The 72089-nt window shown below is 39.8% G+C and overlaps 2 pseudogenes; both read left to right on the top strand.

The window, feature by feature from the left end:
- The window catches only part of LOC118835249, a 20886-nt pseudogene extending 1446 nt beyond the window's left edge, over positions 1-19440 (top strand).
- Positions 19441-36959: 17519 nt separating this feature from the next.
- Positions 36960-60089, top strand: LOC118838254 (annotated as a pseudogene).
- Positions 60090-72089: the final 12000 nt, after the last annotated feature.

Below are 72089 nucleotides of genomic sequence, written 5' to 3'. Positions count from 1 at the left end.
AAACCCATTCAGTGAATAGGCCTCCTTATGAAGTCAGTCGAGGGAAGTCCCCTTTAATTAGGAAAAAAGAAAAAGAAGTCATGTCATCATTTCCCTGATGCCATCGTCCTCTTTGAAAACGAAGCACAAACACACCCTGTGAGTAGACCAGCCTGCCTGAAAGGTGACCCAGCTAGTTGGGGAACTCAGCTTGTCCTCTCCCTCTCCTCTCCAAAGGAAGGTAAATTTTGATGGCCAGAAGCTGCCCACTTAGCATGGGGTTTACTGCCTAAATTTCTTTCTTTCTTTCTTCTTTCCTTCCTTCCATCCTTCTTTCTTTCTTTCCTTCCCTCCTTCTTTCTTTCCTTCCCTCCTTCTTTCTTTCTTTCCTTCCCTCCTTCCCTGTGTCTTCCTTCCTCCCTTTCTCAATACCTTAAACCCAGTTCATTCTGAAGTTCATAGATTGGACCACAACAGGTCCCTTCCCAAGTTCCACTTAATGCCTCTATTTTGGGTCCCTCTGGCTTAGAGCAAATGACCACGGTAATGGTTTCTCTTTGGAACAGCAACCCCGAGGGTCTTCTCCCACCTTGATTTTAGGAAATGGTTGAAGATCATGAAGATCTGAGTTCCAATCCAGCCTCAGACACTCACTAGCTCTGTGACCCTGGGAGGTGACTGAACCTGTTTGCCTCAGTTTCTTGAACTGTGAAATAGAGATAATAAGAAAACCTCCCACATTTTTGGTAGTTTGATTGGTATGTCACTGAATAAGTAAATTAATTTAGTTAGAAATGTCATTTTTATTATATTAACTCAACTTAACCATGAGCAACTGATGTTTTTTCCATTCAGATCTGACTTTATTTGTGTGAAAAGTGTTTTGTAATTGTGTTCATATCGGTTCTGGGTTTGTCTTGGCAGATAGACTTCCAAATATTTTATATTGTCTACTGTAGCTTTAAATGGACTTTCTCTTTCTATCTCTTGCTGTGGTGTGGCTTTGTTAGTAATATATAGGAATGCTGAGTATTTATGTGGGTTTATTTTATATCCTGCAACTTTGCTAAAGTTTTTTATTATTTCAAGTAGTTTTTTACTTGATTCTCTAAGTAAATGATCATATCATCTGCAAAGAGTAATAATTTAGTTTCTTCTTTGTTCTAATTCTGTCAATTCCTTTTCTTCTCTTATTGCTAAAGCTAACATTTCTAGTCCCAAATTGAATAATGGGGTGATAACGAACATCCCTGTTTCACCCCCAATCTTGTTGGCAATGCATCTAGCTTATCCCCATTACATATAATGCTTCCTGATGGTTTTAGGCAGATGCTACTTATAATTTTAAGGAAGACTCCATTTATTCCTATGTTTTCTAGTGTTTTTAATAGGAATTAAAGTTGTATTTTGTTTTCAAAAGCTTTTTCTGTATGTATTGAGGTAATCATATGGTTGCTGCTAGATTTGTTGTTGATATGATCAGTTATGCTGACAGTTTTTCTAATATTGAACGAGCCTTGCATTTCTGGAATAAATCCTACCTGGTCCTAGTGTATTATTCTTTTACTGATAGTTTATTTAAAATTTTTGCGTCTATATTCACTAGGGAAATTGGTCTATGATTTCTCCCTTTTTACTCTTCCTGGTTTAGGTATTAGTACAGTATTTTTGTCATAAAAAGAATTTGGTAGGAGTCCTTCACCTGTTTTCCCATATAGTGTATAAAGCATTAGAATTAATTGTTCTTTAAAAGTTTGATAGAATTCACATGTAAATCCATCTGTCCCTGGCGATTTTTTCTTTTTCTGAGATGGGGTTATTTATGATCCTCTTCTGTTAACCTGGGCAATTCATATTTTTGTAAATATTTATCCATTTCCCAAAGTTTTTCAAATTTCTGGCCATACAATTGGGCAAAATAATTCCTAATTATTGTTTTAATTTCTTCTTCATTGGAGGTGAATTCACCCTTTTCATTTTTGATACTGGTGATTTGGTTTTCTTTTTTTTCAAAACAAATTGAAAATTGGTAATCAATTTTATTGGTTTATTAGTAAAACCAGCTCTTAATTCTGTTTGTTAGTTCAATAATTTTCTTGATTTCAGTTTTATTAATCTCTCCTTTGGTTGTCAGTATTTCTAATTTGGTATTTAATTTGGAATTTTCAGTTTGTTTTTTTCGTGTGTTTTCAGTTGCATGCCCAATTCATTGATCTATTTTTTCTCTATTATATTCATGTAAGCATTTAGAGATATAAAACTTCCCATAAGAACTTCTGTTTCCTGCATCACATAAGTTTTGATATGTTGTCCCATTATTGTCATTCTCTTGAATGACAATATTTGTTCTTTGACCCGCTCATCCTTTAGAATCAGACTATTTAATTTCCAATTGATTTTTAGTTTCTCTTTCCATAGTCCTTTATTACAAATAAGTTTAATTCCATCATGATCTGAAAAGAATGCCTTGACTCCTTCTGCCTTTCTGCACTGGATTGCGAGGTTTTTATGCCCTAGTACATGGTCAGTTTTTGAATATGTGCCATGTACCACTGAGAAAATTGTATATTCTTTTTTATCCCAATTCAGTTTTCTCCAGAAGTCTATCATATCTACCTTTTCTAAATCTCTATTCACTTCCTTAACTTCTTTCTTATTTGAGGTTAGATTTATCAAGTTTAGAGAGGGAAAGGTTGAAGTCCCTCACTAGTATAGTTTTGCTATCTATTTCTTCCTGTGATTCCTTTACTTCTGTTGTAAGAATTTGCATGCTGTATCACTTAGTGCATATATGTTAAGTAATGATGTTTCTTCATTGTCAGTGGTGCCTTTTAGCAGGATGTAGTGTCTTTCCTTATCTCTTTTAATTAGATCTGTTTTCCTTTGAGACTATGGTTGCTACCCCTGCTTCTTCTACTTTAGCTGAAGCATACATTCTAAACTTCTCTAAGAATTTTTATCCAATACCACTTGGTGCATATATGTTAAGTAATGACATTTCTTCATTGTCTATGGTACCTTTTAGCAGGATATAGTCTTTCCTTATCTCTTTTAATTAGATCTATCTTTGTTTTTGCTTTGTCTGAGATGAGGATTGCTACCCCTGCTTTATCTACTTTAGCTGAAATATTATATATTCTACTACAACCTCTACCTTTACCCTGTGTGTATCCCCCTGTTTCAAATGTGTTTCTTGTGAACAATATATTGTAGGAATATGGTTTTTAATACATTTTGCTATCTGCCTCTCTTTTATGAGAGTTCATCACATTCACATTCATAGTTATGATTTTTATCTGTGTCTTTTTCTCCATTCTATTTCCCCCTCCTTTTATAAGCTTCTATTTCTCCCTTCCACTCCTCAAAAGAATTTTGCTTTTAACCACCCCCTTCCTCAGTGTTCCCTCTCTATTGACTCCCTTCCCTTCTCTTACCCTTTTCCCCTTGCTACTTCTTCCCTTCTTTCTAACCACCACCCTCTTTTCTTTCCCCTTTCCCTTCCTACTTTCTGGAGGAGAAGTTTGATTTCTATTGTTTTCAGAGTATGTTATTCCCTCCTTGAGCTAAATCTGATAAGAATAAAGCTCAAACACTGCTCTTCTTCCCCCCTTCTTTCCCTATAATATGTTTTTGTGCCTCTTCTTGTGATGTAATTTGAACTTTTTCTACCTCCTCCTTACCTCTTCTCCCAGAACAATCCATCTATACTCATTATTTATTTTTTATTATCATATCATTTACTTTATACTGATACCCTCAGTGTATGTATATCCCTTTTCATTGTTGTAATAACTGTGCCATTCTCAGGTTGACACATATATAGCATATATAAAACTATATAATCCTATATAAGGATATAAACAGTTTGCCTTTATTGAATAACAAAGTTTTTTTTCCCCCTGTTTAGCTGTTTATTTCTCTCTTCAGTTTTGTATTTGAAGATCAAATTTTCCATTGAGCTCTGACCTTTACATCAGGAAAGTCTGTAATTCCCTTATTTCATTGAATGTCCATCTCCTTGCTTGAAATTTATGCGCATTTTTGCTGGGTAGTTGATCCTTGGTTATATGCCATGCTCCTTTGCCTTTTGGAATATCATAGTCTAATTCCTCTTGTCTTTTGATGTAGAAGCTGCAAGATCCTGTGTGGTCCTCACTGTAGTTCTGTGATATTGAAATTGTTTCTTTCTAGCTGCTTGCAGTATTTTCTCCTTGACCTGATAATTCTGGAATTTGGCTACAGTATTCCTTGGACTGTTTAATTTGGGGTCTCTTTCAGGGTGTGGTGTGTGGATTCTTTTGATGACTATTTGACCCTCTGGTTCTGGGATCTCAGGCAGTTATCCTTCATGATTTCTTGGAAGATATTATCCAGGCTCTTTTTTTCATCAAGCCTTTCCAGTAGACCCATAATTCTTAGATTATCTCTTCTGCATGTACTTTCCAGGGCAGTTGTTTTTCCAATCAGATATTTTAGGTTTCTTCTATGTTTTCATTCTTTAGGTTTTGTTTGACTGATTCTTGATGCTTCATAGAGTCATTAGCTTCTACTTGTGCAATTCTAATTTTTAAGAAATGGTTTCCTTCATTTAGCTTCTGAAGCTCCTCTTCCATTTGGCTGCTGTCTGCCATAGCTCTGACAGATTCCCATCCTGGGCTGAGAGGCCTAGGGATTACCACCAGTTTCATATGCTCAGTGCTCTCTTAGCCCAGTTTGCTGGCTTGGTTCCACTGTTGCTCCTGTTCTTGTGTGGTTTGGTGCAGTTCTGTTGGCTGGGCACTCTCCCAGCCCACAGATCCATCCTGTTGACCCTGCAGACTCTCCTGGCTTGGAAATTTGCCACACTCAGTCTGCTAGTGGCTTTTAACTCTCCCAGATCTGCTCAAATTCACTTTTTCAAATGTATCTGACAGAATTTGTAAGGTAGTTCTTGTAAGTCCCTGCTTTTACATCACTGTCTTGGCTCCACCCCTCTGATTTTCTTTCTAAAAATATTTCACACTCTTTTTTGTCATTGAACACCCACTTTTTGTCCCATACTGCTATGCACATATTTGTAGGATAGATCACCCTGGGCTGCACACTGAATGCATTCTTCCCTTTCCTCCTCATTTCTAGTCCTTTTGGAATAGTTTTCCATATTTCAGTGTCCTCTCCATTGTATTTGAAAGGCTCTCTTTGGATGCCTTTTAGAATTCACTGAGCCTGGAGGACCTGGAAGTCTAACAGAGGAAGACAGCACAGAAAGGAATGATGAAAGCCGGTTGGAATGAGGAGAACGTACCCCAGTAAGGTGGCACAATGAAGCCGTCAGTTAGAAAAGTCCCAAAGATGCTGAGCCTGGTGAGAAGTGAGATGTCTGAAATGAGCCTTCTACTTAAGTGGAGGTTTGGAGTTCATAACCTCTTCCCAAGGTGGGGAGAGATGCCTGTGGAAGGCTTGAAAAGGAAAGAAGTTTGGAATAGCTATTGTTGGGTGTGAGTTAGGGAATCAGCGATCGGTTATCAAGAAAAGGACTACCTTCCTACATTGAAAGTACTGTGCACTGGAGGATAGTGACTCATGAGATGCCAGTGGAAAAAAAGAATTATAAATTCTTGGGAATTTCAAAGCATGCAAAAGATAAATATCTTAATTATTTGCAAGTAAAAAAAATAGAATAAAGCCTTATATCTAATATAGATTAGAAATAGACCATGAGTCAGGTGTTTTGAAGAAGAAATCAGAATGATAAAAAAGCAATGGAGAGTTTTGTCCATATGATGTAAAATTGTTCCTTAATATCAGAATGTCTGGTAAAGAGAGTCATATGTTAATGATGAAAATGGAAGACCATCAAATTCCAAGCACTTTGGCTGAACTCTCATTGTGCATGTATCAGATAGGAAATACAGATGACTGCTCCCAAGTGTCAAGGTATTTTCAGGTTGGGACATCCTCTCGTGTACATGGTCCATCAAGAGGCCTCTTAACTCTTTCTCTTGACTTTTGTTCTCCCAGGTTTCCAGAGTTCTACAGGCATGATTAGATCCTTTATTTCTCTTGAGGAAACTGTCAATACTTTTCTCATGCTTTAGCTGAAACGCAACCTACATTAATGAAATTTTGCTTTTTTAATGTATGAAGGAACTCTGCACAATTATTCTTGTTTCTGTGTAAGTAAGTAGCAGAGTATGGATCAGTTCTCTACTGCTTGTGCCAATTTTGGTCTGACAGTAAGACCAAGTAAATAGAGGTTCTTGAAAAGGTCATGGATATCAAGGGAAGTGATTTAAAAATATTCAAGGAAGGTGATCTAGCTGTAAGAGATCTTAAACTGTATTATAGACCTGTAATCATTAAATCAATCTTGTCTGGCTAAGAAGGAGAGTGGTGGATTGGTGGAATTGGTTAGGTACAAATTAAATTATAGTAAATGACCATAGTAATCTGCTGTATGATCCCAAAGAGCCAAGGTTTGGAAGAAAAACTTTTTTTTTTTTTGAGAAAAACTGCTGGTAAAATGCAAACAACTGTATAGCAGAAACTAGGCACAGACCAACATCTTGCACTGTATACCAAAATAAGGCCAAATTGGATACAGGATTCACACATAAAAGGTGATATCATAAGCAAATTAGGAGAGTATGTCTGTTAGATCAAAGGTGAAGTGAAGAATTTATGACCAAACAAGAGAGAGAACATTAGAAAATATAAAATAGTTAATTTTGATTTTATTTAATTAAAAAAATTTTGCTTTGTTTTTTTGTTTTTTTCCAGAAACAAAGCTAGTGTAACCAAAATTAAAGGGAAAGTAGAGAAATGGGAAAAAATTTTTCCAACAAGTACCTTTGATAAAAGTTTCATTTCTCAAATATGTAGAAAAGTGAGTCAAATTTATAAGATAGAATTTGGAATTCAGTACTTCAAAAAAAGCCCAAATGTTAAAAATGTTTTAGCATGTAATTGGGGGGCAGGGGAAGAAAATATACATTTTTAAAATGTAAAAAACAATTAATAAAATCGAGGTTCTCCATCATCCAGCATGGCCCCATCCACATGTGGCACCATTGGTTACAGCCAATTGGTCACAGGAATTTTCAGTCCTGTGAATCATTTCATTTCCCTTGGCAGTATGTTTTCCAGCATGTCCATATAGATAATGATGTTTAAAAAGAGAGAACTTTTGAATGAGCTACTATATAATTATATTTGATTGTGGGACTGAGTGGCCTTCTTTGGGAAAAGCTTGCCCTAACTGCTAAGTCAGACTAACCTAGATATTCTCTTAAGTCCGAGTCACCTGTAGATATAGGGAATAGTTAAACTGATAAGACTCAGTCACTTAGTAGCAGGTTTTAGTGTAAGACACATGTCTTTTTACGGCTAAAATAGTCATGGGATTATAAGATTCTTTTCAAAGGCTAAATTCCTCTTTCAGTCTACTAGAGGAAGGTGGTTGATGAAAGGCTAAAGTCTTCTTTCCAGTCTTAGTAGATAAGCTCCTTTTTACTTTTTCTGCATCTAGAGGTTAAATCTAAATTGAGTAGTGTAATCTAATAAGGTTGAGTTGTCCTCTCTGGCAGGTGGAGGATGGGGAGTGGCTGCTAACTAGAAACCATGAGCTCCCCTTTTCCAGTCTTTCTTGGAACTATAGGCCCCTTTAAAGTAATTCTTTAGTTCTAAAACTCATCAGCTGCAAAACCAGGAATTCTGGGGTAATCTCAATTTAATAGACAGGTTGAAAGAAACATGATGAATCTGGGACAAGAAAACATATGTGGAGTACGTATTGATCTGACCCACCTTGTCCAATTGAATTATATTCAAAACATGTTTCCTGAGATTATTGTAATTTTTCTGTTCCTCTTCTGTTACAAAAATAAGCTCTGGAAATCACAGCTCTGTCACAAATTACTGAGGAATTAGTTGACCTTAAAGGTAACCTGTCATCTGGTACAATTAAATCATTATTTACTAGCAAATATTATACCTCACATTATTTTCTATTTAAGATAACTAATTTTGAGTTGATGCCTGCTTTGCTCAAGATAGTTTAGGGTTTGGGAGTGGCCAAGGAAAGTGTAGGAGAAAAGAGGAGTTAGACTGGGTACCAAAGTGAAGGTCTACGGAGGTACTGTGCTGACCTTTTTCTTAGTATGCCTATGAAAACTGGACATTATACCAGGGCCATGCCAGCAAACTGAATCTCTCCATTTGAAGTGACTTAGAAGGAATCAGAAGATCTCCTGGCAAGATAAAGTACTGGACACTGAAGTACTTTCTCAAGTTAGACTGCCAAGCATCCCCACTCTCCTTCAGAGAGTGCAGCTCTGATGGGCTGGCCATGTTGTTCAAATGCCCAAAGTATGTTTGCCTAAAACACTATTTTTCTGAGAACTCATGTAAAGAAGGCACTCACATTGTGGTCAGAGGAAGTGATACAAAGGCCTTTCCAAGGTCTCCCTGAAAAGCTGTATAATCAATGGTGATATATGGGAGACACTGGGAAAGGACCACCCAGAATGGGGTGCCTGCATCAAAGAATGTACTGTGTCATGTGAGCAAAGCAGAATTTTACAGTCCTTGAAAAGAATGGTGAGATATGCAAATTGAGAGCCATCTCCACCCCAGATATTCACAGGGACTATTTGTGCCCAACTTGTGCTAGAGCCTTCTAGGCTTGTATTGGTCTGATTAACCTTGGTCAGACACACTGTACCTTGACCTTGACATAGTGATGTCATTTGGTCCTCTTTGAGTACAAAGATCAACAAAAAAGACACAACTATGCAACTAAATATTATAGTAAAGAAATAAATGCTGTTGACAAATGAAAGCAATCATAAAGTGAAGGCGTAAGACATTTTGGCCATGACACATCATAGCTGGGGTATACTCAAGCATCAGTGTAACTGCAGATAACTGTTCTTCACTTGGCTGTAAAGTCTCATAGCCCTCAGTTCAGTCTAGATTATAATTAGTATCTGTTATGAACCCTTTTCATGTTTTATCTAGAGAAGACTTTGTTTCAGCTTCTCAGGAAATGAACTGGATCTTTTCTTTTTCTTTCCTATAAGCACACATAAATGCCCCCCTTTCTCCACAAATAAAGTGCATTTGCCAGCTTCTCACAAATTCCTCACACAATTTTTAGTATAACATGTCACTTCTATCATTTTTGATAAGGCAGAAATTTCACATCGTCTCTCTCTTCCACAGATCTTGCTACCTCACAGATAAAACACATAATTTGTCTGAGATTCCACAGGGAGACATATTCCACAGTAAGACCTTTCTCATCTTTATTCCAAGTGACCACATCAACTGATTTCCTCAATATTCCATTCGGCTCTTAATGACTCTGGTTTCAAGTGTTGACTGACATTCATCAATGGTACAACCTTTGGGTAAATCCCCTTTCTGTCCTTCATTTCCTTCCTCTCGCTTGATGAAGGTTAGACTATTAGGAATTCTGGAGTCTCTTTCTGCTCTAAATCATGGGACTTTTGATGGTTTAGGAGTTGGTGACATTCAAGGATGTGGCTGTGGACTTCACCCCAGAAGAGTGGGGCCTCTTGGACCATCCTCAGAAGGAGTTGTACAAGGAGATTATGCTGGTGAATGCCCAGAACCTGCTCTCCGTGGGTAAGGACACTTCCCCTGGCTGCTCTGAGTTGGCAATCAAAGGGAATATCTTCCTTCCTGAGTGTGCTGGCTTTGGAGCATTTGTCAATTACTGGAAAGGGAAAAGTTCTGTTGTCCTGTGTCCAAGAGGCAGCGTCCTCCTGCTTCTTGGTCTTCCTATAAAAGGTCAATACATTGTGTGAGGAGAACCTGGAGGTTTCCTGGTTGCCCTTGAAATTGTCTCTTGCCAATTCTAGGTACCTTGAGGTCAAAGTTCAGATCAGTTTTGAAGCATCTCAGGTGTGGAAGTAATCCCATATTATGTAGTCCAGCCTCTCCCTGGACATGAATTTTATCTAACAAATCTCTGAAATCTGCTCAGGCAGCTTTTCCCTATACCCTCTTCCTCTTTGGGAGGGGCCAAGTATTTAGGACATTGTTCTTTGTGAGAAGTATCAGTTTGTAGCTCCCAGCTCCTAGTTGTGCCTGGTAGGGCACATTCATCTTCCTTTACATTGGCCCAAATTCCAGCCCAGGAGGTGGGAAAGGAAGGAAGGGAACAAGCATTTCTGTTCACCTGCTGTTCACCAGCTGTTGTGCTAAGTGCTTTCTTTACAATATGATGTCATTAGGTGATGTTATTATCCCCAGTGGACATTTGAGAAATCTGAAGCCAACAGAGGTTAAGTGACTTGTGCAGGAGCACACAGCTAGTAACTGTCTGAGGCTGGATTTAACATCTGGTATTCCTTACTGCAGGCAAGGGCTCTCTCCACTGCACTACCAGCTGCCTCTAATTTCTGGATAATCATAGCTATGTAATGAGTCCCTCCTCCTATGAAGAAGGTGTACCAAGACCAAATGTTCTGACTCCAGATTGGCTCCATGATCTTCTCCCCATCTCTCCTTAAAGCTCCCCAAAATTAATACTATGGATGCCTTGCTCCAGGAGTTCAGGGAACTCTCCTGTGCTCCTTGTTTGCAGACCCCTGTCAATGCAGGAATAACAGACTGACCAAGAATCAGAATTTGGTCAAACCAAGGTTCATTGAGTTCCCTAGCAAGAGAATCACAGCAGAAGAGGCAAAGACTCCTGAATGAAGAGTCCCAAGGATTTTATAGGTTTTAGGGAGTGGGGAGCTGGGAGAAGGCAGGGCCACAGCTGATTCATCAGGATCTAATTTTCAGGAGCTCAAGGCTGATCTGGAACATCCTAGTTTGGGTTCCTTGCATTACAGGCCTTAATAGGAGAATAAGCCAGATCTGTGTGAATGTGATGGAGTGCTTCTCTAGGTTTGTATGTGCACTCTTTTCCCTAAAGAGACCTAAATTACAAGTTTTCCTCCATCCTCATCCCTGATTCCCCATGCCCAGGTCTGCCAGTTCCCAGAGAAGATCTGATTTGTTATTTGGAGGAAAGGGAAGCACCATGGCTGCTGGAGCAAGAAGGCCTGAGAAACTGCTGTCCAGGTGAGTGAGGGGAAAGCAGGTCTATGAGAGCTGGGATATCAAGAGGCTTCTGGGTGTGGGGGTGAAGCAAGTGCTCGACCTGGGGCAGGAACACCTGACTTGGAATTCTTTTTGAGACCCTTTTTAACAATGGGATCCTGCACAAATCACTGAACCACTGAGTCTCAGTTTCCCCCCTTTTAAAATGAGGGAGTTGGACACCATGACCTTAAAGCTCTCTTCCAGTGATAAATCTCCAATCCAATAAAGAGTCCTTGATTGGAATTTGGAGGCATGGATCTCCCCTGAAAGTGCAAAAAGGGCTAGGCTTTCTAACATGGGCTTTTTGTTAGACTTCAAGGCAGTGAGCATTTATTAAGTGCCTGGTATGTGCCAGACCCTCTGCTAAGCTCCAGGAATATATAGAGATATAAGGAACGTCCAATGCTCTCCTGGAGGTCCCAGACTGGAGGTTGGGGCACATAACCTGCCAACAACAATATATAAACCTGTCCTGGACAGGACAAATTGGAGCTCATTGAGAGAGGGAAGGCCCTAAAGTGAAGGAGGCCTGGAAAGGCTCATTGTGGAAGATGGACTCTAGCTGGGGCTTCAGGGAAGCCAGGGTGAACATTCTTGGCTGGCGGATGGTGAGGAAAGCCTATGGAATCTGGAGGTGGAGTGTCCTGTTGACAGAACAGAAGGGAGGCCTGTACCACTGTACGATTCCATACTTGGTAGGGATATAAGGTGAATGAGTAGGCGAAGGGCAGATGATGATTGGCACAGGTGATTAACAGCCCTAGAGAAGATTTTCTTTTTAATTCTTTTGCTAGGGAGCCACAGAAGTTTGTTGAGTACGTGCTGACATGGTCAGTCCAGAACTTCATGAAGATGAACTTTGATAAGTGGGTGGATGGAGGAATGAGTGGAGTGAGGGTAGAGTTGAGACAGCACCTCAGGTAGGACGTGATTGGGGCTTGAACAGAGACAGGGGCAATGCTGAGAGAGAAGGGTATATGTGGGAGAAATGTTACCTTGGTGGAATCCTAGGACTTTGCAGCAGATTGAATATCAGGATCAGAAGTATGAATGTGTGAGAGTCAGTGAGGAGCACATGACACCTCATTTGTGAGCCTGCACTATTGGAATGGTGTCTTGGAGAGCCTTAGGAGAGTAGGAAGAGAGGGGAGGGTTGGGGGAAAGAGAAGGAGCTTAGGTTGGAAAAGAGCCTCACTAAGAGAGAGGCAGGAGAAGGCTGATTGACTGTCTAAAGGCTGCAGAGAAGTCAAGGATGAGGATGAAGAAATGGCCAGTGGATTTAGCAAGCTGGAGATTTTTGGTTATTTTGGAGAGAGGAGTTTCCATTGAACCATGAGATTGGCAGCTAGACTGCAGGGAGTTTCATGGAAAGCAAAGTAAAGGAGTTGGAGACACCAGTTGTAAATGGGTTTCTCCAGGTGCTTAGCCAAGAAATAGAAGATAATGAGAAAATATCTCTTGGGTTGAAGGGATCAAGTGACTGTGTTTTGAGGATTAGAGAGAAAGGGTTTGATTTGTGGCAATAGGGAAGGAGTCATTAGTGCAGGAGAGAATGAAAAGTAGTGAAATAATGGGGATGCTGGAGAGGCAGCATGCTGAGGACAATGGCGAGCTGAAATGGGGTGATTTACACTTGGAAAGGAGTTTGCTGTAGCAAGCAAAGGGAGACCATTTCATCTGATAGTGGTGTCATAAAGGAAAAAAAGGCCCTTGATTTATGGGGCATGCGGAGGATGAGATCGGTCTTGATAAGGATCCATTTTTTCAGTGACACAGACAGCAAATTTCTCTGCTGAGGAGGTCGGGGTTGGGGGGGGTGGGGTGGAGAGTGGACACAAGCCATAAGGGAGTATTGGGGAAGAATGAAAGGAATTGGAAAAGCTGCTGTGCTGAATGGGGCAGTGAGTCAGTTTTGGGGTTGCTCAGGCATTTCAGTTGTTTCTGACTCTTCATGACCCAGTTTGGAGTTTTTCTGTCAAAGATAATGGAGTGGTTTGCCATTTCCTTCTCTGATTTTACAGATGAGGAAACTGAGGCCAGCAGGTCTAAGTGTCTTGCCCAGGGTCACACTGCTAGTATGTGTCTGAGGCTAGATTTGAACTTGTCTTCCTGACCAGTACTCTATCCCCTGCACCATGTAGCTGCCCCCCGGGAGTCAGTAGGGAGATGTCAAAGAGCAGCCTTGCCCCTGTGAGGGCCACACTGAGAAGATTATTTAGCCAAGATGCATAGTGGACCCAGGCAGCCTGGTTGTATGATTTTCTTTCTCCATTCAGTGGCGTCTAAGTCATTGCAAAGGTGGCTGCCTTACTTAGAGTTAATCTAAGGCTATGCTTTATGCAAATCATCAACCTGTGCCCCTTGCTTCATCTCTGAGGCCAATCTCTGGCCCATTCTTGGAGCATCATTGGCCACATTCTTTGAGGTGACAGCTACTCTTAGTTTGGGGAAATAGGAGGTAGAAACTCCCAGGTGTCCCATAGTATGAGATGCTTCAGGAGCCTCAGAAGAAGTCTGTCTGATTTTCCCTTTGGTCAGGCCCCTTCAGGGTTAGAACCAGATAGATGTCACTCAACATAAGGGATAAGGTGAAAGAAAAAACCAGAAAGAGGCCTGAGGCTAGAACCTGCATTTGCCAAATAAGACAGAGAGCAGAGTACAGGGAGCAAGGTGGAACCTGGGGCCTGATGTCAACCCTGGGCCTAGTCAGTCAGTCAATAAGCATGGATTAAGCACTTCCAGGTTTTGGAAGGGGAAAACCAGTCCCTGTTGTCAAGGAGCCTGCAATCTGGCATATGAATATGGAGATGGTTGAGAAGAAGTAACAGCTTGGGAATGTCACTCTTAGTCTATCCAGTGAAAGGAGAGCTTAGGAATAGGAAAAACGTCTAATTCAGTGGGATATATGAGAACTCAAGGAGTGAGGCTAGTGACACTTTGAGAAGCAGGGTAGGATTAGGGAAGAAAGAGTCAAAATCAAAAGAAGAATGACTACAATACAGGCACATCTCAGAGATATTGTGGGTGGGTTGTGTTCCAGAGCTCCATAGTAAAGCAAATACTGCAATAAAATGAGTCACGTAAATTTTTTGGTTACTCTGCATGTAAAAGTTATGTTTGCAATAGACTGTTGTCTATTACATGCACGATACTCTTATGTCTAAATGAGTGGATATACCTTAAGTTTAAAATGTTTTATTGCTAATAAAAGCTGTCTACCATTGGATCTTTCAGTGATCCTTAATTTTGTTGCTGATGGTGGGTCTGGCCTGGTACTGATGGCTGCTGAGTGATGGGGGGTGGGGGTACGGTGGCTGTGGCAGTTTCTTAAAATAAGGCAACAGTGAAGTTTGCCACATTGATTGACTGTTTTTCAGTTGAACACTTAAAGTCCCATTGTGGAAGTGTTAATTGGCCTAATGTCAATATTATTGTTTCTTGTGCAATAGGAAGACATGAAGAGAAGGAGAAAACAAGTCAATATGTAACAATAAAATAATGTTTCTTAAAAAGAAAACTCAGGGGAGAAAAGCTGTCTAGTAAGATGGAGAGATCATGCCCAGTTGTAGGGTTGGAGTTCTAGTCTCTGTCCCTCAGCCATTCTGTGCTCACGGCCAGAGCTGTGAATGTACGGAGAATGGTCTGCTGGAGTCCTAGGTATTTGTGAGAATCCGATGTGATTGTGTGTCAAGCTCTTTGTAAATCAAGTTATCTTGCAGATGTGAGCTAATGGCATTTTCAGTGATTGATTCTGTCCGTTGAACTTTGAAGACTTTTTTCTTATTCTGAGGAAATAGGATGTAGATGAGTTAGTTAACTTTCTCCCAATGGAAGTAATGGATTACAATTATGTATGTATGTACATGCATGTCTGTATATATGTTTTATTGTTTGTTTCTTGCAGAAGGAGAGGTTAGATCTGAAATGAAAGAAACTACTGTGAAGCTAATTTTTTCTGGGGAAGAAACTCATGAGCCAAGATTCAGGAGTGATGCTCCTTGTGACGTCACAGGGAGACAAATCTGTGCTGGACTTCAGAGAATCCACATGGGAGACAAACGTTATGATTGTCATCAATGTGGGACAGACTTGAGTCAACAGTCTCCCTTTATTTACCATCAAAAAATTCATAATGAAGAGAAACCTCATGAGTGTGAAGAATGTGAGAAAGCTGTTAGTGAACACTCATTTTTTATTAAACATCATAATATTCACACTGGCAGGACACTATATAAATGTAATCAATGTGGAAAGGCTTTCCGTTGCACTAACGATCTTGCTGCACATCAGAGAATCCACAGTGGAGAGAAACCGTATGAATGTAATCAATGCAGAAAGGCTTTTAGAAGTACCTCTGAACTTACTGTACATCTAAGAATCCACACTGGAGAAAAACCTTATGAATGCAAGCAGTGTAGAAAGGCTTTCACACAGAGTTCCCATCTTGCTGCACATCAGAGAATCCACAGTGGAGAGAAACCTTATGAATGTAATCAATGTGGAAAGGCTTTCAGTTGCAGCAACAATCTTGATAAACATCGGAAAATCCACACTGGGGAAAAGCCTTATGAATGTAATCAATGTGGAAAGGCTTTCCGTTGCACTAACGATCTTGCTGCACATCAGAGAATCCACAGTGGAGAGAAACCGTATGAATGTAATCAATGTGGAAAGGCTTTTAGAAGTACCTCTGCACTTACTGTACATCTAAGAATCCACACTGGAGAAAAACCTTATGAATGCAAGCAGTGTAGAAAGGCTTTCACACAGAGTTCCCATCTTGCTGCACATCAGAGAATCCACAGTGGAGAGAAACCTTATGAATGTAATCAATGTGGAAAGGCTTTCAGTTGCAGCAACAATCTTGATAAACATCGGAAAATCCACACTGGGGAAAAGCCTTATGAATGTAATCAATGTGGAAAGGCTTTCCGTTGCAAGAACGATCTTGTTGTACATCAGAGAATCCACAGTGGAGAGAAACCGTATGAATGTAATCAATGCAGAAAGGCTTTTAGAAGTACCTCTGAACTTACTGCACATCTAAGAATCCACACTGGAGAAAAACCTTATGAATGCAAGCAGTGTGGAAAGGCTTTCACACAGAGTTCCCATCTTGCTGTACATCAGCGAATCCACAGTGGAGAGAAACCTTATGAATGTAATCAATGCAGAAAGGCTTTTCGAAGTATCTCTGACCTTGATGTACATCTGAGAATCCACATTGGAGAAAAACCTTATGAATGTAATCAGTGTGGAAAGGCTTTCAGTTGCAGGAACAATCTTGCTGCACATCAGAGAATCCACACTGGAGAGAAACCTTATGAATGTAATCAATGTGGAAAGGCTTTCATTCGCAGCAACAATCTTGCTGCACATCAGAAAATCCACACTGGAGAGAAACCTTATGAATGTAATCAATGTGGAAAGGCTTTCCGTTGCACAAACAATCTTGCTGCACATCAGAGAATCCACACTGGAGAGAAACCTTACGAATGTAATCAATGTGGAAAGGCTTTCCGTTGCGCGAACTATCTTGATGTACATCAGAGAATCCACACTGGAGAGAAACTGTATGAATGCAAGCAGTGTAGAAAGGCTTTCACACAGAGTTCCCATCTTGCTAAACATCAGAAAATCCACACTGAAGAAAAATCTTAGGAATGCAAACAGTGTAGAAAGGCCTTCACACAGAGCTCTGTTCTTGCTGTACATCAGAAAATCCACAGTGGAGAGAAACCTTATGGATGTAATCAATGCAGAAAGGCTTTTAGAAATACCTCTTACCTAGATGTACATCTGAGAATCCACATTAGAGAAAAACTGTACGAATGTAATCAATGTGGAAAGGCTTTCAGTTGCAGTGCCAGTCTTGCTAAACATCAGAAAATCCACACTGGAGAAAAATCTTATGAGTGCAAACAGTGTAGAAAGGCTTTTACACAGAGCTCTGTTCTTGCTGTACATCAGAGAATCCACACTGGGGAAAAGCCTTATGAGTGCAAACAGTGTAGAAAGGCTTTCACACAGAGTTCCCATCTTGCTGCACATCAGAAAACACACTGGAGAGAAACCTCATGAACGTAAAAAGTGTGGAAAGGCTTTCACACACAGGAGCAATCTTACTGCACATCAGAGAATCCATACTGGAGAGAAACCTTATGAATGTAGTCAATGTGGAAAGGCTTTTAGAAGTGCCTCTGACCTTACGGAACATCAGAAAAATCCACACTGGTAAGAAACCTTATAAATGTAAACAGTGTAGAAAGACTTTCACACAGAGGAGCAATCTTACTGCACATCAGAGAATCCACAAGAAACCTTATGAATGTAATCCATGTGGAAAGGCTTTTAGAAGTGCGTCTGACATTACAGAACATCAGAAAGTACACACTGGTGAGAAACCTTATAAATGCAAACAGTGTAGAAAGGCCTTTACACAGAGCTCCAGTCTTGTTGCACGTCAGAAAATCCACACTGCAGAGAAACCTTATGAATGTAAACAGTGTAGAAAAGCTTTCACACAGAGGGGCAGTCTTACTGCACATCAGAGAATGCACACTGCAGACAAACCTGATGAATGTAATCAATGCAGAAAGGCTTTTAGAAGTACCTCTGACGTTGCTGTACATTAGAGAATCCATACTGGAGAGAAACCTTATGAATGTGAACAGTGTTTGAACGCTTTCACAAAGAAGCCCTATCTTACTACACATCAGAGAATCCACACTGGAGAGAAACCTTCTGAATGTAAACAGTGTGGAAAGGCCTTCACACAGAGCTCTGATCTTGCTGCACATCAGAGAATCCACACTGGAAAGAAAATTTATGAATGCCATCAGTGTGGAAATGCTTTCAGTTGTAGCTTGAAGCTTACTCAACATCAGAAAATCCATTCAAGAGAAACCTTATGAATGTAGTCAGTGTGGAAAGATTTCCAGATGTAATTCTGGTCTTGTTAAACATCAGAAAATCCACACTGGAGATGACTGTGTTCAAAGTGAAAAGGCATTCAAACATTACATGAGACAATCCACACTGGAGAGAAATCTTAGGAGAGTCTAGAATGTGGTAAACCTTTTATTGCATGCTCTTCCCTGACTAAACATCAGAGCATATTTACTAGAGAATAAATCTCATTAATATGATCAACATGGAAAATCATTCAGGCTAAAGGCATCTCTTATTTCTCACCAGAATTGACAGGAGATACAAATCCTGTCCCTGTCATGAATGTGGAAAGGCATCCAAATGGAGTACAGAGCTCATTAGACATCACAGAATTCTTCTTGGGAACAAGCCCTATAGGGACTAAGGCAGAGACCATCTCTTCTTTTACATCATACTTCATCCTGTAGAGAACACTTAAGAAGGTGCTCAATGAGCTCCTGCTTTTCCCTGGAAGATTGAGATCACTAGACAACACAATTTTAGCTATTGACAGAAGCTTTATGAAAGCAATGATTGTGGGAAGGCTTTCACCTGGACCTCATCCATGCATCTCCATTTGAGAAATCTTGCTGCAGATAAAATTTATGGATGTAATTACTGAGAGAAGGCCTCTTCCTGCAGCACAGACCTCATTAGATATCACATATTTTATACTGTGTATGAAGCCCTGAAAATGGATTGAATTTTTTTTCTGGAATCCTAAGTTTTCTTATGACTCCCCTAAAATATTCCATGGCATTCTTACTGCATTCCCCAGATGATTGGTACTCACTTTGTCTCGTGATGTTGGCTGGCACAGAAAGTCCCTCTGTAAATATTTTGGTATTTGTTGGACATTTATTTTTGTAATGATGTTTTAGTCTGCTGGGTTGCATAATGGATAGATGGCTGTCTGTGAGTTCACAAGACCTCAGTTCAAATTCAGCCTCTGATGCTTACTGGCTATGTGTTCCTGGACAAGTTATGTCTTAACCTATTCCTGGATAAGATTCCCCATCTGTAAAATGGGAATAGTGTCCACCTGCCAGGGTCAATGAGAGGATCAAATGAGCCAGTATTCTATGTAAAGTGAACTACTTGTGAGCTCACTATTGTTATTTTCCCCTGGGATCATGAGTCTCATTGCAATGCTAAAAGATATGGATTGTTTAGTGACTTTTCTTTTATTCAAATTAACATTCAGAAGAGTGTAGGTTAATGCAATATGTTGAAATGTATAGGGAGAAGGGTTTAGAGTTGGGAAGTTTTGGCTACAAATCTTGTGTCAGATGCTCTCTCAGTGTAATTCTAGGTGAGGAATAACCTTTCTGTGCCTCCATTTACTCATCTCTAAAAAGGGGATGTTGTGTCAGATTGGACAATATGACAGAAAAGGGAAATGAAGGTGTGGGGGAATTGGGACATTAATGCATTGTGCTTGGAGATGTAAACTGATCCAACCATTCTGGAGAACAGTTTGGAACTATGGCACATTAAACAGTGCATACCCATTGAACCAAGAATTTCACCACTAGGTCTGTATCCCAAAGAGATCATAAAAAAGAGGAGAAGACCTACATACAGAAAAAATGTTTATAGCAGCTCTTTTTGTGGTGGTAAAAGCCTGGAAATGAAGGGAATGCCCATCAGTTGGGTAATGGCTGAACAAGTTGTGGCACATGAGTGTAATGGAATACTATTGTGCTATAAGAAAAGGTGAACAGGTGGATTTCAGAAAAACCTGGAGACTTACAGGAACAGATACAAAGTGATGTGAGCAGAACCAAGAGAATATTGTATGCAGTAACAGTGATGCTGTGTGATGACCAACCATGATAGACTTAGCTCTTCTCAGCAATACAATGATCCAAGACAATTCTAAAAGACTCATGATGGAAAATGTTATGGAGATCCAGAGAAAGAAGTATAAATTTTGAATGTAGGTGGAATCATACTCTTCACTTTTTTTTTTAAATGACTTTTCCCTTTTGTTCCATTTCTTCCGTCACAACATGAGCAATGTGGAAATATGTTTACGTGATTACACATGTATAGCCTATATCAAATTGGTTGTCATCTTGGGGAGAGGTGATGGGAGGGAGGGAGAAAAAAATTTGAAGCTCCAAATCTTAAAGTGAATGTGGACAAATAAAAATAAATAGGGAGGGAGGAAGGGAAGCAGATAGTTCAGAACTTAAAATGTAACAACCAAAATAAGTACAAAATGGGGAATTTGGACTCAGTGCTTTCTATGGTCCTTTCCAACCCAAAATTGGAGTTCTCATCAAAAGTACATTCATATGTCCCTCTCCAAAACTCCTCTGGTTTTTGAGGACGGACGCCTAGGAGGACCAGGTTGGACCACTGAAACTGTCCTGTGCTACTTAAAAAAATAGAGACCTTGTACTAGTTTGATGTGTAATATAGTAAAGAAAATGAATATACTAAGTCTGTGTTGAACAGATCCCAAGAACTCTCCTGCTAGAACTGGATTTACTAATCACTACAAAATGCTGGGAAAATTGGCAAGCAGTCTGGCCAAAAGTAGGTATTGACCAACATTCCATAGGGTAGGCTAGGATTAGCTCCAAATGGATACATTCCTTGAGCTATGAATGGTTACCTGAAACAAATCAGAGGAACCATAATGAAGATTCAGTTTGTAATTTTTGGAGGGGGGAAAAGTGCATCCCCTGAGAATGGTGGAGAAGAGTACACAGAATAAGATGGAATTTTTTTTATCACATGAAGAAACCAATGTATGTAAAATGTTAAAGGAAGGCAATTAAATGGGGAAATGATTTGCAGCAAGTTTCTGTAATAAAGGTCTCATTTCCAAGTATTTAAAGACTGGACCCAGATGTATAAGAATGAGCCATTCCACAATTGATCCCTGCTCAAAAGGTATGGATAGTTTTCCAAGGAAGAAACCCAAGTTTTCAATGACCATATTTAATAAAATCACCCAGGTTTGAATGCAAATCAAAGCATACTATTTTTTTCTTTCTCATGGTTTCCCTCTTTCATTCTGATTCTTTCACAACATGACTAATGTGGAAATATACTTAATGTGATTGTACATGTATAGCCTTTTATCAGATTGCTTGCTATCTTTGGGAGGGGTGAGAGGAGGGAGGGCAGGAGAAAGAAATCAGAACTCAAGATCTTACAAAAGTGAATGTGGAAAACTATGTTTACGTATCGTAGGAAAACGTAAAATACTACAAAGTGGGTGAAAAAGTGATGCACATCAGTAATAATTAGAAAGATTTTCAGGTCAGTAAAGGTGATAAGAAAATGACAATCCCTCATATTAGAGGGAATCACAAACGTTTATTGAGGAACAATGTTCCTCTGTTGTCAATGTGAAAGGAAAAATGTGTCTCATCCTACATTGTGAGTCCTTCATTGCTAGCAGGACATGGGTGAGATAGTCCTTTTGCCCTCTTCAGACATGGTTGGTCATTGCATTGATCCAAGTTCTTAGGTCTTTCAGATTTATTTTTCATTGCTTTATTGTTTGCACTTGTAAAGTGTTCTGGTTCTGCTCACTTCTCTTTATAGTAGTTGATACAAGCTTTCCCAGGTTCTTTTCCGACCCTCACCGTCATCATTTCTTACAGCGTACCTTCTTTCATCTCATTCATGGAAATGACAAATTTTGGGAGGAATTTATTTTCTTAGAGTACATTTTAGCTTCAAAAGTCTGGGCAAGGGGGCAGCTGGGTGGTGCAGTGAGTAGAGCACTGGCCCAGGAGTCAGGAGAACCTGAGTTCAAATCTGGCCTCAGACACTTGACACACTTACTAGCTGTGTGACCTTGGGCAAGTCACTTAACCCCAATTGCACAAAGTCTGGGGCAGGATCTAGATGGCGCCATGAAAGCAGGGAACTACTGGAGCTCTCTCACAAATTCTGTCACATATGTCTAAAATAGTGAACCTGAGCAGATTTGAGAGTTAGAAGCTAGTAGTAGACTGAGTGCAGCCAGGCACTCGCGATGGGCACCAAATCACACCTACAGGAAACAGCAGAGGATCCCAGCCAGCATGACAGTATGGGAGTGGTCTGGGCTCATGAAATGCCAGAGCAGGAACAGACCCCAGGGCAGAAATACGAGCTAAGGCAACGATCGACCCCCAGGGCCCTCAGCCCTGTTGGAGCTACATGAGACACCAGCTCAGAGCCTGTGGCTGTGGGAGCAGCTACCCCTGAGGCTTCCAGTCAAGTCTAAAGGTTTGAAACTTGCCTTCTTGAACTGCCTGGAGCCATGTTGACCAGGTAAAATGGCTCTCATACCTCCCTTCTTCACTTAGAAAATAGACCCGTGAGAGAAACCCTACAATTGAGGATTCAGAAGTGGGTCTTCAGTAGCCTTCTAGTGAAAGAGAGAAATAAAAAAGTAAACAGGGAAAAATTTAATAAGGGAAAATTGTTTACCTCCTTATATAGGATTACATTGATTTATATGTTTTTTATATATATGTCAATCTTGAGAATAGTACAGCTATTGTGACAATTGAAATGGGTAAACATAGAGTGAGGGTGTCAGTATAAAGTAACTGATGTTACATAACTAAGGGGTGTAAAGGAATTGTTCTGAGAGAAGAGGTGAGGAGGAGGTAGAAAAGGGTAAGTTATGCCACATGAAGAGGCACAAAAACATAGAGGGAAAGAAGGGATGGACAAAAGCAGTGTTTGAGCTTTACTGTCATTGGATTTGGTTCAAGGTGGAAATAACATCCTGTGATAAGTATAGAAATCAAATTTGTCCTATAGACAGTAGAAAGGGAAAAGGAAAAGAAAAGGTGGGGTGGTGGAGAGAAGGGAGGGAATAAGTAGCAAGGTTAAGATTAGGGAGGGAAAATTGAAAAAGATGGTGGTCAAAAGCAAAACTTGAGGAGTGGAAGGGAGAAAGGAGAAATAAAGAGAAGGGGAACTAGAATGGAGAAAAAGACAGTAATCATAACTGTGAATGTGAATGGAATGAACTCTCATAAAACAGGCAGGTAGCAGAATGGACTAAACCATAATCTCACAATATGTTGCTTACAAGAAACATTTGACATAGGGGGATAAATACAGGGTAAAGGTCAAAAGCAGGAGTAGAACGTACGATTCAGCTAAAGAAAAGAAGCAGGGGTAGCAATCGTAGTCTCAAAGGAAAACAGATCTAATTAAAACAGGTAAGGAAGGACACTATCCTGCTAAAAGGCACCACTGACAATGAAGAAACATCATAACTTACATGCACTAAGTGATATAGCATGCAAATTCTTAGAGTAGAAGTTAAGGGGATCACGCGAAGAAATAGATAGCAAAACTGTACTAGTAGGGGACTTCAACCTTCCCCTCTCTAAACTTGATAAATCTAACCTCAAATAAGAAAGAAGTTAAGGAAGTGAATAGAAATTTAGAAAAGGTATATATGATAGACCTCTGGAGAAAACTGAATTGGGATAAAAAGGAATATACGATTTTCTCAGTGGTACATGGCACATACTCAAAAACTGACCATGTACTAGGGCATAAAAACCTCACAATCCAGTGCAGAAAGGCAGAAATAGTCAAGGCATTCTTTTGAGATCATGATGGAATTAAACTTATTTGTAATAAAGGACTGTGGAAAGAGAAACTAAAAATTAATTGGAAATTAAAATCTGATTCTAAAGGATGAGCGGGTCAAAGAACAAATAGAAACAATAACTTCATTCAAGAGAATGACAATAATGGGACAATATATCAAAACTTATGTGATGCAGGAAAAAGAAGTTCTTACGGGAAGTTTTATATCTCTAAATGCTTACATGAATATAATAGAGAAAAAGAACATCAATGAATTGGGCATGCAACTGAAACAGTTAGAAAAAGAACAAATTGAAAATCCCCAATTAAATACCTAATTAGAAATAATGCAAACCAAAGGAGAGAGTAATAAAATTGAAATCAAGTAAATTATTGAACTGGTAAACAAAATTGAGAGCTGTTTTTATGAAAAAAAAATCTAATAAAATCGATAAACCTTTGGATAATTTGATTAAAAAAAAAACAAAACCAAATTACCAGTATCAAAAGTGAAACGGGTGAATTCACCTCCCATGAAGAGGAAATTTAAACAACAATTAGAAATTATTTTGCCCAATTGTATGCCCATAAACGTGACAACCTTATGGAAATCGATGAACGTTTACAAAAATATAAGTTGCCCGGGTTAACAAAAGAGGAAGTATAATACCTAAGTAACCCGCTTCTCAGAAAAACATCACCATCTCATCGGGTAGGCTAGGCTTAGCTCTAGACGGATACATTCCTTGAGCTATGAACGGTGGCCTGAAACAAATCAGAAGAACCATAATGAAGATTCAGTTTGTAATTTTTGGAGGGGGGAAAAGTGCATCCCCTGAGAATGGTGAAGCATGCACATTATTCATGTTGGAAAGAAGAATTAGAAGCAATGGGAGAAACCACAAAAAAGAAGAAAGAAAACTACCAAAAAAAAAAAAAAGATAGCATATAATATGCTTTGATCTGCATTCAGACTCCATACTTCTCTGGATACAGATAGCATTTTCCATCATGAGTTTTTGGAGTTGTCTTAGATCCCTGCATTACTGAGAAGAGCTAAGTGGATCAAAGTTAGTCATCATACAATATTGCTGTTACTGTGTACAATGTTCTCCTGGTTCTGCTCACTTCACTCAGCATTAGTCCATGTAAGTCCAGGTTTTTTCTGAAATCTGCCTGCTCATCATTTCTCATAGCACAATTGTATTCCATTACATCCATATACCACAACTTGTTCAGCCATTCCCCCATTGATGTGCATCTCCTCAATTTCAAATTCTTGGCTACAATGCAAAGAGCTGCTATACATATTTTTGTACATGTGGGTTCTTTTCCCAGTTTTATGATCTCTTTGGGATACAGCCCTAGAAGTGGTATTGCTGGGTCAAAGGGTATGCACAGTTTTATTATAACTCTACCAACGATGCATTACTGTTCCAATTTTCTCACATCTTTTACAACATTTATCATTTTCCTGTTTTGTCATGGAAGTCAATCTGATAGGTGTGATGCAGTCTGAAAACACTCTTAATCTGGCTCAATCTTTCCATAATTTCTAGGTCACTTTATATGAATGCTATACTTTTCTATGAGGTTTTGCTTGGTGAAGTTTTGGAATCAATCCCTTCTTCTGAGCATGTATCTTGAACACCCTGTCACCATAGTGATTTCAGTGGTGGGATTCTTCATTGTTTGCTCATTTTTCTAGCCCCCTTCCTGACTTTGGAATTGATGTTAGGGCCAGGCTCCCTATTTTTCTGCATGTAATACCTGACATAGTCCTGTTGCTGCTTTCTTTGGGTATTGAATGCTGTTCCCTTCCAGGATCTCAGGGAGAGTTCAGATTGGGGAGCTGCAAACTTTCAGTGTTCCCAAAGTGAGCTGATTCCCTATTCACATCCCTGTCTGATCCTCTGCAATTCCTCATGGATTTTTGGGTCTGAGCAATATGTCTGTGATCTTGCCCCATGTGGAGTTTCATGAGATTCCTGTTGGACTCAGTCATTGCAAGGTATCTGGAAAACTATTTTCTTTGAAAGTGACTGAGCATGAGGGTGGCAACATTGTCATCTGACTTATTGACAGCCTAAAGATAGATGCCTTCTTGGGCCATATAATCTGCCCCTCTGGGACATGTTTATGACTTTCAGGACCAAGGACTAGTAAGTCTTTTCCTTGGCCCAGCCCCTGAACTCTCTATTTTGTTTTCTTCCCCCGTGAGGGAACTTGACCATGCACAGTCTGTCTGTAGTTGTAACAATAGGAATTCCATAAAAGCTTTTTCATTAATGTGTAATGTCTGCTTTATGGCCATACTGACCCTCCCCATAAGTGCCATGTTTACTTCATGAAACAAAAGCCTCTTTTTTAAGAAAAATCACAAGAATTTGGCAAAGGTAGGGGAAAAAAATCACCAACAGGGAAGTACTTTGGAAAGAGGCTGAAAATGCGGGAGTCCAGGGAGGGGGGGGGCAGGGTACAGTGATAATCTGATCAATGATAAGGTTGAATGTAGCTCATTGAAAATTGCTCTTCCTTTTGTGTAAAACGTGCTTTCCTTTTACAATTGGGGCTGCATATTGGTTGCTCCTAAAAGTTTATAGAAGTTTCTTCTAGATCATGGATGTCAAGTTCTGAGTTGATATAGTTTCCATTTCTTTTTAAGCCAAAAGGTTAATGTGGTTTGTTAGTCAAAATCAAATCATTATATTGTTCTTGTGAACAAGAAAGAGAAAGAAGAACTTCAAGGTCCTCTTCCATCTGAGGTACCTTCCCTAGTTATTCCTTCCCAGGCTTCAGTTTGTGATGGAAGCTGGACCTGAGACCCCACTCTCCTCCTGGCATTAAAATCATACAGCTGCTGCTTTCTTCTGAATTTGCTCTATGCTTAATGCTCAACCTAGGGCCTAGCATCTGGACCTTACTTTGCAGTTGCTCCCTCTAGGGGCATGATACCTCCATCCACCATGAATGTCTAGCCCTAAATTGGGCAGTGAATCATAGGCATTGCCAAGTGGTTATGAAGCCCCTATACACTGCATCTGGGACCTCTTCTTGGCCAGGTGAACAGATTGACCCTGAGTTGGAATGCTCAGCGATTACCTTCCTGGCTGGACTCCTTCCTCAGTGTCCACAAATTTCTCTGTGTGTGTGTCTGCACACTGATCCAGCCTGGAACAATGCCTCCCTGTGGTTTCTTGGAATTTCCACTCAGTATTTGGACTTGGCCAGGTTCTCCATCTGTTTGCAAGACTTGTGGGAGTACTGACCTTATGGTACTCTTTCCTCCTTCATCCTCCTTAAGGGTTTTAATTGGCATTATTTAAAAAGTTCAAGGGACGTGGTTACTGGGAAATTTTATCATTTTATTAATAAAGCTAGCGTGTTTATTTATAAAAAGTGGTGAATGACACTCTCAAATGGTCAAGACATCTCCTGATGGTGGGTTCACTCTTTATATGCCCTGGAAAGAGCACCTCTTCTTGAAGGTGGCAATCAACTCTGATTGGTTAACAATGTAGGTCTTGGAGTACTTGCATCACCCATGTCTTGGTGAAAGACACTTATCAATTTCCATATCATCTCTTTGAGAAAAGGAAGAATCAACATTTCCCTAGACTTATCTGAGTAAACACAATGAGCAGGATTCCTCCCATTAGCCCAAACTTAGAATTTCTTTTACTGTCCAATTAGATTTTGGCCTTGGTAGAAATTTGAGAAATATTCCCCACACTGGTTGATTTCTTTTTGAGGAAGTAGAAAAGGGGGAACACCTGTTCCTGATTCAATAATTCATTATTAATACAAGGCAGAAGTAATCATTTCTCTCATTCCCACATTTGATTCTATGAGAGACCAAGTCATCTCAATGCATCACTAGCTGACATGACAAATACTTTATCAAGAGTTCTTAACTATGGGTCTAGAAGGAGAAGTAATGTAAGGGGTAAAGGGAAAGAAATTGATGACATTGACAAAATCAAAGGGGCAAACTCTGCCAAATAGATCTTAGAGATAAAAGGCACACGGGGGAAAAGGAAACAGTAAAAATAAAATAATAAAATAAACAGTAAAATAAAAGAATTCACCTAAGACTCAGAATCCTCATCTCAGATAGCTGTTTGGTTCTCTGGACACCATCAGATGCAGCCCTATGGTTTGGGTGTGGTCTTCAGAACAGTTTTCAGCTGACTGACTTCCTGCGTTCAGGTCACTTGTGTAGATAACTCTTCTCTGCTAAAAAAAAAAAAATCTCCTACAAAATTGGGCTCAACACAATTTTAAATTTACTTTTCCAATGTCCAGATCAATAAGTGAAATTTAGCTGAAACCTTGAGTCTTTACTATTGGAAAGTCAAATTTGAAACCTTTTAGATGAGGGAATTTACAAGTGTAGGTTAAGCAATTTTCATCTTGATATATCTAAGAAACCAGATACAAACCAAAATTGATAATCCAATTTTTACACTTGGCATTGTTCAGTCCACCATTAGGAGGATGGGATTCTGCTAAGGAATTAATAACAGAACACTTTTTATAAGACAAATTCTACTACAAAAATTAATTAGTTAATTAATCAGTTAATTAATTAATTTAGAAGCTGCCAGATTAACTTCAAATATAAGAAAAGGTTCAAAAATGGGATATATAAACACATTATCAACTTCAAAATAGTGCATATTAAGGAAGTTATTTATAATACAGTTTCAACATCTAGCCATGTTCAAATAAATGACCTCTAATGAAAGCAGATCCCTCTTTAAGAGATCCTTTATAAGATGGACCATAAGAAGTGGTGCACAAAGAAGTGTGCTGTTATGCTTTTCACTGACACAAAACTGAGACAGTTACGACACTAACTTCCCTAGATAACAGAATTCCTTCCTGGTTTCAGAAGTCTTTGCATCATTGCCTAATTATCCCCATACCATGAAGAGAATTTAAGGTACTTTATCTCACACAGGATCATAAAACTAGTAACAGACAGATGACAAGATAAAGTACTTAATTACTTAGTTGTTTGGAGTACAGAAAGGACTAAAATTCTAAGGCAATTAATTCAAATCTTACACCTGCATCTTTCTATAGTAACTCAGATGTAATCCAGTAATAAAGTAAAAAATCTATTTGGTTGTGTTCATACTAAGTACCTACATGATTATGGAAATTTGCCATAAAAGAAGAATCATGGACACAGCTATGCTGTAAGGGAATAATACTTCCATAAATTCATCTCGATTCCAGGCAAAAGTTATACAGATAGCCAATTGCATCGGGCCAGGCTTAAAGTTATCCAATGGGGATATTTTCCATTCAAGAGGAAAAATTGAGTCAGAGGAATCCTACCTCAGCCCATGCTGAGATGTTCTCCTAACTTTTTCCTTGAGAATTCCACCTTAAGCGGATGGAATGGATTTCAACCGCATAAGGTTGCTCACATCATGGATTATTGGTTTACCAGTATCCCAAGGTGAATATTCCTCAATTCAAACTCAGAATAATATCAGTTGCAATCCCATAAGTTCTTAAAGAGCAAATTCCCATAATCAGCTTCAGGTGGATTCAGCTCTCAAGGATCACATATCCTTGATAACAAGTATTGACTGTAATTTCACATTGGTCACAGTGAGGGATTCACTATGAAAGATCTCAATTTACCCTGGGGGCAATGTTACATAACTGATTGTTTTTGAAGATACCAAATAAGAAATAAAAGAATACCTAATAACAATAACAGAAGACTTGGGATCGTATATTGTATCAATAATCCGGCTAGCAGCTTCTGTGGGGTCATAAGATCCACCAACAACCAGCACCCAGAAAGCTGCCAACACAGGTCCTTTTGATCTGCTTTACTTAAGGAAAGCAACGTTAAGGGGTTAACAATCTTACTTTAATGCAGCATACAAATAACATCCACCTAGTTCAGAGGAAAAAGCCAGCACCCTGAATTACAGACCAAATACAATTCATACTTATCAACATCTGGGTGTACAGGTGGGGAGCTCATTAGAATGGCTGGCCCAGAATCACACACCACTCCTGCTGTGGCTCAGAACTCCAAGTGAAAACTCTACCCTTTGTGCTTATGTATCTTGTTCAGGGCCAGAGGGCCCTGACCTCACCCAGGCTGGCCATGGAGAAGTTCCCCACCCCCAATATCACATCAGATATAAATCTATGGCTCCCAATTGTCTCAGTGATGAGAAATACAAAAACACACACTTTATCTGCCCCATTCAAAGGCCAGAATCATTAAAGGTTAACAGCAAAAAGTCCCACCTTAATTACTATTACATATATATATACACACACATATATGTATATACACATATATGTATATATGTATACACACATATATGTGTATACACATATATGTATATATACGTATATATGTATATACACATATATGTATATATACACATATATGTATATATGTATATACACATATATGTATATATGTATATACACACATATATATAATCCCAAATTTTATATAAAGAGCAGGTTATACGAAAGTTTGTCTATAGTAAAACATGTTCAGTTATTAGCCATGTTCAAATGGATGTAAACATGGACTACTGTTCCCAGAATCCTTTAAAAATGGAAACATCTTTGAGTTTGCATACCCTTCAGGACATGCCCCCACACATACACACTGGATCAAATAACAAACATAAGTTAAATCAGATTTCTTGTTAACACAAGACAGCTCAAAAGTTACTACTCTTTCTCAGCATAACTGACTTTACTGAAATCTTATTTCTTAAAATATAAATAAAAGGTGTCCTGACTTTAACCTCACAACTTAATAGATTTACATCTTTGTTTCACAGTCTTCTCTACCTTTGTCTAATACTACTCATACCATTGTGAAAGAATGAGATACTTCAGTACTGTATAGAATTACAGGTGATTGATGTGGGTTTATTCCATGGCCTGCAACTGTGCTGAAGTTGTTTATTTCAAGTAGTTTTTTACTTGATTCTTCTATTGTCCCCAACATTGTCTGCAAAGAATGATAACTTAGTTTCTCCCTTGCCTATTCCAATTCCTTCAATTTCTTTTTCTTCTCTTATTGCTAAAGCTAACATTTCTAGTCCCATTTTGAATAACAGTGGTGATAATGGACATATTTCCTTCACCACCCCCCAACCCCCACAATGTTATTGGAAATGCATCTAGCTTATCTCCATTACATACCAAGCTTACTGATGGTTTAGACAGATGCTACTTATCATTTTAAGGAAGGTTCCATTTATTCCTATATTCTCCAGCATTTTCAATAGGAATGAGTGCTGTATTTATCAAAAACTTTTTCTGCATTTATTGTGGTAATTGTATGGTTTCTGTTAGTTTTGTTCTTGATATGATCAATTATGCTGATAGTTTTCCTAATATCGAACCAGCCCATCACTCCTGATATGAATCCCATGTGATCAAAATGCATCATTCTCATGATAAGTTGCTGTAATCTTTTTGCTAATATTTTCTTTTAAATGTTTACATCTATATTCATTAGGAAAATTAATCTACAATTTTCTTTCTCTGTTTTGGCTCTTCCCAGTTTAGGTATCAGTACCATATTTGCATCACCAAAAGAATTTAGTAGGAGTCCTTCTTCGCCAAGTTTCTCACAAAGTCTATATAGTATGGGGATTAAATGTTTGATGGAATTCTCTTGTAAATTCATCTGGCCCTGGAGGTTTTTTCTAGGGAGTTCATTGTTGTCTTGTTCAATTTCTTTTTCTGAGATGGGGTTATTTAAATATTTTACTTCCTCTTCTGTAATCTGAGCAATTTATATTTCTGTAAATATTCATCCATTTCACTAAGATTGTCAAATTTGTGAGCATACAATTGGGTAAAATAATTCCTAATTATTGTTTTAATTTCTTCTTCATAGGAGGTGAATTCACCTTTTCTTTTTGATACTGGTAATTTGGTTTTCTTCTTTTTTTTAATCAAATTAACCTGACGATTAACAATGTTATTGGTTTTTTCTTAAAACCAGCTTTTAATTTTATTTATTAGCTCAATAGTTTTCTTAATTTCAATTTTATAAATCTCTCCTTTGGTTTTCAGTATTTCTAATTTGGTATTTAATTGGTGATTTTCAGTTTGTTCCTTTTGTGGCTTTTTTAGTTGCATGCCCAATTCACTGATCTCGTCTTTCTCTATTTTATACATGTAAGCACTCAGAGATATAAAACTTCCCTAAGAAATGCTTTCACTGCATCCCATATGTTTTGGTATGTTGTCTAATTACTTTCATTCTCTGGAATGAAGTTACTGATTGTTTCTATAATTTCTTGTTTGATCCACCCACTCTTTAGGATTACATTATTTCATTTCCAATTATTTTCAGTTTATATTTCCATGGCCCTCTATTGCACATAATCTTCATTGCATCATGATCTGAAAAGGATGCAGGAGGAGGGGGAATGGTGAAGAAAAGGGGGTGGTTAGATGGGAGGGTAAAAGTAGTGAGGAAAAAGGGAAAGAAAAGAATGAGATACTTCAGGAACTGAACCTTATACATATGACAAGTTCAAACACTAATTTAATGCTGGCTTAGGACATGGAATGACTACAAATTCAGATCCAAATAGCAAGCTCTTTCAAACTTGCTTAAAGAAGTTATTAACTAACAACAGAAGACTTGGGATGGTATGCATAAATATAATACTCCCAGAATCTATACAGAGAACAGGTTATATGAAAAGTTGTCTATGGTAAAACATGGTCAGTTATTAGCCAAGTCCAAATGGATTTAAACATAGACTACTGCTCACTGAATCCCCTTAAAATGGGAATAGAGGGGTGAAGCCAAGATGGTGGAGTAAAACCAGGGACTTGCTTGAGCTCTCCCCAGAAGCCCTGCAAATGCATGTAAAAATGACTCTTAACAAATTCTAGGGCAGAAGACACACAAAATGACAGATTGAAACAAATTTCCAACCCAAGACAACCTGGGAGGTTGAAGGGAAAGGTCTGTTCCACCAGTCTTAGAGGAGCACAGTCAAGCAGCCAGCATTGACTATGTGTATAGGTTTCTTTGTTCCTATGGCAGAGTTGGCTTTCTGGTGTTGGAATAAATGTTTTGGTTTTGTCTTGAATGAAGAGAGTCTAATATATCTTATGATTCAAACTTGGGAATTCACCTGCATATTCATAGCAGCCTCTGTGGGTATCACATTGGTGATACAGGGGGTGATAGAAGGGAGGGTAGATTAGGTGAGGGGGTCTCAGAAGCAAACACTGTTGAGAAGGGACTGGGTGAAAAGAGAGAACATAATATATGGGGCAGGACATGAGGGAGGGAAATATAGTCTTTCATAATGTGACTATCATAGAAGTGTTTTGCATGACTACACATGTACAACCTATATCGAATTACTTGCCTTATCTATGAGGCTGCATGGGGTAGGAGGAAGGGAGAGTACATGGAACTCAGAATTTTAAAAACAAATGTGGAAAATTGTTTTTACACGCAACTGTGAAATAAGACACACAGGCAATGGGGTATAGAAATCTATCTTTCCCTACAGGAAAATAGAAGGGATGGGAACAAGGGAATGGGGGGGGGGAGGAGTGATAGATGGGAGGGCCGATTGGGGGAAGCAGTAATCAGAATGCAGGCTATCTTGGGGTGGTGTGAGGGGAGAGTTGTGGAGAAAATTTGGATCTCAAACTCGTGGAAGTGAAGGTTAAAAATGAAAATTAATAAAAAGAAAAAATTTCAAAGTAAATAAATATAATTGGGAAAAGAAAACATGGAACATCATTAAGGTGACACAAGTAGTGTGCATACATTAAGAACATGCCCTAGACACAGATTCCAATCGTAGATGAAATACCAAATATAAATAAAATCAGATTTCTTATTAAGTTAACATAAGATAGCTCATAAGTTACTACTCTTCACTAACATAGCTGACTGTACTGAAATCCTACTTCTTAAACCATAAACAAAAGATGTCCTGACTTTAACCTCACAACTTAATAGATTTACATCTTTGTTTCACAAGGTTCTCTACCTTTGTCTAACACTACTCATAACATTCTGAAAGAATGAGATACTTCAGGAACTGAACGTTATACATATGACAAGTTCAAGCACTAATTTAAGTCTTGCTCAGGACCTGGAATGGCTGCAAATGCAGATGCAACTAGCAAGTTCTTTCTCCCTTGCAGCTTGTTACAGTAACCTAGATGCCTCAGTATTGATCTAAAAACTATTAGATCCAGTGTTGCCAAAGGAACTTCCACCGTTTGCCCGCTCTGACAGTAGAAATTTCCTATGAGAGTTATGAGCACGGACATGATCATAACAGAATCAGAACTGGTTCTGAGGGTCTCCGCCATTATAAGTAGCCAGGCATATGGAACCAGATGCAGAGATTTCTTGTATGGGGAAATTAAGAAGAGTTCAACTAAGCTTAGCCTTCCCAAGGCACCCTCCCTACGTGATTCCCAGGGACAGATATTCAGTAGCCTTAGATCTCAGCTATTGCTTCCATTGAGATGCTGACTGTGGACGTGTTTCTTAAGGCACCCAATTAGGATCAGTCCAAAGACACAGCAGACCTAAGAATGAAAGTCCAAAAGAATATTCAGCGTCCCCAGGAAGCTTTCTCCTCAAACAATACAGTCACTAGTCACAGTAGATCTTGCCACAGTTGGCATCAATTCCATCAAATTACTGCAATAAATTGGCTTACAAGTAAAGTTTATGAGACCTTCTAAAAATCACACAAGAGGCCTTTCCTTTAACATGTACATAAAAGATTTTTTTACTTAAACATTCCTGCCTAAAGTATTTCTCTTTCTTTAAAAGCAGCTTAAAATTTGTCCTGATGTTACAAAGCCAATCACTAAACTTTCACAAAGTAAATTAGTTGGAAACCTCTAAACTTACAGATATCCCTTATTCAGCCTTAAAGAAAAAATAAATCCTTAAAAGTGGAACTTAACCAAACTACATTCTTGCCAATTGTCTTTAAGTATCATAAATAAATCCCCAAAGTCTCAGGATGAAAGATGGAGTGAACATAGTGAAGGTGAGATTTGGCTCCTAACTGGATATGAAAGAGAGGATTGTGGGATAAAGACAGCCTTGTGAATTTGGGAGGCTGAAAGAGGGTGGTGCCTTCCAAAGGACGAGGGAAGTTAGGAAGAGAGGGAAGGTGCCGGACAAAAAAATTGGTGTTCAGGTTTGAGCAGGAGTTGTAAATTTCCAAAAGGGAATGGGTGATGGGACTGAAGTACAGAGAAAGCACTGAGGTTCCTAGAGATGATAATTAAGTCAATCCAAGAGGGAAAATAGCCAAGGAGCCAGGATGGAGGCTTGGGGAACATACACTGTTTGGGCTGGGATGGGGTCCATGGTCCATCAAGGAAGACTGAAAAAGTGTGGTCAGACAGGAAAGGAGCAGACAAAACCCCTAGAGGAGTGGGAATCCAGGAGGAGAGAGTGCTCTACAATGTCCAGTTCAGAGAAAAGGCCACCAGACTGGGCCATTTAGAGTTCATTGCTAACTTTCAAGAGAACAATTTTGTAGGAGGATGGGAGATAGCACAGAGTTCAGACTGATTTTCCAAGAAGGTTGGTTAAGAAAAAGAGGCGAGAGAGCAAGATACCTTAAGGGCTGGAGAGGGTCTAGTAAAGGGTCCCTCTTGGATGGAGGAGGCAGGTGAATTTGAAGGCAGCAGGAAAGGAACCAGCTGGTAGAGCAAGGTTCTTGAGGCTGCACACTGTTGGAGAAGGCAGGATAGGCTGGGATCAAACACCCATGCAGAGGGCTGACCTTGGCAAAGACAAGGGCAACTTCCTTGTGAGAGCCTGGAGGAGTGCAGCTAGTAGAAGACTTTTTCAAATTAAGAGCTGTTGACCTGAACGTTTGGTTAAAGGAGGCAAAGAAGCCAGGTGATGTGTAAATACATATTGTTTATTCCCTCAAAGCTAGTGAAGCTAGTGGACTTGTACATACAAGGAGCCAGAGCATAAGGTCTGACTACTGAAGAAAAGAATGAGAAGGCTTCAATGCATTTCAGGACAGCCCCAACTCAGCATCTGTGTCACTCAAATTTAGGATCTCCATGTACTTTTAATCACAGTATAAAAAAGGAATTTGTTAATTGGATAGATTTTAAATACAATAGGGTAAGAGAGTTGACAAACTGACAAAGTGTCAATTGAAACTACGATCCAGGCCATCTGTGTTTGCTTTGCCATTAACATGCCAGAATATAGTATATGTCCATAAAATAGTAAGATAAGAAAAAGTCCCATTATTCAAGACAGTGTCTCAGGTTAAGGGTCTCATCCTTAATGGCCATAGACAGAGGAAAGAATGCTCTTAAGTCAGCCCCATCTGGGCTTGCTGACATAGGGAGAGGCATCCGTGAGCAAACTCAGAGAACAAAGAGGCTGCTAGGTCCAGGCTCTTCTCCTGGTTGATTACTAGTTCAGGTTCTGACCCTTCTTTATGTTACTAAACTGATGCCAAATGATTATCAGAGCCTGACTTATGTGATGGCTTCCCTCCTATCTTCAAATAAGCAAAATTTAAAGCATGAGAAGAACATAAAAATGTTACAGTCTTAATACATGAAACAAAATTCCAGTCGAGTAGCATCAGTTGAGTTGTTCGTGTCAGTTAGAATTGTCTCAGATGTAAAACCCACTTTCTCCACGTAGCCCTTTCACCCTGTAGACTGAATGCAAACAGACTACAACAGGGTAATTCTGATCCCTTTACATTGAATTCTCATTCAGCTCCTAACCACATCACCTTAAGTGTATTTTACATTACCGGTGGATCTGCCCTTAGAGGGTCAAACACCCCGATTATCCTCCCGGGATCTGCCGGTAAATGAGCTCCATTCTAATTGAAATTAGAGAAATGTGCTAACCAGCCTGACTGCATTTGGTGAACAACCTCCATTCTGAAACCAAGCCCTGTCTTGCGGTGAATCACTCGCTCTCCTGGAAATCTCCAGGTTGCCTCTTCCTTGATCTCCACCTCCCACCTCCTAACATCCCGAATCAGGTGCTAGTGATGGGAAGGAGGAGCTCTCAGAGCTGGCCAGCCTGGTGTGCGGTGGCCCACGTGAAAAAGGAGCCCTGGGGTGGAGTTTAGAGCCGTGGGAGGGGTCTAGGGCAGGAGAGGGCTCATCCCTGTGGCCAAGGAATTCCATGTGACGGAGGGCTGGGCTTGGGAGGAGAGGCAGGCAGGCTCCTGAGCTCCTGGCAGTGGGAGTGATTGGAGAAAACGGCCCGTCCTGGGGGCCTTAGAGGCTGCTGGGTGGGGGGTGGAGGGCGTGGGTGGCCCTTTCCGGAGAGGGTTGGCTGAAAACAGGAACTTGCATTGAGATTGGGCTGCTTACTTCCGTTATAGCTGAACGATCTCCGCCTTCCTTGGAGCCCAGATCACTCTGCCTTCCCCCCCTCCCATTCGAGAGCTTTCTGCCTTCGTCCCTCACAGCTGAGATCTCTCTGCCTTCTCTTGGACCTGAGATCTCTGCCTTCTGGACGCCAACTCTGTGGGTGCAGATCCCAGGTAGGTGTGAGCCAGCCCCTTACAGATGTGCTGGTTCCTACTGCCTGTCCCTACCTTGGGATCTCCTTCTCTTCCTCTGACCACGTGGTAAGCGCCCTCCAGGTCGGCCTGGAGTGATCCTCCCTTCCAGGCCTGGCTGCTGGACAAGCTCACAACCCTAACTCTTTCTAGACTCCCGATCACTTCCCAAATATCCAGGGTGAGACCCTCCCCAGACATACCATTGGGTCACCTTTTCCCCAAATGCGAACTTTACACCCTGGGGACCAAAGAATCTTCCCACCAGGACCCAGGAATCCTGTCTCCCTGCCCCAGCTTTAGTTAGAGATTAAGTTGTCTTTCCTTCAGACCAAGCCCCCTGTAAGAACCCGAAAGTTCTGCCTACCCTGAGGACCCTGCTTTGGATAGTGGAACCAAATCTCCTGCCTGCCTCCCCCTTAGCTCCTGGGCTGGTTCCTTCTCAGATCCCAGGCACTGGCTCCCTGTGTCTGGTGTCCTTTGAGGGATTCCAGGCGCAAGCTCTCCTAGCGGATCCCCGGAGTCCTCCCCAGGTTCTAGTTAGTCTTCCTGCTTTCCGAGACTCAGTGTCCTCCTGGAACCCTTCTGTCTCTCCAGGGTCCCTGACCTCCGTGCCATGGTATGTGTTAGAATATGTCCCTCCCAGAGCCTACTTGGGCTCCCCTGTCCCAGGCCTCCTGCTTCCCTGCCCCCTGCCTGGTGGCTGAATCCAGACTGGATTTGGTCTCTGAGCCTCAGGCTTATCCTCGTGGCTCCTCCCCAGAGTTGTGCCCATCCGCAGCCTTCCTTAGCTTCCCTCCTTCCTAGATGAAGCAGTTAGTCTGTTGTCTAGATAATGTGTCAGTGTGTTAGTTGGGGAGAGGGGAGGCAGGGAGGGCAGAAAACCAACTGGAGGGAGATCTCTGATTCAGGAGCCATTGAGGCTCTGACTGTCTCATCCCACCTGGGACCCCAAGCCCTTTCTGCCTCTTGGTTCTCTGAAGGAGGATGGGGGAGGGGAAAAGGACTGAAGAGAAGGAGCAGGAGAGGGTGGGACAATCTTTTGCAAGCCCTATCCTACCTGTAGGTGGAGTCTGAGGGCAGGGCCTGACCCTCTGTAAATCCCATTAGGTCACCCTCCTGTCCTGGAAGAACAGGATAAGACCTTTGCCCCTCTGAGATCCTTCAGCCTGCAGAGGACCAAGGCCTGGCCCAAGCAGGGAGGGTGGAGCCAGAGGGAATGGCCCCTGGGAGCTGCAGACCCCCAGCCCAGGTGAGTGCACTCTGTCCTCAGACTTGGCCAACATCAGCCAAAGAGGCCATTTCCATAGACAAAAAGGATTTTGTATGAGGCTGACAATCCCCTACCTATGGAATGTTTCCTGACAAAAATAGGCAGGAAATTTGAAATACTAGTAACAGTACTGCCCTGCTCTCTCCTGTGTTTTGAACTGATTCAAGGCACTATCTACCCCTGCTCCCTCCCATGCAAGTGCTGCCCGCCCCTGTGCTTTTTTGTACAGTTTTCCCTGATGATCCCTGAGTCACAAAGATGACCACTTAACTCATTTGTCTCTGTCCTGTAGGGTCTTGTCTTTGCTCTCTTTATCCATGCCTAGCGCCCTTACCCCACATCCATAGAACTCACTCCTCCCCTTTGCTTTTTGGCCAAGCTCTCCTTGCCAGACCTTGAAGACTGGATGCTTAGCTTGTCCTCCAGGGTCTGAGCTCACAAACAGTTTATTGGTGAAGTCCATCAATACATCTTAACAAGCAAGTGTTGGCAGGTGAGCAGGTGTTGGCTGGTGAACATGTTGTACATTTCATGGAAGACTAGCATGCATTGGCATGAATATGTGCCTATAATGATTTGTTTATAATAGAATATTGTTGTTTACATGACACAATATTGCATCATCAAAATTTCAATTCAGGGGAAATCCGACAAATTTACAATACATTATTGGTTTGAAGATGTGTCATTTTTAAAAACTTAGGTTTTTTAAATGATGTAAATTTGTAAGAAGCCATTAAAGCATTAAAGATAGTAGATTTCCAGGGGTGTGCTAAGTAATTATTAATATTTTTTTTGAAATAGGCTAAGTAAGTTTGGAACCTCTGCTAATCCACAGGCAGTTTTTCTTGAAATGCCATGTTCTACTGAGAATAACGTATATTCCTTTCTATTCTCATTCAGTTTCTCTAAAGTCTAGCAGTCTGACTTTTCTAAATTTTATTCACTTCCTTAACTTCTTTCTTGTTTACTTTTTAGTTGGGCTTATCTAATTCTGAGAGGGGAAGGTTGAGGGCCCCCACTAGTATAGTTTTATAGTGTATTTCCTCTGGTAACTCATTTAAGTTGGCCTTTCAGAACTTAGATACTTTACCAGTTGGCGCATATATGTTTAGTATTGATGTTACTTAATCGTTTTTGGTACCTTTTAGCAAGATGTAAATGGAGGCAGATAGCAGAATGGATTAAAAATTGTAATCCTTCAATATGTTGTTTACAAGAAACACATATGGAACCGGGGGATACATACAGGGTAAAGGTAAAACGCTGGAGTAGAATATATTATGCTTCAGCTAAAGTAAAAAAAGCAGGGGTAGCAATCCTCCTCTCAGACAAAGCAAAAACAAAGATACATCTAATTAAAAGAGCTAAGGAAGGACGCTATATCCTGCTAAATGGTACCATAGACAATGAAGCAACATCATTACTTAACATATATGCACCAAGTGGTATTGGATAAAAATTTTTTAGAGGAGAAGTTGAGAAAGTTACAGGAAGAAATAGACTGCAAAGCTACACTAGTGGGAGACATCAGTCTCCCCCTCTCTGAACTCGATAAATCTAACCTCAAAATAAAAAAGAATGACATTAAGCAGGTGAATAGAATTTTAGAAAAGGTAGATAGGATGGAGATCTGGAGAAAATTGAAAGGGGATAAAAAGTAATGTACTGATGGGCATCCCCTCGATTTCCAATTCTTTGTTACTACAAAAAGAGCTTCTATAAACAGTTTCGTACATAAGAGTCCTTTTCCCACTTGTGTGATCTCTTTGGGATACAACCCTAGAAGTGGTATTGCTGGGTGAAAGGGTGTGGACATTTTTGTAGCCCTTTGGGCATAGTTCCAAATTGCTCTCCAGAGTGGCTGGATCAGTTCACAACTCCACCAGCAGTGTAACAGTGTTCCAATTTTCCCACATCCTCTCCAGAGTTTAACATTTTCCTGTTTTGTCATGTTAGCCAATTTGACAGGAGAGATGTGCTACTTAAGAGTTGTTTTGATTTACATTTCTCTAATCAGTAGTGATTTAGAGCATTTTTTTCTTTATCCATAAAACTTTTCAATTTGACATAATCAAAATTATCCATTTTGCATTTTTAATGCTCTTTATCTCTTGTTTGGTCATGAAATCTTCCATTTCACATAAATCTGACAAGGAAACTATTCCTTTCTCTCCCAAGTTGCTTATAGTATCAGCCTTTATTCCTAAATCATGAACCCATTTTGACTTTCCTGTGTATATGGTGTAAGATATTGGTCTATGCTCACTTTCTGCCATACCGTTTTCCAATTTTCCCAGCAGTCTTTCTGAAATAGCAAATTCTCAGCCCAGAAGCTGGATTCTTTGGGTTTGTCAAAGAGTAGATTGCTATAGTTGTTGACTATTGAGTCTTGTGTACCTAACCTGTTCTACCGATTCCCAGCTCTGTTTCTTAGCCAGTACCAGGTAGTTTTGATGACTGCTGCTTTATAGTGCAGTTTAATATCTGGTATGGCTAGGCCACCTTCCCTAACATTTCTTTTCTTTAATTTCCTTGATATTCTGGACCTTTAGTTCTTCCAGATGAATTTTGTTATTATTTTATCCAGCTCTGTAAAATAATTTTTGGTAGTTCAATTGTTATGGCAGTGAATAAGTAGATTAATTTAGTTAGAATTGTCATTTTTATTATATGAACTTGACCTAACCATGAGCAACTGATGTTTTTTCCATTTATTTAGATCTGACTTTTATTTGTATGAAAAGTGTTTTGTAATTGTGTTCATATCGGTCCTGGGTTTGTCTACGCAGGTAGACTCCCAAATATTTTATATTGTCTACCGTAGCTTTAAATGGAGTTTTTCCTTCTATCTCTTGCTGTGGTGTGGCTTTGTTACTAATATATAGGAATGCTGAGGATTTATGTGGGTTTATTTTATATCCTGCAACTTTGCTAAAGTTTTTTTATCATTTCAAGTAGCTTTTTACTTGATTCTCTAAGTAAAGTGTCATATCATCTGCAAAGAGTGATAACTTAATTTCTTTGCCTGTTCTAATTCTGTCAATTCCTTTTTCTCTTATTGCTTAAGCTAACATTTCTTAGTACGAAATTGAATAATAGGGGTTATAATCAACATCCTTGTTTCACCCCTGATCTTATTGAGAATGCATCTAACTTATCCCCATTACATATAATGCTTGCTGATGGTTTTAGTGATATGCTACTTATAATTTTAAGGAAGATTCCTTTTATTCTTATGGTTTTTATTGTTTTTTTTTAATAGGAATGGATGTTGTATTTTGTCAAAAGCTTTTTCTGTATGTATTGAGATAATCATATAGTTTCTGCTAGTTTTGTTGTTGATATGATCAATTGTGCTGACAGTTTTTCTAATATTAAACCATCCCTGCATTTCTGGAATAAATCCTACCTGGTCCTAGTGTATTATTGTTTTGTGAACATTTTATTTAAAATTTTTGCATGTATATTTACTAGGGAAATTAGTCTATAATTTTCTTTCTCTGTTTTGAGTCTTCCTGGTTTAGGTATTAGTACCATATTTGCGTCAAAAAAAGAATTTGGTAGGACTCCTTCACCTATTTCCCGAAATACTCTATAAAGCATTAGAATTTATTGTACTTTAAATGTTTGATAGAATTCCCATGTAGAGGGGGCGGTGCCAAGATGGCAGATGGAAAGCAGGGACATGCATGACTTCCCTGCCGAGTCTTCCAAAAATCTATAAAAAATGGCTCTGAACCAATTCTAGAACAGCAGAATTCCCATGTAAATCCATCTGTCCCTGGAGATTTTTTCCTAGGGACTTCATTGATGGCTTGCTGAATTTTTTTCTGAGATAGGTTTATTTTTGATCCTTTTCTGTTAACCTGGGCCATTTATATGTGTGTGTGTGTGTGTGTGTGTGTATGTATAAATAATAATGTGTGTGTATATATATATATATATATATATATATATATATATAGATATATACAAATACACACACACACACACACATTTTATTTTTTTGCGGAGGGGAAGGTAGGGCACTTGGGGTTAAGTGACTTGCCCAAGGTCACACAGGTAGTATGTCCACCTAGCTGCCCTGGCAATTTATATTTTTGTAATTATTTGTCCATTTCCCATAAGGTTGTCAAATTTATGGGCATACAGTTGGGCAAAATAATTCTTAATTATTGTTTTAATTTCCTCTTCGTTGGAGGTGAATGCATCCTTTTCATTTTTGATACTGGTGGTTTGCTTTTCTTCTTTCTTTTTTTTAATCAAATTGACCAAAAGTTTATCAATATTATTGGTTTATTCATAAAAGCAGCTCTTAGTTGTGTTTATTACTTCAATAGTTTTCTTGATTTCGGGTTTTCAGTATTTCTAATTTGGTGTTTAATTGAGGATTTTCAGTTTGTTTGTTTTCTAGCATTTTCAGTTGCATGGCCAATTCATTGACCTCCTTTTTCTCTATTATATTCATGTAAGCATTTAGAGATAAAAAAAACTTCCCGTAAGAACTGATTTTGCTGTATCCCATAAGTTTTGGTATGTTGTCTCATTATTGCCATTCTCTTCAATGAAGTTATTAATTGTTTCTAGGATTTGTTCTTTGACCCACTCATGTTTTAGGAATAGGTTATTTAGTTTCCAATTAGTTTTTAGTTTATCTTTCCATGGTTCTTTATTACAAATAATTGTTATTGCATAATGTTTTGAAAAGGATGCATTGACTATTTCTGCCTTTCTGCACTGGATTTTGAGGTTTTTATGCCCTAGTACATTGTCAGTTTTTGAGTATGTGCCATGTACCACTGCAAAAAAAGTACATTACTTTTTTTTCTTTTTCTTATTAAGATTTTTTATTTTTAGTTTACAACACTCAGTTCTGCATGATCCTGAGTTCCAGATTTTCTTTGCCCTATCTCCCCAAGATGGCATGGAACCTGATACATCTTGTACATATAACTTCACATTGAAATTATTTACACAGTAGTCAAGTTGTAAAGAAGAATTATTACCAATGGAACGAATCAAGAGAAAGGAGAAACAGAAGCAAAAAAACACCCAAAAATGAAAGAGGAAAAAAAAAAAACAAAAAAAGAAAAAAAAGTAAAGCAAAGAGTTTACCTTAATCTGCATTCAGTCTCCACAGTCCTTTCTCTGGGTGTAGACAGCTCTGTCCACCATGAGGCCTTTGGAGTTGTCTTTGCAGCTTGTATTGCTGAGACGAGCCAAGTCTATCAAGGTTAGTCATCACAGAATCCACATATCTGTGGTTGTGTATAATGTTCTCCTAGTTCTGCTCCGCTCACTCAGCATTATATGCTGTACGTCTTTCCAGGTTATTATGAAGTCTGTATCTTCCCCATTTCTTATAGCACAGTAGTACTCCATTGCACTCATATACCACAATGTGTTCAGCCATGCTCCACTTGGGAGTCTGTCTGGGAAGACAAATGTGGGACTGATATGAACACAATTACAAAACACTTTTCATACAAATAAAAGTCATATCTACATAAATGGAAGAATATCAGTTGCTCATGGTTAGGTCGAGTTAATATAATAAAAATGACAATTCTAACTAAATTATTCAGTGCCATTCCAATTGAACTACCAAGAATTATTTTACAGAGCTGGATAGAATTATAACAAAATTCATCTGGAAGAATGAAAGGTTCAGGGTATCAAGGGAATTAAAAAAAAATGCTAGGGAAGGTGGCCTAGCCATACCAGATATTAAACTGCACTATAAAGCAGCAGTCATCAAAACTACCTGGTACTGGCTAAGAAACAGAGTCGTGAATCGGTGGAATAGGTTAGGTACACGAGACTCAATAGTCAACAACTATAGCAATCTACTCTTTGACAAACCCAAAGAATCCAGCTTCTTGGCTGAGAATTTGCTATTTCAGAAAGACTGCTGGGAAAATTGGAAAACGGTATGGCAGAAAGTGAGCATAGACCAATATCTTACACCATATACACAGGAAAGTCAAAATGGGTTCATGATTTAGGAATAAAGGCTGATACTATAAGCAACTTGGGAGAGCAAGGAATAGTTTACTTGTCATATTTATGTGAAATGGAAGATTTCATGACTCAACAAGACATAGAGAGCATTACAAAATGCAAAATGGATAATTTTGATTTTGTTAAATTGAAATGTTTTTATATAAAAAAAAGCAATGCAACAAAGATTAGGAGGGAATCAGAAAATTGGGAGAAAATCTTTACAACCGGTGTCTCTGATAAAGGCCCCATCTCTAAAATATACAGGGAACTGAGCCAGATTTATAGGAATACAAGTCATTCCCAATTGAGAAATGGTCAAAGGATATGGACAGGCAGTTTTCAGAGGAAGAAATTAAAGATATCTGTAGGCATATGAAAAATGGTCTAAATCACTACTGATTAGAGAGATGCAAATCAGAACAACTCTTAGGTAACACATCTGTCCGGTCAGATTGGCTAAAATGACAAAACATGAAAATGACAAATGCTGGAGTGGATGTGGGGAAATTGGAACATTGTTACATTGTTGGTGGAGTTGTGAACTGATCCAGCCATACTGGAGAGCAATTTGGAACTATACCCAAAGGGCTATAAAAATGTTTATACCCTTTGACCCAGCAATACCACTTCTAGTGTTGTATCCCAAAGAGATCACACAAGTGGGAAAAGGACCCACATGTACAAAGATGTTTATAGCAGCTCTTTTGGTTATAGCAAAGTATTGGAAATAAGGGGGATGCCCACCAGTACGTTACTTTTTATCCCCTTTCAATTTTCTCCAGATGTGTATCCTATCTACCTCTTCTAAAATTCTATTCACCTGCTTAATGTCATTCTTTTTTATTTTGAGGTTACATTTATCAAGTTCAGAGAGGGGGAGATTGAGGTCTCCCACTAGTATAGTTTTGTCATCTGTTTCTTCCTGTAACTTCCTTAACTTCTCCTCTAAGAATTTTTATCCAATAGCACTTGGTGCATATATGTTAAGTAATGACATTTCTTCACTGTCTATGGTACCTTTTAGCAGGATATAGTCTTTCCTTATCTCTTTTAATTAGATCTATCTTTGTTTTTGCTTTGTCTGAGATGAAGATTTCTACCCCTGCTTTATCTACTTTAGCTGAAATATTATATATTCTACTCCAACCTCTACCTTTACCCTGTGTGTATCCCCCTGTTTCAAATGTATTTCTTGTGAACAATATATTGTAGGAATATGGTTTTTAATACATTTTGCTATCTGCCTCTCTTTTATGAGAGTTCATCACATTCACATTCATAGTTATGATTATTATCTGTGTCTTTTTCTGCATTCTATTTCCCCCTCCTTTTATAAGCTATTATTTCTCCCTTCCACTCCTCAAAAGAATTTTGCTTTTAACCACCCCCTTCCTCAGTGTTCCCTCTCTATTGACTCCCTTCCCTTCTCTTACCCTTTTCCCCTTGCTACTTCTTCCCTTCTTTCTAACCACCAGCCTCTTTTCTTTCCCCTTTCCCTTCCTACTTTCTGGAGGAGAAGTTTGATTTCTATTGTTTTCAGAGTATGTTATTCCCTCCTTGAGCTAAATCTGATAAGAATAAAGCTCAAACACTGCTCTTCTTCCCCCCTTCTTTCCCTATAATATGTTTTTGTGCCTCTTCTTGTGATGTAATTTGAACTTTTTCTGCCTCCTCCTTACCTCTTCTCCCAGAACAATCCATTTATACTCATTATTTTTTATCATCATATCATTTACTTTATACTGATACCCTCAGTGTATGTATATCCCTTTTCATTGTTGTAATAACTGTGCCATTCTCAGGTTGACACATATGTAGCATATATAAAACTATATAATCCTATATAAGGATATAAACAGTTTGCCTTTATTGAATAACAAAGTTTTTTTTCCCCCTGTTTAGCTTTTTATTTCTCTCTTCAGTTTTGTATTTGAAGATCAAATTTTCCATTGAGCTCTGACCTTTACATCAGGAAAGTCTGTAATTCCCTTATTTCATTGAATGTCCATCTCCTTGCTCTAAATTTATGCGCATTTTTGCTGGGTAGTTGATCCTTGGTTATATGCCATGCTCCTTTGCCTTTTGGAATATCATAGTGTAATTCCTCTTGTCTTTTGATGTAGAAGCTGCAAGATCCTGTGTGGTCCTCACTGTAGTTCTGTGATATTGAAATTGTTTCTTTCTAGCTGCTTGCAGTATTTTCTCCTTGACCTGATAATTCTGGAATTTGGCTACAGTATTCCTTGGACTGTTTAATTTGGGGTCTCTTTCAGGGTGTGGTGTGTGGATTCTTTTGATGACTATTTGACCCTCTGGTTCTGGGATCTCAGGCAGTTATCCTTCATGATTTCTTGGAAGATATTATCCAGGCTCTTTTTTTCATCAAGCCTTTCCAGTAGACCCATAATTCTTAGATTATCTCTTCTGCATGTACTTTCCAGGGCAGTTGTTTTTCCAATCAGATATTTTAGGTTTCTTCTATGTTTTCATTCTTTAGGTTTTGTTTGACTGATTCTTGATGCTTCATAGAGTCATTAGCTTCTACTTGTGCAATTCTAATTTTTAAGAAATGGTTTCCTTCATTTAGCTTCTGAAGCTCCTCTTCCATTTGGCTGCTGTCTGCCATAGCTCTGACAGATTCCCATCCTGGGCTGAGAGGCCTAGGGATTACCACCAATTTCATATGCTCAGTGCTCTCTTAGCCCAGTTTGCTGGCTGAGTTCTTCTGTTGCTCCTGTTCTTGTGTGGTTTGGTGCAGTTCTGTTGGCTTGGCACTCTCCTAGCCCACAGATCCATCCTGTCGACCCTGTGGACTCTCCTGGCTTGGAAATTTGCCACACTCAGTCTGCTAGTGGCTTCTAACTCTCCCAGTTCTGCTCAGATTCACTTTTTCAAATGTATCTGACAGAATTTATGAGAGAGTTGTTCTAAGTCCCTGCTTTTACATCACTGTCTTGGCTCCACCCCTGTGATTTTCTTTCTAAAAATATTTCACACTATTTTTTGTCATTGAACACCCACTTCTTGTCCCACAGTGCTATGCACATATTTGTAGGATAGGTCACCCTGGGCTGCACACTGAGCACATTCTTCCCTTCCCTGCTCATTTCTAGTCCTTTTGGAATAGTTTTCCATATTTCAGTGTCCTTTCCATTGTATTTGAAAGGCTTTCTCTGGGTGCCTTTTAGAACTCACTGAGCCTGGAGGACCTGGAAGTGTAACAGAGGAAGACAGCACAGAAAGGAATGATGAAAGCAGGTTGGAATGAGGAGAACATACCCCAGTAAAGGGGCACAATGGAGCAGTCAGTTAGAAAAGTCCCAAAGATGCTGAGCCTGGTGAGAAGTGAGATGTCTGAAATGAGCCTTCTACTTAAGTGGAGGTTTGGAGTTCATTACCTCATCCCAAGGTGGGGAGAGATGACTGTGGAAGGCTTGAAAAGAAAAGAAGTTTGGAATAGCTTTTGTTGGGTGTGAGTTAGGGAATCAGAGATCAGTTATCAAGAAAAGAACTACCTTCCTACATTGAAAGTACTGTGCACTGGAGGATAGTGACTCATGAGATGCCAGTGGAAAAAAAGAATTACAAATTCTTGGGAATCTCAAAGAGTGCAAAAGATAAATACCTTAATTATTTCCAAGTAAAATAATAGAATAAAGCCAGTTAAAGGTGATATATAGATTAGAAATAGACCATGAGTCAGGTGTTTTGAAGAAGAAATCAGAATGATAAAAAAGCAATGGAGAGTTTTGTCCATATGATGTAAAATTGTTCCTTAATATCAGAATGTCTGGTAAAGAGCGTCATGTGTTAATGATGAAAATGGAAGACCATCAAATTCCAAGCACTTTGGCTGAACTCTCCTTGTGCATGTATCAGATAGGAAATACAGATGACTGCTCCCAAGTGTCAAGGTATTTTCAGGTTGGGCCATCCTCTCATGTACATGGTCCATCAAGAGGCCTCTTAACTCATTCTCTTGACTTTTGTTCTCCCAGGTTTCCAGAGTTCTACAGGCATGATTAGATCCTTTATTTCTCTTGAGGAAACTGTCAATACTTTTCTCATGCTTTAGCTGAAACGCAACCTACATTAATGAAATTTTGCTTTTTTAATGTATGAAGGAACTCTGCACAATTATTCTTGTTTCTGTGTAAGTAAGTAGCAGAGTATGGATCAGTTCTCTACTGCTTGTGCCAATTTTGGTCTGACAATAAGACCAAGTAAATAGAGGTTCTCGAAAAGGTCATGGATATCAAGGGAAGTGATTTAAACATATTCAAGGATGGTGATCTAGCTGTAAGAGATCTTAAACTGTATTATAGACCTGTAATCATCAAATCAATCTTGTCTGACTAAGAAGGAGAGTGGTGGATTGGTGGAATTGGTTAGGTACAAATTAAATTATAGTAAATGACCATAGTAATCTGCTGTATGATCCCAAAGAGCCAAGGTTTGGAAGAAAAACTTTTTTTTTTTTTGACAAAAACTGCTGGGAAAATGCAAACAACTGTATAGCAAAAACTAGGCACAGACCAACATCTTGCACTGTATACCAAAATAAGGCCAAAATGGATACAGGATTCACACATAAAAGGTGATATCATAAGCAAATTAGGAGAGTATGTCTGTTAGATCAAAGGTGAAGTGAAGAATTTATGACCAAACAAGAGAGAGAACATTAGAAAATATAAAATAGTTAATATTGATTTTATTTAATTAAAAAAGTTTTGCTTTGTTTTTTTGTTTTTTTTCTCAGAAACAAAGCTAGTGTAACCAAAATTAAAGGGAAAGTAGAGAAGTGGGAAAAAATTTTTCCAACAATTAACATTGATAAAAGTTTCATTTCTCAAATATGTAGAAAAGTGAGTCAAATTTATAGGATAGAATTAAATGTTAAAAATATTTTAGCATGTAATTGGGGGGGAGGGGAAAAATATAGTTTTTTAAAATGTAAAAAACAATTAAGAAAATCGAGGTTCTCCATCATCCAGCCTGGCCCCATCCACATGTGGCACCATTGGTTACAGCCAATTGGTCACAGGAATTTTCAATCCTGTGAATCATTTCATTTCCCTTGGCAGTATGTTTTCCAGCATGTCCATATAGATAATGACATTTAAAAAGAGAGAACCTTTGAATGAGTTACTCTATAATTATATTTGATTGTGGGACTGAGTGGCCTTCTTTGGGAAAAGCTTGCCCTAATTGCTAAGTCAAACTAACCTAGACATTCTCTTAAGTCCGAGTCACCTGTAGATATAGGGAATAGTTAAACTGATAAGACTCAGTCACTTAGTAGCAGGTTTTAGTTTAAGACACATGTCTTTTTATGGCTAAAATAGTCATGGGATTATAAGATTCTTTTCAAAGGTTAAATTCCTCTTTCAGGCTACTGGAGGAAGGTGGTTGATGAAAGGCTAAATTCTTCTTTCCAGTCTTAGTGAATAAGCTCCTTTTTACTTTTTCTGCCTCTAGAGGTTAAGTCTCAATTGAGTAGTGTAATCTAATAAGGTTGAGTTGTCCTCTCTGGCAGCTGTAGGATGGGGAGTGGCTGCTAACTAGAAATGATGAGCTCCCCTTTTCCAGTCTTTCTTCAAACTATAGGCTCCTTTAAATAATACTTTAGTTGTAAAAGTCATCAGTTGCAAGGGTTGAAAGACACATGATGAATCTGGGACAAGAAAACATACGAGGAGTACATATTGATCTGACCTGCCTTGTCTAATTGAATTATGTTCAAAACATATTTCCAGAGATTGTTGTAATTTTTCTGTTCCTCTTCTGTTACAAAAATAAGCTCTGGTCTGGTACAATTAAATCATTATTTACTAGCAAATTTTATACCTCACATTATTTTCTATTTAAGGTAACTAATTTTGAGTTGATGCCTGCTTTGCTCAAGATAGTTTGGGTTTGGGAGTGGCCAAGGAAAGTGTGGGAGAAAAGAGGAGTTAGACTGGGTACCAAAGTGAAGGTCTTTGGAGGTAGTGTGCTGAACTTTTTCTTAATATGCCTATGAAAACTGGACATTATACCAGGGCCATGCCAGCAGACTGAATCTCTCCATTTGAAGTATCTTAGAAAGAATCAGAAGATCTCCTGGCAAGATAAAGTACTGGACACTGAAGTACTTTCTCAAGTTAGACTGCCAAGCATCCCCACTCTCCTTCAGAGAGTGCAGCTCTGATGGGCTGGCCATGTTGTACAAATGCCCAAAGTATGTTTGCCTAAAACACTATTTTTCTGAGAACTCATGTAAAGAAGGTACTCACATTGTGGTCAGAGGAAGTGATACAAAGGCCTTCCCAAGGTCTCCCTGAAAAGCTGTATAATCAATGGTGATATATGGGAGGCACTGGGAAAGGACCACCCAGAATGGGGTGCCTGCCTCAAAGAATGTACTGTGTCATGTGAGCAAAGCAGAATTACAGTCCTTGAAAAGAATGGTGAGATATGCAAATTGAGAGCCATCTCCACCCCAGATATTCACAGGGACTATTTGTGCCCAACCTGCAGTAGAGCCTTCTAGACTTGTATTGGTCTGATCAACCTTGGTCAGACACACTGTACCTTGACCATGACATAGTGATGTCATTTGGTCCTCTTTGAGTACAAAGATCAACAAAAAAGACACAACTATGCAACTAAATATTGTAGTAAAGAAATAAACGCTGTTGACAAATGAAAGCAATCATAAAGTGAAAGCATAAGACATTTTGGCCATGACACATTGTAGCTGGGGTATACTCAAGCATCAGTGTAACTGCAGATAACTGTTCTTCACTTGGCTGTAAAGTCTCATAGCCCTCGGTTCAGTCTAGATTGTAATTAGTATCTCTTATGAACCCTTTTCATGTTTTATCTAGAGAAGACTTTGTTTCAGCTTCTCAGGAAATGAACTAGATCTTTTCTTTGTCTTTCTTTCCTATAAGCACACATAAATGCCCCCCTTTCTCCACAAACACATTGCATTTGCCAACTTCTCACAAATTCCTCACACAATTTTTAGTATAACATGTCACTTCTATCATTTTTGATAAGGGAGAAATTTCACATCTTCTCTCTCTTCCATAGATCTTGCTGCCTCACAGATAAAACACATAATTTGTCTGAGATTCCACAGGGAGACATATTCCACAGTAAGACCTTTCTCATCTTTATTCCAAGTGACCACATCAACTGCTTTTCTCAGTATTCCATTCGGCTCTTAATGACTCTGGTTTCAAGTGTTGACTGACATTCATAAACGGTACAACCTTTTTGGTAAAAACCTTTTCTGTCCTTCATTTCCTTCCTCTTGCTTGATGAAGGTTAGACTATTAGAAATTCTGGAGTCTCTTTCTGCTCTAAATCATGGGACTTTTGTTGGTTTAGGAGTTGGTGACATTCAAGGATGTGGCTGTGGACTTCACCCCAGAGGAGTGGGGCCTCTTGGACCATCCTCAGAAGGAGTTGTACAAGGAGGTCATGCTGGTGAATGCCCAGAACCTGCTCTCCGTGGGTAAGGACACTTCCCCTGGCTGCTCTGAGTTGGCAATCAAAGGGAATTTCTTCATTCCTGAGTGTGCTGGCTTTGGAGCATTTGTCAATTACTGGATTGGGAAAAGTTCTGGTCTCCTGTGTCCAAGAGGCAGCGTCCTCCTGCTTCTTGGTCTTCCTATAAAAGGTCAATACATTGTGTGAGGAGAACCTGGAGGTTTCCTGGTTGCCCTTGAAATTGTCTCTTGCCAATTCTAGGTACCTTGAGGTCAAAGTTCAGATCAGTTTTGAAGCATCTCAGGTGTGGAAGTAATCCCATATTATGTAGTCCAGCCTCTCCCTGGACATGAATTTTATCTGACAAATCTCTGAAATCTGCTCAGGCAGCTTTTCCCTGCACCCTCTTCCTCTTTGGGAGGGGCCAAGTATTTAGGACATTGTTCTTTGTGAGAAGTATCAGTTTGTAGCTCCCAGCTCCTAGTTGTGCCTGGTAGGGCACATTCATCTTCCTTTACATTGGCCCAAATTCCAGCCCAGGAGGTGGGAAAGGAAGGAAGGGAACAAGCATTTCTGTTCACCTGCTGTTCACCAGCTGTTGTGCTAAGTGCTTTCTTTACAATATGATGTCATTAGGTGGTGTTATTATCCCCAGTGGACATTTGAGAAATCTGAAGCCAACAGAGGTTAAGTGACTTGTGCAGGAGCATGCAGCTAGTAACTGTCTGAGGCTGGATTTAATTTCTGATATTCCTGACTGCAGGCCCAGGGCTCTCTCCACTGTACTACCAGCTGCCTCTAATTTCTGGATAATCATAGCTATGTAATGAGTGCCTCCTCCTATGAAGAAGGGGCACCAAGACCAAATGTTCTGACTCCAGATTGGCTCCATGATCTTCTCCCCATCTCTCCTTAAAGCTCCCCAAAATTAATACTATGGACGCCTTGCTCCAGGAGTTCAGGGAACTCTCCTGTGCTCCTTGTTTGCAGGCCCCTGTCAATGCAGGAATAACAGACTGACCAAGAATCAGAATTTGGTCAAACCAAGGTTCATTGAGTTCCCTAGCAAGAGAATCACAGCAGAAGAGGCAAAGACTCCTGAATGAAGAGTCCCAAGGTTTTTATAGGTTTTAGGGAGTGGGGAGCTGGGAGAAGGCAGGGCCACAGCTGATTCATCAGGATCTAATTTTCAGGAGCTCAAGGCTGATCTGGAACATCCTAGTTTGGGTTCCTTGCATTACAGGCCTTAATAGGAGAATAAGCCAGATCTGTGTGAATGTGATGGAGTGCTTCTCTAGGTTTGTATGCACACTGTTTTCCCTAAAGAGACCTAAATTACAAGTTTTCCTCCATCCTCATCCCTGATTCCCCATGCCCAGGTCTGCCAGTTCCCAGAGAAGATCTGATTTGTTATTTGGAGGAAAGGGAAGCACCATGGCTGCTGGAACAAGAAGGCCTGAGGAGCTGCTGTCCAGGTGAGTGAGGGGAAAGGAGGTCTATGAGAGCTGGGATATCAAGAGGCTTCTGGGTGTGGGGGTGAAGCAAGTGCTCGACCTGGGGCAGGAAGATCTGACTTGGAATTCTTTTTGAGACCCTTTTTAACAGTGGGATCCTGCACAAATCAGTGAACCAATGTGTTTGAGTTTCCCCCCCTTTAAAATGAGGGAGTTGGACACCATGACCTTAAAGCTCTCTTCCAGTGATAAATCTCTAATCCAATAAAGAGTCCTTGATTGGAATTTGGAGGCATGGATCTACCCTGAAAGTTCAAAAAGGGCTAGGCTTTCTAACATGGGCTTTTTGTTAGACTTCAAGGCAGTGAGCATTTATTAAGTGCCTGGCATGTGCCAGACCCTCTGTTAAGCTCCAGGAATATATAGAGATATAAGGAACGTCCAATGCTCTCCTGGAGGTCCCAGACTGGAGGTTGGGGCACATAACCTGCCAACAACAATATAGAAACCTGTCCTGGACAGGACAAATTGGAGCTCATTGAGACAGGGAAGGCCCTAAAGTGAAGGAGGCCTGGAAAGGCTCATTGTGGAAGGTAATCTCTAGTTGGGGCTTCAGGGAAGGCAGGGTGAGCATTCTAGGCTGGGGAATGGTGAGAAATCCCTATGGAATCTGGAGGCAGATTGTCCTGTTCACAGAAGAGAAGGGAGGCCTGTACCACTGTAGGATTCCATACTTGGTGGGGATATAAGGTGACAGGGTAGGCGAAGGGCAGATGATTTTTGGTGCAGGTGATTAACAGCCCTGGAGAGGATTTTCTTTTTAATTTTTTTGCTAAGGAGCCCCAGAAGTTTGTTGAGTACGTGCTGACATGGTCAGTCCAGAACTTCATGAAGATGAACTTTGATAAGTGGGTGGATGGAGGAATGAGTGGAGTGAGGGTAGAGTTGAGACAGCACCTCAGGTAGGACGTCATTGGGGCCTGAACAAAGACAGGGGCAATGCTGACAGAGAAGGGTGTATGTGGGAGAAATGTTACCTTGGTGGAATCCTAGGACTTTGCAGCAGATTGAATATCAGGATCAGAAGTATGAATGTGTGAGAGTCAGTGAGGAGCACATGACACCTCATTTGTGAGCCTGCACTATTGGAATGGTGTCTTGGAGAGCCTTAGGAGAGTAGGAAGAGGGGAGGGTTGGGGGAAAGAGAAGGAGCTTAGGTTAGAGAAGAGCCTCACTAAGAGAGAGGCAGGAGAAGGCTGATTGACTAGACAGTCAAGGCTGCAGAGAAGTCAAGAAGGATGAGGATGAAGAAATGGCCAGTGGATTTAGCAAGCTGGAGATTTTTGGTTATTTTGGAGAGAGGAGTTTCCATTGAACCATGAGATTGGCAGCTAGACTGCAGGGAGTTTCATGGAAAGCAAAGTAAAGGAGTTGGAGACACCAGTTGTAAATGGGTTTCTCCAGGTGCTTAGCCAAGAAATAGAAGATAATGAGAAAATATCTCTTGGGTTGAAGGGATCAAGTGACTGTGTTTTGAGGATTAGAGAGAAAGGGTTTGATTTGTGGCAATAGGGAAGGAGTCATTAGTGCAGGAGAGAATGAAAAGTAGTGAAATAATGGGGATGCTGCAGAGGCAGCATGCTGAGGACAATGGCGAGCTGAAATGGGGTGATTTACACTTGGAAAGGAGTTTGCTGTAGCAAGCAAAGGGAGACCATTTCATCTGATAGTGGTGTCATAAAGGAAAAAAAGGCCCTTGATTTATGGGGCATGTGGAGGATGAGATCGGTCTTGATAAGGATCCATTTTTTCAGTGACACAGACAGCAAATTTCTCTGCTGAGGAGGTCGGGGTTGGGGGGGGGGGGTGGAGAGTGGACACAAGCCATAAGGGAGTATTGGGGAAGAATGAAAGGAATTGGAAAAGCTGCTGTGCTGAATGGGGCAGTGAGTCAGTTTTGGGGTTGCTCAGGCATTTCAGTTGTTTCTGACTCTTCATGACCCAGTTTGGAGTTTTTCTGTCAAAGATAATGGAGTGGTTTGCCATTTCCTTCTCTGGCTGATTTTACAGATGAGGAAACTGAGGCCAGCAGGTCTAAGTGTCTTGCCCAGGGTCACACTGCTAGTATGTGTCTGAGGCTAGATTTGAACTTGTCTTCCTGACCAGTACTCTATCCCCTGCACCATGTAGCTGCCCCCCGGGATTCAGTAGGGAGATGTCAAAGAGCAGCCTTGCCCCTGTGAGGGCCACACTGAGAAGATTATTTAGCCAAGATGTATAGTGGACCCAGGCAGCCTGGTTGTATGATTTTCTTTCTCCATTCAGTAGCATCTAAGTCATTGCAAAGGTGGCTGCCTTACTTAGAATTAATCTAAGGCTATGCTTTATGTAAATCATCAACCTGTGCCCCTTGCTTCATCTCTGAGGCCAATCTCTGGCCCATTCTTGGAGCATCATTGGCCACATTCTTTGAGGTGACAGCTACTCTTAGTTTGGGGAAATAGGAGGTAGAAACTCCCAGGTGTCCCATAGTATGAGATGCTTCAGGAGCCTCAGAAGAAGTCTGTCTGATTTTCCCTTTGGTCAGGCCCCGTCAGGGTTAGAACCAGATAGATGTCACTCAACATAAGGGATAAGGTGAAAGAAAAAACCAGAAAGAGGCCTGAGGCCAGAACCTGCATTTGCCAAATAAGACAGAGAGCAGAGTACAGGGAGCAAGGTGGAACCTGGGGCTTGATGTCAACCCTGGGCCTAGTCAGTCAGTCAATAAGCATGGATTAAGCACTTCCAGGTTTTGGAAGGGGAAAACCAGTCCCTGTTGTCAAGGAGCCTGCAATCTGGCATATGAATATGGAGATGGTTGAGAAGAAGTAACAGCTTGGGAATGTCACTCTTAGTCTATCCAGTGAAAGGAGAGCTTAGGAATAGGAAAAACGTCTAATTCAGTGGGATATATGAGAACTCAAGGAGTGAGGCTAGTGACACTTTGAGAAGCAGGGTAGGATTAGGGAAGAAAGAGTCAAAATCAAAAGAAGAATGACTACAATACAAGCACGTCTCAGAGATATTGTGGGTGGGTTGTGTTCCAGAGCTCCATAGTAAAGCAAATACTGCAATAAAATGAGTCACGTAAATTTTTTGGTTACTCTGCATGTAAAAGTTATGTTTGCAATAGACTGTTGTCTATTACATGCACGATACTCTTATGTCTAAATGAGTGGATATACCTTAAGTTTAAAATGTTTTATTGCTAATAAAAGCTGTCTACCATTGGATCTTTCAGTGATCCTTAATTTTGTTGCTGATGGTGGGTCTGGCCTGGTACTGATGGCTGCTGAGTGATGGGGGAGGGGATGGTGGTGGCTGTGGCAGTTTCTTAAAATAAGGCAACAGTGAAGTTTGCCACATTGATTGACTCTGTTTTTCAGTTGAACACTTAAAGTCCCATTGTGGAAGTGTTAATTGGCCTAATGTCAATATTATTGTTTCTTGTGCAATAGGAAGACATGAAGAGAAGGAGAAAAGAAGTCAACATGTAACAATAAAATAATGTTTCTTAAAAAGAAAACTCAGGGGAGAAAAGCTGTCTAGTAAGATGGAGAGATCGTGCCCAGTTGTAGGGTTGGAGTTCTAGTCTCTGTCCCTCAGCCATTCTGTGCTCACGGCCAGAGCTGTGAATGTACGGAGAATGGTCTGCTGGAGTCCTAGGTATTTGTGAGAATCCGATGTGATTGTGTGTCAAGCTCTTTGTAAATCAAGTTATCTTGCAGATGTGAGCTAATGGCATTTTCAGTGATTGATTCTGTCCATTGAACTTTGAAGACTTTTTTCTTATTCTGAGGAAATAGGATGTAGATGAGTTAGTTAACTTTCTCCCAATGGAAGGAATGGATTACAATTATATATGTGTGTACATGCATGTCTGTATATGTGTTTTATTGTTTGTTTCTTGCAGAAGGAGAGGTTAGATCTGAAATGAAAGAAACTACTGTGAAGCTAATTTTTTCTGGGGAAGAAACTCATGAGCCAAGATTCAGGAGTGATGCTCCTTGTGACGTCACAGGGAGACAAATCTGTGCTGGACTTCAGAGAATCCACATGGGAGACAAACGTTATGATTGTCATCAATGTGGGACAGACTTGAGTCAACAGTCTCCCTTTATTTACCATCAAAAAATTCATAATGAAGAGAAACCTCATGAGTGTGAAGAATGTGATAAAGCTTTTAGTGAACACTCATTTTTTATTAAACATCATAATATTCACACTGGCAGGACACTATATAAATGTAATCAATGTGGAAAGGCTTTCCGTTGCACTAACGATCTTGCTGCACATCAGAGAATCCACAGTGGAGAGAAACCATATGAATGTAATCAATGCAGAAAGGCTTTTAGAAGTGCCTCTGAACTTACTGTACATCTAAGAATCCACACTGGAGAAAAGCCTTATGAATGCAAGCAGTGTAGAAAGGCTTTCACACAGAGTTCCCATCTTGCTGCACATCAGAGAATCCACAGTGGAGAGAAACCTTATGAATGTAATCAATGCAGTAAGGCTTTTAGAAGTACCTCTGACCTTGATATACATCTGAGAATCCACATTGGAGAAAAACCTTATGAATGTAATCAATGTGGAAAGGCTTTCCGTTGCAGGAACAATCTTGCTGCACATCAGAGAATCCACACTGGAGAGAAACCTTATGAATGTAATCAGTGTGGAAAGGCTTTCCGTTGCAGGAACAATCTTGCTGCACATCAGAAAATCCACACTGGAGAGAAACCTTATGAATGTAATCAATGTGGAAAGGCTTTCCGTTGCAAGAACAATCTTGCTGTACATCAGAAAATCCACACTGGAGAGAAACCTTATGAATGTAATCAATGTGGAAAGACTTTCCGTTGCACGAACAATCTTGCTGCACATCAGAGAATCCACAGTGGAGAGAAACCTTATGAATGTAATCAATGTGGAAAGGCTTTTCGTTGCAGGAACAATCTTGCTGCACATCAGAGAATCCACACTGGAGAGAAACCTTATGAATGTAATCAATGTGGAAAGGCTTTCACACAGAGGTCCCATCTTGCTAAACATCAGAGAATCCACACTGGAGAAAAACCTTATGAATGTAATCAATGTGGGAAGGCTTTCAGTTGCAGCGCCAGTCTTACTAAACATCAGAAAATCCACACTGGAGAAAAATCTTATGAGTGCAAACAGTGTAGAAAGGCTTTCACACAGAGCTCTGTTCTTGCTGCACATCAGAAAATCCACATTGGAGGAAAACCTCATGAATGTAATCAATGTGGAAAGGCTTTCCGTTGCATGAACAGTCTTGCTGCACATAAGAGAATCCACAGTGGAGAGAAACCTTATGAATGTAATCAATGTGGAAAGGCTTTCAGTTGCAGCACCAATCTTGATAAACATCAGAAAATCCACACTGGGGAAAGGCCTTATGAATGTAATCAATGCGGAAAGGCTTTCCGTTGCACTAGCGATCTTGCTGCACATCTGAGAATCCACAGTGGAGAGAAACCATATGAATGTAATCAATGCAGAAAGGCTTTCAGAAGTACCTCTGCACTTATTGTACATCAAAGAATCCACACTGGAGAAAAACCTTATGAATGCAAGCAGTGTAGAAAGGCTTTCACACAGAGTTCCCATCTTGCTGCACATCAGAGAATCCACAGTGGAGAGAAACCTTATGAATGTAATCAATGCAGAAAGGCTTTTAGAAGTACCTCTGACCTTGATGTACATCTGAGAATCCACATTGGAGAAAAACCTTATGAATGTAATCAATGTGGAAAGGCTTTCCGTTGTAGGAACAATCTTGCTGCACATCAGAGAATCCACACTGGAGAGAAACCTTATGAATGTAATCAGTGTGGAAAGGCTTTCATTCGCAGCAACAGTCTTGCTGCACATCAGAAAATCCACACTGGAGAGAAACCTTATGAATGTAATCAATGTGGAAAGGCTTTTCGTTGCACAAACAATCTTGCTGCACATCAGAAAATCCACACTGGAGAGAAACCTTATGAATGTAATCAATGTGGAAAGGCTTTCCGTTGCAGGAACAATCTTGCTGCACATCAGAAAATCCACACTGGAGAGAAACCTTATGAATGTAATCAGTGTGGAAAGGCTTTCCGTTGCAGGAACAATCTTGCTGCACATCAGAGAATCCACACTGGAGAGAAACCTTATGAATGTAATCAATGTGGAAAGGCTTTCACACAGAGTTCCCATCTTGCTAAACATCAGAAAATCCACACTGGAGAAAAATCTTAGGAATGCAAACAGTGTAGAAAGGCTTTCAAACAGTGCTTTCCTCTTGTTGTACATCAGAAAATCCACATTGGAGAGAAACCTTATGAAGGTAATCAATGTGGAAAGGCTTTTAGAAGTGCCCCTGACCTTACGGAACATCAGAAAAATCCACACTGGTGAGAAACCTTATAAATGTAAACAGTGTAGAAGGGCTTTCACACAGAGGATCAATCTTATTGCACATCAGTGAATCCGCAAGAAACCTTATGAATGTAATCAATGCACAAAAGCTTTTCGAAGTACCTCTGACCTTGCTGTTCATCAGAGAATCCACACTGGAGAGAAACCTTATGAATGTAAACCTTGTAGAAAGGCCTTTACACAGAGCTCCAGTCTTTCTGCACATCAGAAAATCCACACTGGAGAGAAACCTTATGAATGTAAACAGTGTGGAAAAGCTTTCACACACAGGGCCAGACTTACTGCACATCAGAGAATCCACACTGCAGAGAAACCTGATGAACGTAATCAATGCAGAAAGGCTTTTAGAAGTACCTCTGACGTTGCTGTACATTAGAGAATCCATACTGGAGAGAAACCTTATGAATGTGAACAGTGTATGAACGCTTTCACAAAGAAGCCCTATCTTACTACACATCAGAGAATCCACACTGGAGAGAAACCTTCTGAATGTAAACAGTGTGGAAAGGCCTTCACACAGAGCTCTGATCTTGCTGCACATCAGAGAATCCACACTGGAAAGAAAATTTATGAATGCCATCAATGTGGAAATGCTTTCAGTTGTAGCTTGAAGCTTACTCAACATCAGAAAATCCATTCAAGAGAAACCTTATGAATGTAGTCAGTGTGGAAAGATTTCCAGATGTAATTCTGGTCTTGTTAAACATCAGAAAATCCACACTGGAGATGACTGTGTTCAAAGTGAAAAGGCATTCAAACATTACTGTGACCTTGCTGTACATGAGACAATCCACACTGGAGAGAAATCTTAGGAGAGTCTAGAATGTGGTAAACCTTTTATTGCATGCTCTTCCCTGACTAAACATCAGAGCATATTTACTAGAGAATAAATCTCATTAATATGATCAACATGGAAAATCATTCAGGCTAAAGGCATCTCTTATTTCTCACCAGAATTGACAGGAGATACAAATCCTGTCCCTGTCATGAATGTGGAAAGGCATCCAAATGGAGTACAGCGCTCATTAGACATCACAGAATTCTTCTTGGGAACAAGCCCTATAGGGACTAAGGCAGAGACCATCTCTTCTTTTACATCATACTTCATCCTGTAGAGAACACTTAAGAAGGTGCTCAATGAGCTCCTGCTTTTCCCTGGAAGATTGAGATCACTAGACAACACAATTTTAGCTATTGACAGAAGCTTTATGAAAGCAAGGATTGTGGGAAGGCTTTCACCTGGACCTCATCCACGCATCTACATTTGAAAAATCTTGCTGCAGATAAAATTTATTGATGTAATTACTGAGAGAAGGCCTCTTCCTGCAGCACAGGCCCCAGGGTAGAAATACCAGCTAAGGCAGTGATTGACCCCCAGGGCCGTCATCCCAGTTGGGGCTACATGAGACACCAGCTCAGAGCCTGTGGCTCTGGGAGCAGCTACCCCTGAGTCCTCCAGCCTAGTCTAAACGTTTGAAACTTACCTTCTTAAACTTCCTGGAGGCATGATGACCAGGTAAACCAGCTCCCATCCCTCCCTTCTTCAACCAGATAATACACCCATGACAGAAGCCCTGAAACAGAGGAGCCAGAAGTGGGGCTTCAATAGCCTTCTAGCAAGAGAAGTTGGGGAGAGGGCCCTTCTTGTAGTGGTAGAAAGAGACTAGTGCAGGAAGAGGGTGTCCCAGTAGGCCCCCACCTTAGCAGAACAGCAGGACGTCCTGAGCCCCAGGGGGGTGGAGCTAGCAAATTTCAAAACCAGGACCCCAGATTTGCCTTTGCATAGTCAGGGAAAGTGGCAGATGACAGCTGAGACCACTCATGCTATAGAGCAGCCACAGGGGAAGTGGAGACTTCCAGCAGCCCTACCACCCCTCCCCCACACCTAATGAAACCAGAAGCGACAGCACACAAAACCAGTGAGTGTCAGAAGGAGAGATCCTCTTTAGAAGCCAGGGGGAAAAAGCAAACACCATGAAAAAACAGACTAGAAAGCAAAGACTATTAATTCCTGTTATTGAGACAGGAAAGATCAAAATACCAATTCAGAAGAGGACACCTTAGACACTATACAGACATCTAAAACTTCAAAAGGGAATGTGAACTGGTCTCCAGCCCAAAAAACCTTTCTGGAACAACTCAAGGAGGACTTTAATAACCAAATTAGAGGGTTAGAAGGGAAAATGGAAAAAAAATTCACTGATGAAAACATCTTTAAAAAGTAAAATTGGCGAAATGGTTAAGGAGATTCAGAATATAAGTGGAGAAAATGTCTCAATGAAAAGTAAAATTAACCAAATGGAATAGGAAGTAGAGAAGCTAAGTGAGGAAAACAATACATTAAAAATTAAAATTGGGCTAATGACTCTGAGACATCAAGAATCAGTCAAAATCTAAAGAATGAAAAAATAGACGAAAACGTGAAATATCTGATTGGAAAAACAACTGACCTGGAAAATAGATCCAGGAGAGATAATTTAAGACTTATTGGCCTATGAAGGCTGTAACTTCCCCATTTCTTATAGCACAGTAGTATTCCATTACATTCATATACCACAACTTGTTCAGCCATTCCCCAATTGATGGGCATCCCCTTGTCTTCCAATTCTTTGCTACTACAAAAAGAGCCTCTACAAATAATTTTGTACCTATGGGTCGTTTTCCCATTTTTGTGATCTCTTTGGGATACATCCATGGCAGTGGTATTGGTGGGTCAAAGGGTATGAACATTTTTATAGCCCTTTGGGCATAGTTCCAAAGTGCTCTTCAGAATGGGGTGTCATTAGAGAGGGCAAATTGAAGAAGATGGTGGTCAAAAGCAAAACTTGAGGTATGGAAGGGAGAAATAAAAGCATAGACAGAGGGAAATAGGATGCAGAAAAAAGATGCAGGTAGTAATCATAACTGAATGTGAATGGGATCAAAGGAGATCAATGGATTGGGCATGCAACTGAAAAAGCTAGAAAAAGAACAAATTGAATATCCCCAATTAAATACCAAATTGGAAATACTGAAAATCAAAGGAGAGATTAATAAAATTGAAATCAAGAAAACTATCAAATTAATAAATAAAACCAAGAGCTGGTTTTATGAAAAAACCAATAAAATTGATAAACCTATAGTCAATTTGATTAAAAAAAAGATCAAATTACCAGTATCAAAAATGAAAAGAGTGAATTCGCCACCAAATGAAGAGGAAATTAAAACAATAATTAGGAATTATTTTGCCCAATTGTATGCCCATAAATTTGACAACCTTAGGGATAGGGATGAATCTCTACAAAAATATAAATTGCCCAGGTTAACAGAAAAGGAAGTAAAATTGCTAAATAACCCCATCTCAGAAAAAGAAATTATGCAAGCCATCAATGCACTCCCTAGGAAAAAATCTCCAGGGCCAGGTGGTTTTACATGTGAATTTTATCAGATATGTAAAGAACAGTTAATTCCTATACTTTATAGACTATTTGGGAAAATAGATGAAGAAGGAGTCCTACCAAATTCTTTTTATGACACAAATATGGTACTAATACCCAAACCAGGAAGAGCCAAAACAGAAAGAATTATAGACCAATTTCCTCAATGAATATTGATGCAAAAACTTTAAATAAAATATTAGCACAAAGCTTGCAACAACTTGTTATGGGAATAATACACTACGACCAGGTAGGATTCATGCCAGGAATGCAAGGCTAGTTCAACATTAGGAAAACTATCAGCATAATTGATCATATCAATGACAAAACTAGCAGAAACCATATGATCATTTCAATACATGCAGGAAAAGCCTTTCACAAAGTACAACACCCATTCCTCTTAAAAACACTAGAAAGCATAGGAATAAATGGAGCCTTCCTTAAAATTATAAATAGCATCTACCTAAAACCATCAACAAACATTATTTATAATGGGGATAAGCTAAATGCATTCCCAATAAGATCAGGGGTGAAACAAGGATGTCCATTATCACCCCTACTATTCAATTTGGTGCTAGAAACATTAGCTGTAGCAATAAGAGAAGAAAAAGAAATAGAAGGAATTAGAATAGGCAAAGAAGAAACTAAGTTATCATTTTTTTTGCAGATGATATGATGATTTACTTAGAGAATCAAGTGAAAAACTTGAAATAATAAACAACTTTGGCAAAGCTGCAGGATATAAAATAAACCCACATAAATGCTTGGCATTCCTATACATTACTATCAAAGCCCAACAGGAAGAGATAGGAAGAGAAATTCCATTCAAATTTACTGTAGACACTATAAAATATTTGGGAGTCTATCTGCCAAGACAAAGCCAGTGCTTATATGAACATAATTATGAAACAGTTTTCATGTGAGTAAAGTCAGATCTGAATAAGTGGAAAAATATCAGTCACTCATGGTTAGGCCAAGCTAATATAATAAAAATTACAAGTTCATCTAAATTAATTTATTGATTCAGTACCATACCACGCAAACTACCAAAAATTTATTTTACAGAGCTGGATAAAATAACAAAATTCATCTGGAAGAACAAGAGGTTTAGAATATCTAGGGTATTAATGAAAAGAAATGCTAGGGATGGTGGCCTAGCCATACCAGATATTAAACTGTACTATAAAGCTGCAGTCATCAAAACTACCTGGTACTGGCTAAGAAACAGTCAGTGGAATAAAACAGGTACACAAGATGAGGTAGTCAACAACTATAGCAATCTACTCTTTGATAAACCCAAAGAATCCACCTTCTGGGCTAAGAATTCACTATTTCACAAAAACCGCTGTGACAATTGGAAAACGGTATGGCAGAAAGTGGGCATAGACCAATATCTTACACCATATACCAAAATACGGTCAAAATGAGTTCATGATTTAGGAATAAAGGCTGATAGTATAAGCAATTTGGGAGAGTAAGGAATAGTTTACTTGTCAGATTTATGTGAAATGGAAGATTTCATGACCCAACAAGACATAGCATTACAAAATGCAAATTGGATAATTTTGACTATGTTAAATTGAAATGTTTTTGCATAAACAAAGCCAATGCAACAAACATTAGGAGGGAAGCAGAAAACTGGGAGAAAATCTTTACAACCAGTGTCTCTGATAAAGGCCTCATCTTTAAAATATACAGGGAACTGACTCAAATTTATAGGAATACAAGTCATTCCCCAATTGAGAAATGGTCAAAGGATATGGACAGGCAGTTTTCAGAGGAAGAAATTAAAGATATCTGTAGGCATATGAAAAAATGCTCTAAATCACGATTGGTTAGAAAAGTGCAAATCAAAACAGCTCTTAGGTACCACATCTCTCCTGTCAGATTGGCTAACATGACAAAACAGGAAAATGATAACTGCTGGAGAGGCTGTGTGAAAATTGGAACACTGTTACATTGCTGGTGGAGTTGTGAACTGATCCAGCCATTCTGGAGAGCAATTTGGAACTATGCCCAAAGCGCTATAAAAATGTTTATACCCTTTGACCCAGCAATACCACTTCTAGGGCTGTATCCCAAAGCAATCACACAAATGGGAAAAGGATCCATATGTACAAAAATATTTATAATGGCTCTTTTTGCAGTAGCAAATAATTGGAAATCAAGGGGATGCCCATCAATTGGCGAATGGCTGAACAAGTTGTGGTATATGAAGGTAATGGAATACTGTTGTACGATAAGAAATGAGGAGCAGACAGACTTCATAATAAGATGGAGAAACCTACATGATATAATGCTGAGAGAGCGGAGAAGAACCAGAAGAACATTGTACACAAACGCAGATATATGGATTCTGTGATGACTAACCCTGATAGACTTTGCTCTTCTCAACAATACAAGGTGCAAAAAGGGCTCCAAAGGACTCATGATGGAGAGAGCTATCTACATCCAGAGAAAGAAAAATGGAGTCTGAAAGCAGATTGAGGCAAACTATTTGCTCTTTTTTTTTTCCTCCTCCTTTTTGGTTTTGTTTCTTCTTTCTCCTGATTCATTCCATTGGTCATAATTCTTCTTTACAACTAGACTATCGTGTAAATAAGTTTAATGTGAAGGTATATGTAGAACACATATCAGATTCCATGCTGTCTTGGGGCAGGGAGGAAGGGAAGGATAATTTGGAACTCAAAAACTTGTGGAACTGAGTGTTGTAAGCTAAAGATACAAAATCTAATAAAAATACTTGGAAAAAAAATAAATGAAAATAAAAATAACAAAAATGAAAAAAGTCTGGGGAAGATCAGGTTAGAGGGAGAGAAAATGAATTTATTTATTTTTTGGGCAGGGCAATTGGGATTAAGTGACTTGCCCAAGGTCGCACAGCTAGTACATGTGTCAAGTGTCTGAGGCTGGATTTGAACTCAGGTCCTCCTGACTCCAGGGCTGGTGCTCTACTCACTGCGCCACCTAGCTGCCCCGAGAAAATGAATTTAAATTCAGAAATTAAATAAAAAAGGCACCTTAATTCAATATTGTTGAAGTTATGAAGCCACCAAAGTGACCAATGTAAGACCAGTTCAGGAATCAGGACAGATTTGAAAATATCTTATTGAATTTTTTAATATCTCAGAATCAAAAGTAAGAAACAGTAGAAATCATTCCATATGGAATCCTTTTTTGATTATATATATTTATGTATGTGCGTGACTGTGTTTGTGTGTAAAAGTATATGCATATACATGGTTGCTATGCTTCATTCTTGAATAGGACCAAAATGACGTCACTATGTTAGAGTCAAGTTACAGTGGGTCTGATCTGAACAATGTAGAGTGGGTATCTGATCAGAACAATATGAACTCAGAATGTTCTACCACAGGTCCGGCACAAATAGGCCCTGTGAATGTTTGGTGGAATCTCTAAATTTGTCTGTCCTGTGTTTCTTTTGAGCTACTTCAATTCTGCTTTTCACAAAGATCACAGTATCTTCTCTATGAGCACACAATGCTGGGTGGGCCTGTGCCAGTCTCTCCCATGTCACACAATTCCAAAGTTCTTGAGACCTTGAGAGTGTCCTTATATCACATTTTTCCCCCTGGGCACCATGTGAACATTTGCCCCGTATGAGTTCTCCATAAAAGTCTTTTTGGCAAGTTTAAGTTTCACATTTGAACAATGTGTCCAGCCCGTTGGAGTTGCACTCTCTGCAGTAGAGTTTGAATGCTTGGAAGTTTAGTATGTGAAAGGACCTCAGTGTCTGGTACCTTATCCTGCCAACTGATCTTCAGAATCTTACTAAGACAATTCAAATGGAAGCTATTCACTTTTCTGGCATGGCACTAGTAGGCTGTCCAGGTTTCACAGGCAATGAGATCAGCACCACAGCTCTGTAGACCTTCATTTTGGCATTCAGTCTGGTACCTCTTCTCTCCTGTACTTTTCTTCAGAGCCTCCTAAACACCGAGCTAGCTCTGGCAATGCATGAGTCAACCTCATTATCAATGTGTACATCCCTGGAAAGTACACTACCAAGGTAAGTGAACTTATCCACAGCATTCAAAACTTCCTCATTTGCTGTAACTGATGGTTCCACATAGGGATGGTGTGGTGCTGGCTGATGGACCATCTGTGTTTTCTTGGTGTTAATTGTTAGGTCAAAATTAGCTCAAACACCAGAGAAATGATCCATCCTTTGTTGCATCTCCGCTTCAGAGGCTGCATTGAGTGCACAATCATCTGCAAACAGAAAATCATCCACCAACATTCCTCCACTTAGGTCGTGGCTTGTAGCCTTTTTAAGTTGAAGAATTACCAACAGTATCATAGCTGAACTCGATGGCATGTTCGTCCTCATTGAAAGCATGTGACAACATGGCTGAAAACATGCTGAAAAGTATGGGATGAAGAGCACAGCCTTGTTATGACGATCCTGAGGTGTCCCATGCTTCAGCCACCCTGAGACCCCGCTGCTGACATACTATTTCTGGCCAAGGTATCATTTTTGCCTTGCAAAAAAGGTCTAGCAACTAAAGGACTTCTGTACTTTGTATAGCACCTCTAGAGTCTTCAGGTATCAAATCTCATATCAAGTTCATCAAAATACGGCCGTTAGAGAGGGGGGCATCTCAGATTTTGAGGAAGAGCTGAGGTCCACTTCTTTAGAGGGGACTATGGACCCTTTAATAAAATGCCATTGGCTCAGAGTTCTGCCTTGGTCTCCTTTATTGTAGGGTGGATAATTTTAATCCCCACACTGCTTCAACTCTGCTCTCCTTCTTAAACCACCATTCTTCTCTCTCCTTGTATTCATGCATTTCCCTGTTGAGCTTACTGAATTTCATACCGAAACACTCTCCTTTGCCTGGATCAGTTAACAGGGAGCTTCACGATCTGTTGATTCTTCTGAAACTTCTCCATTTTTGTAACTAATCACGAGCTCCTTGACCTCAGGGACTGGGTCTTTCCCTGAAGGCAAAACCAGGAACAATGTGTAAAAGTTTCAGAGATGAATGACTGAAAAAACACTGAAAACAGGCAATCTGGGTGATTAGGCCAAGGTCACACAGTTGGTAAGTGAAGGAAGATGAATCACCTTGACTCCAGGCCTAGCATAGTATGCACTGCAATGCCTCCTAGCTGCCAGATGTTCTTATCATTGGCCCTACATAATAGCACTATGAGAAAGGAGTCGGGTCCTAGAAGTGTTCAAAGTCCAACAAGGGTGAGGGAAGGCCCTGAAGGAGACCTCCAGTACTTGTGCATAAAGCATCTCACTGACAGGCAAAGGATTAGACAAAAACAGAGTGAGTTAAGTTCTGCTCCCAATCGTCTTGACATTCTTTGTAACAACCCTATGAAATAGTTGTTATTTTTATCTTCGTTTCCCAGGTGAGGAAACTGAGGTAAGCAGTAGCTTCATAATTGCCCAAGATCGCACATCTAGTAAGTGTTTGAAGTCAAACTTGAACTGAGATCTTCCAGAGTTCAGGACTAGGGTTCTATCCATTGAATCAACGGCTTCCCCTAACAAGGACCAGTTTTTCCTCACTAAAAAAACACAACAAATGAACTAGAGATCATTAAAGCATTTTTCACTGCCCAGAAAGGAACTTTGCTAAGGATGTTGAAATTTCATAGACATTTCAAAAGTCCCCTAAGTGTAATAATGGCTCACTACATGACACAGTGGATAGAGCACTGGCCTTGTGATCAAGAAGACTCGTCTTCCTAACTTGAAATCCAGCCTCAGACACTTACTAGCTGCATGACCCTGGGCAAGTCACTTAACCGTGTTGCCTCATTTATAAAATGAGCTGGAGGAGGAAATGGGAAACCAGCTAGGAAAGCCCCAAATGGTGTCATAGTCAGATATGAGTGAAAAACAACTGAACAACAAACATAAAAACAATTCATTATTTCACATATGATCAATCCTATTTCTCTTGTATTTAGCTTATGAAAATGTTTTCTCTTTGGGGAGTGTCTAATATAAGTTCAGAAGAAATTAAAAAACTAAGAAACTTTAGTTCTGGGCTTCCTTCAAGACACCCTTCAAAAGGCACCTTTAACAGAAAGCTTTTCTGATGCCCAAGCAACTAGTGCCTTCCCCTGTGATATTGATTACCTTCTGTCTATTCTTTGTGTTTCCTGTAGGCATCCAGTTGACACAGTAAGTAGAGAGCCGAATCTGAAGTCAGGAAGAAGTGAGTTCAAATGCTGCCTCAAACAATTACCCAGTGTCTAACACTGGCCAAGTGACTTAGTCTCTGTCTGCCTCAGTTTCCTTATTTTAGAGAATGAGGAGGATAACACCACCTCCCTAGGTTGTTGTCAGGCTAAGTCAATCAAACAGCAAACACTTATTAAATGCCTGCTTTGTGTCAGATGCTTTGCATAGTGATGAGGATTAAAAAAAAAAGGTAAACAGTCTCTGCCCCCAAAGAGCTCCCCAAATAGGGGGAGGAACAACGAGCAAACAAATAAGTTGCAAACGAGCTATAGGCAGGATGAATAGGATATAATTAGAAGAGGGAGAACAGGGAAATGAAGAGTGGGTGGGAAAGGTTTCCTGTAGAAAGAGAGATTTTAGTTGGTACTTGAAGGCAACTACTAGGCAGAAATGAGAAGGAACATATTGGCCGTGGAGGACAGCCAGAGCAATTTCTTGGGGCTAAGAGGTCTTTTTCCTGGAATAGCCCTTAAAACATCATGCTTTCTGCACAGGTATCTCCTATAAACATCATTTTTCATTTGTTTTTAGGACCCAAGTATATGGTAACTATGGGGTCTCCAGTCACCCCCCATAGCCCTACCTCAGAGGTGTCCTTGGCTGTCTCCCCAAGGGAGAAATGTTGGGGTTATCCACCCCATCTACCATTAGAGCATGCATGGGCCATGCTCTTCAACACCCCCTCCCCCAAGGTGGAATACACTAACTCTGCTGCATACCCTCATACCCCAAGGAGGACTGCTCTGAATGAATGGAACCAGTCTGGATAAAGCTTTCACCTCATCCCCTCCTTTTCACACACAGTAATCAATTACCAATTTTAGTTTAGATTCTTTCTATTTCCAGTCTGACCTCCAGTTTTTTAAATGTTTTCTTGAAATAAGATTCATGGTCATGCTTTTAAAGTAGTCCGATGATTCTTAAAATTACTCTCATTACTCTGATTTGTAGGTCAGTACATTTTTATGAGATTCTTTACATTTTTCCTCTTTTGATTTTGTTTTAATATTGCACATTGTCTCAGGGAGATATAGCTTTGCTTTGCTAATTACAGTCTTGAATTACAAGCGATATAAATTTGTTCCTTGGGCAAGTTCTGCAGCTCTTGGGCCAAGCCCTTACTTCCCCTTTGGATTCTTTCTTTCACATTTCTAAGTTCCTTTCCAATTTCTGCCTTTAGTGTTCTCATGTCATTTCTAGAAACATTATTTATTTATTTTTACTTTTCAACATTCACTTCCATAAAATTTCAAGTTCTAAATGTTCTCCCCCTCACTTCCTTCCCCTCTTCCCAAGATGGCATGCAATCTGGTACAGGCTCTGCGTATCCATTCACATTAAACATATTGTCCACATTACTTATGTTGTAAAGAAGAATTAGACCCAATGGGAGGAACCACAAGAAAGAAGAAAGAAAACTACAAAAAAAGAGGGAGCACGTAGTGTGCTTTGATCTGCATTCAGACTCCATACTTCTCTGGATACAAATAGCATTCTCCATCATGAGTCTTTTGGAGTTGTCTTAGCTCCTTACATTACTGAGAAGAGCTAAGTGGATCAAAGTTAGTCATCATACAATATTGCTCTTACTGTGTACAATGTTCTCCTGGTTCTGCTCACTTCACTCAGCATTAGTCCATGTAAGTCCAGGTTTTTTCTGAAATCTGCCTGCTCATCATTTCTCATAGCACAATTGTATTCCATCACATCCATATACCACAACTTGTTCAGCCATTCCCCCATTGATGTGCATCTCCTCAATTTCAAATTCTTGGCTACCATGCAAAGAGCTGCTATACATATTTTTGTACATGTGGGTTCTTTTCCAAGTTTTATGATTTCTTTGGAATACAGCCCTAGAAGTGGTATTGCTGGGTCAAATGGTATGCACAGTTTTATCACAACTCTACCTTCAATGCATTACTGTTCCAATTTTCTCACATCTTTTACAACATTTATCATTTTCCTGTTTTGTCATGGAAGCCAATCTGATAGGTGTGATGCAGTCTAAAAACACTTTAAAGTCTCTTAATCTGGCTCAATCTTTCCATGATTTCCAGGTGAATTTATATGCATGTTGTGCATTTCTTTGAGGATTTTCTTGGTGAAGTTTTGAAGTCAATCTCTTCTTCTGACTATGTATCTTGAACACCCTGTCACCATAGTGATTTCAGTGGTGGGATTCTTCATTGTTTGCTCATCTTTCTAGCCCCCTTCCTGACTTTGGAATTGATGTTAGCCCCTTTACACTGCATCTGGGACCTCTTCTTGGCCAGGTGAACAAACTGACCCTGAGTTGGAATGCTCAGCGATTACCTTCCTGGCTGGACTCCTTCCTCAGTGTCCACAGACCTCTCTGTGTGTGTGTCTGCACACTGATCCGGCCTGGAACAATGCCTCCCTGTGGTTTCTTGGAATTTCCACTCAGTATTCGGACTTGGCCAGGTTCTCCATCTGTTTGCAAAACTTGTGGGAGTACTGACCTTATGGTACTCTTTCCTTTCCTCCTTCATCCTCCTTAAGAGTTTTAATTGGCATTATTTAAAAAGTTCAAGGGACGTGGTTACTGGGAAATTTTATCATTTTATTAATAAAGCTAGC

The sequence above is a fragment of the Trichosurus vulpecula genome, chromosome 2 (genome assembly GCF_011100635.1).
Source record: "Trichosurus vulpecula isolate mTriVul1 chromosome 2, mTriVul1.pri, whole genome shotgun sequence".
NCBI lineage: Eukaryota > Metazoa > Chordata > Mammalia > Diprotodontia > Phalangeridae > Trichosurus > Trichosurus vulpecula.
This window is presented reverse-complemented; position numbering and strand designations above follow the sequence as displayed.